General features: G+C 33.1%; 1 protein-coding gene across 2 annotated transcripts; it reads left to right on the top strand.

Annotated features, from left to right (window-relative positions):
• Window positions 1-28,198: 28,198 nt before the first annotated feature.
• LOC145296005 (uncharacterized) lies at window positions 28,199-69,302 on the top strand. Of its 2 annotated transcripts, none has more exons than XM_080142019.1 (2): window positions 28,199-28,551; window positions 65,744-69,302. In XM_080142019.1, the coding sequence occupies exon 2, from the start codon at window positions 65,805-65,807 to the stop codon at window positions 69,168-69,170; it is 3,366 nt and encodes a 1,121-aa protein (XP_079998145.1). In that variant the 5' UTR covers window positions 28,199-28,551; window positions 65,744-65,804; the 3' UTR covers window positions 69,171-69,302. The 2 variants fall into 2 exon arrangements, with proteins under 2 accessions (XP_079998145.1, XP_079998146.1); XM_080142020.1 differs by lacking the exon at window positions 28,199-28,551 and adding an exon at window positions 44,170-44,355.
• The last annotated feature ends 2,787 nt before the right edge of the window (window positions 69,303-72,089 follow it).

Raw genomic sequence — 72,089 nt, 5'->3', positions numbered from 1 at the left:
GAAATTGAGTAGAAAATATTTATTTATTATAAAGAGGGCAGCTCATATGTATTTATTATAAAGAGGTCAGCTCATATGTATTTATTATAAAGAGGGCAGCTCAACAGGAACTTGTTTACGTTGGATTTAAAAACAACCATGTTATAGTCAGTCGGGAAGGAGCCCCGGAGTATTGTGTTCAACAAGTAGGTAATTCTAGGAAAGAATATTTGCTCATGGAATTTTCGTTTAGTTTTAGGTTCAGATAGAAAGGGGAATTGTTGGCAGGGGTTGTAGCTAGGCGAGCGTTTGCCGTGACAGTTTTATAGTAGACTATAGATTGAAGCTTAGTCGGGCACCATGAAATAAACATAACAATAAAGTAGGAATAGAATCGCAACGTCTCTTCTGTAGAAAAGAAAGAGGTAGCAAGTAGAAGGAGAGAACACCCACGCTAGAGTTCGAAGCAAGTTTTGTACGCTATCCGGACAGGAAAGGGTCTCTAAAAAAAACACTCCCTAAATATGGATACAGTACTCCATTTTAGGACGTATCTTGCTCTTATACAGGTAGAGGACTAAGATGGGAGTAAAATATACCTTCTGACATGGAAGAATAATCCAACTATTTCTCCTGTGATCTTGACGACAGATTTAATGTAAATCTTAATGTCTGACACAAGTTGTTAATGAATCAACCCGCGTCTCCGATGCTGACAGACATTTTGCAATTCTCTTAGAACATTTTCTGACTACTTACCTTTTACCCAAGCATCATCAATTGACTTGGAGTGGTTTTCTCAGCACGGAAAAATCGTGGTTAAACCTCCCTTCATTATCCGTTTTCTTTGAGTAGACGTGTCATTCAAAATTGTGAATATTGTAAATCCTCACAGACTAGAATGTTGGCAAAAGGATAAACAAACACGGTATGGTCAGCTTTTTCAGAGATGCTCTAAAATATAGTAACTCCATCGTTGTGGCGATGAAAGAGGACGAATATGAATGCGATGTGGTAAGTGCTACTCTGAAGTACATATAAGGCAATTTAGGGTCTTCTTTGGGAATATTCCCGTCACATGGGAAGCACATATTCCATGTCTATGAAGATCTTGGGATACAGATTTTGGTATCAAGTTTGAATAACCTTTAATTGTAAAAACAGTTGGATCAATATTAGTTGCGCACATGACCATCAGGTCAGGTTTAGTCTTCCGTAAGTGGATATCAGGTTCTGGAAGGTTGCAACGTAGATCCCTGATGTTGGTAAAGGAAATCTGATAGTGAGGGTCTACTTTGGAAGTACAGGCTTAATCTTGCATTGTTTGTTCAGACTTATAATAATGGGGGTTAAAGAATTTGTGGAAGAGGTCACCAGAGTTGCTATAGAGCAGGATATAGAAAAAGAGACGGAGAAAAAGAAAAAGAGGGGATAGAGAAAAAAGAGAGAGAAATTAAGAGAGAAAATGAGTAAAGGGGTAAAAGTTTCTGAATACCAATGGAAAGGAAAAGCCGTAGCAGTTGCCACTAATGTGGCATCGAGAGTCTCCACAAAATGCTGCCACATGGTTCAGATTCCATCCACCAAATGGCAATACAGCTATGTTACTCATGCAGTTAAATCACAAAATTATTAAAATTAATAAATCTTTAGATTCTTTTTTGATCATTGTTTGTATTATTTTTTAACATTCAAACACGGTACTGTTTGAATATATGGTTAAGTGGCAGTTTTAGTCATTTAGAACTGCTTTAAAGCTTCATCGCTCACTCATTTTTTAACCAAATTTCAAACAATTATTACGGTTTATAGATCACCTTCTCAGCTATAGTGTGAAAAAAAAAATTCAATTTTAGTTCAGTAAAACAAAAGTTATGATGGATTTTCGTAAAAATATGTAAGGAGGTGAACGACGTTTTTATGACTGGTTTCCATAGTAACCAAGTAGCTTCAGCGACTACTTTTGCTACTAATTCACTGTTCGCGAAAAGAGAAATCAATAACAAGTGAAACAGACAGAATAAAAGAATGAAAGGGAGATAATTGGGGGAATTTTATCGAAGCAGAAGAGTGTCGTACATTGTTATTGCATATGTGTATTTTATGTTTATGGGGGCAAAAAAAAACTTTAATTAAACAAAGAACAAATTAATTTATTGGAAGCCTGGAAAAATAATTATGGATTATAATAGAAAAAAGCGAGCATGAAAAGTAATATGGTTAAGCTTAAACATGGAAAAGTAAAGGACTAGTTGTTAAAACTCGAAAAGAAAAGGACAAGATATTCTAGTAAAAAATGTAATAAAATTTATGACTTAAAATATTGCAACATTAAGAATTTTTTTAAAAATTCAATTTATTATATAATCAATTCTTCTTCTTCTTCTTCTTCTTCTTCTCCTCCTTCTTCTTATATATATATATATATATATATATATATATATATATATATATATATATATAAAGATCCTGTTCAGTCGTGAGTGATAATGGGACTTCTAGTATCTACTTGTGGGTTTGCGCGATCTCCAACAACAACTGTTGTGCTGTGGCATTGCTTGTATTCCCAAATAGTTATCTGGCTCAACATTGCTTAACTTCTGTGATCTAACGAGAACTTGTGATTACTATTATGTCTTATGTGTATCTCTACTTATATATAAAAGGCACTTTGTCTGTGTGTGGGAGTTTGTTTCTTATGGACTCCGAAACGGCTGGACCGATTTATTTGAACTTTCAGAAAACTGTGCTTCTTGTGTTTGGGAATGTTCTTAGATTTTTTTTATCGGGATGTCTCTGATAAGCATCGAATATCGGCAGTGGAAAAGTCCGATCGAAGCAAGAACAGTTCGGGTTGACCCAAACTTTACACCCTTATATAGTCTAGCATTACAAATGCATTTGAGAAGTTTCACCAGAGCACAATCAGAAGGATTTGGCGTATAACATCAAAAGTAGCTTCTTTGATATGCGTTCAAAATTTATGTTTCTATTTAGACCACACTGGAACCACGATACTTAATTTTTGCATTTGTAACTTTAATTAAAACAACACAGTGATTTTATAAAATCAACAGTTGTTTCTCTACAGTGCAATGTACACTACAAAGTATTGTAAATTAAGCCACTGTGAGGTGAAGAGGTGAAGCTTCTTGGTCTACCGCAGCTGGTCTCTGACTAGAGCAGGCAATCAATCGATTTAATTGAAATATGAGTAAAAATGTGTGAGTGTATGCGTGTGTGTAAGAGAGAGAGAGAGGGGGGGAGAGGGGGAAGGTAGAGGGTAAGAGCGAGAGAGCGATCACCGATTAGAGTTTGACATTTATGCCGATTATTTTTTATATGATTGTGTCAGCATGTACACGGAAAAGCCATTAGAAGGGGAGGCTAAAATCGTCGGAAATGTGACAAAAATATGTGAACTTCATTCTTTTTAATCAACGTTAAATGCCACTCTTGAGTGCAAAGCACAGTGGCTTTACTACCCCACACACACACCCGTACTCACGCTTCTTATTTGTTTGTTTCTAACTTTTTTCTTTCCCTTCTTCTACCCTCTTTGTTATCTTATTGTGCACTTGATTACGAAGCAACATTTATCACCAATTCACACCTGTGGCCGCACCTGTGCCCCCGTCGAGCACTGAGCTGACAACTTTGACGCGACTCGACTTAAAACTTTTGTATGATGTCTGAGAATAAATGAGATTAAATTTTATGCCGCCTCAGCAAGGATACTTGAGGCTAGTTCTTAAATATCTGTCAGTCTCTCTAAAAGTTTGCTCAGCGTTTTTGTTTTTTTTTACTTACACTCACTATTAACAAGGCATATCGCCACTTGGATGTAAGGGCCTACTAATTGGGAACGTGTCTAGGAAAGATTAACAAGTTGTAGATTTATGTTACATTTTAACTTCTGCATATCTTTATAGTCATGGGAGCAGGTAGCAGGAAGGGAATTCCAACGTCTAGCTGTTCGAGAGAAGAAACTTTAAGAGTAGAAATCTTTCTGACATTTAGGGGCCTCAACAGTGAAGATGTGTGATTTTGCTACTAAGCGGGTTTGGCGGGGATATGGACATTGAGGTGGCACAAGTGCAACAAGTTCATCAGAGCACATTCCATTAAAATACTTGTAAAACAGGCACAGAGACGCAACATTGCGACAGTGGGACAAGGCTTGCAGTTTAGTTGGCAAAGTGGAACCTCTTAGATTGAAGACTATTTTGGGACCCCATCAAAGTGGGAGAGACTAGTGGTCGATGCACTAGTTCAGATGTGGCAACAATACTCTATGCTTAGAATCACTCACTCAATAAAGACAACATAACAAAAATAGCAAATAAAAACGATGCTCGCGTATTCAAAACATGGAAATATTTTATATATTTGGGCTTATTTTTATTATCCACATAATTTCTCTTCATTAGTCCCCACGCGAAAAAGCAGGACACAAAATGTTTTAAATAATAATAATAATAATAATAATAATAATAATAATAATAATAATAATAGAATACCAATAACAAAGACTTTCGCTGGCGAGGACTACTATTGACCGTAACCAGTTATACAGTCCTTTTGAAATTTTCATCTCTATTTTTCTCTTTATGTACTGAATATTTGTTAATGAAAGCTATATGAAATATGTTCCTTATTAATTTTTAAAGATTTTCTATTCTGAAAGAAGTTTAAAAACTTTAATCTAAAAAAGTTATTTTAAAGTTTTTGTTAAAAGAAATTACGATTTTCTCATGATTCGGGCCTGTATTACAAAGAGGGAGTTGCAAAAAATGAGTTGTGGTGTGAGGAGAAATAAAAGCTGAAACAGAGAGAATATTCAGACCTGTAATAATACAGAGAGGGGGTTGCAAAAATGAGTTGTGGTGTAAGGAGAAATACAAACTGAAACAGAGAGAATATTCAAACCTGTAATAATACAAAGAGAGGGTTGCAAAAATGAGTTGTGGTGTGAGGGAAAATACAAACTGAAATAGAGAGAAGGAGACTTTTAAAATATAATCTTAAAAAGATAATATACAATTTGAAATGTATGTATCTTCAAAGTGCGCTTTTAAAATTTTACAAAGTAAGGTATAAAAATTTAATTTAAATTGAATCAAAAAATTACCTTGGATTTATTCTATGTAATTTACATTTTGTTGCAATTTAAAAACATTATCTTTCATCAAGCAATTAATGATATAGATATAAAATTTTCAATGATTTTTTTTAAATGCAATAAAATGTACATTACATAAAATAAATCCAAGGTAATTTTTTTTTATTCAATTTAAATTAAATTTTTATACCTTACTTTGTAAAATTTATAAAAGTGCACTTTGAAGATAAATAAATTTCAAATTGAATCTTGTACCTTTATTTTTAAAGCCTGTAGTAAAAACATTTTGTTTAACAATTTTCATGCCTTGAATGAAATGCTTTTCTAACTTGTATTATTGTTAAATCATGTGGAAGAAACAGAATTACGCGGAATCAAGAATGCCATGGTGTTTTGTACTATCCAGCGTTGTCTAGAACCAATAAATATTAGATTAGAGCGTTACATTGCAGTATCTAAATAATATTTTTAGGATTAAAACAAAGGAGAGCAATAAGTTGGGCGAAGTATAAAGAAAGAAATCGAAGAAAATGGAAAGAGAGAAAGATACTGAGATGACTGAAGAAAAAGGAAGAGATATAAATTTTAATATAAACGTGTTACACAGAATATTTAACTCCTGTTTAATTTTAGATCGCCACAAGCAATGCTAGTTAACCTTGATAATCTATAAAAGGTAGTTGTCTCTGTGTATGTGCATTTGAGAAAGGTACAGATATGTCCGGGGAGAGAGGAAGGGGTATAAATTTTAATATAGAGATGATACACACATTATTTAATATCTTTTTAATTTTATATTGTCTCGAGCAAAGTTGGGCAGCCCTGGTACTCTATTGTATAAAAGGCAGTTGTCTATTTGTATGTGTATATCCATCTAAAACTAAAAACTACAAAACAAAGACTTACAAAGTTAATATTTTCTTGTTTAACTTTGCGTTGGATGAATAATATTTAAAGTTTAGAAAACATTAATCATTCTCTGGCGGTGGGGGGAGTCAACTGGGCCTGGTTTCGTTGGGGAGGGGTCAGATTTTCTGTGTTATTCTGTACTAATTTTGTAAGAAAATGCCAACAAATTATTCAAAGAATTTATTATATAAAGTAGTCCTGTATGTGTGTATGCCCAGCTAGAGAACAATCGGCTGGGCGGAGAAGAAAGAGGGAGTTGGAGAAAGAAAGATAGAGTCGAATATAGGTAGACCGTTAGAAATTTTAAAAGAAATAGGTTATACTCTTGCTTCGTGCAACATCAAGTAGCCCGGCTAGTTTTATTATAATCCCAATACCAAAGCTTAGTTTGTCTGAGGAAGATATTCACACAACCATGTTCTCCTTTTTAAAGGTTTATTGCCAGTTGCCTGACGCGATTGCATTAGTGAGTGATCACTGAATGAACTCTTTGGAAAGGTGAATGCGCCACACGAAAAACCGATCAGGTGTCTAACGTTGCCTTCCCGGAGAGGCAGTAAATTAAAATATATAAAGCAAAACACGCTTGTTATTACAGATGGGTTAAATAGATAATTAAAGCAGATCTCTTGTGATGGGATTCATTTGTTAATGGATTTTGAAGCCCGTGATAAATGTGTTAATGTTTTTATTGAAGCGGGTGTTCGCGATTTGCTTAACGGACACCGTCGATATCTAGGCTGCGTTTAAATCCACTGAATCCATTATGGCCACTTACTGTTGAATAGGCCATGAGCGCAAAGTTTATCTAATCAGTTATGAGTAAATTATTGACTTGCATTCAACTAATCGTGTACAATTGATTGTATACAATGGATGCTGTGTTCTGACATTGATTGATTCGCGAATGCATGGAGTATTGCTGCCACTTCTGGGCTGGTGCATCTACCACTAGTTCTTCACTCTTAGACAGAGTCCAAAAAAGTTTCAAATGTAATATATTCCGCACTATCGGCCAAGCTCCAACCCCTGTTCATGTGTCTGTTTTACAAGTATCTTAATCGAATGTGCTTTGACCCATCACCCAAATGTCGCACCTCTGTGTCTGTTTTACACTACTTTAAGGAACGTGCTCTGATAAGATCATAGCACTTTCCCCCCTCCTCGACATACGTACTCCTGATTAATCCGATAAGCGACAAAATCACACCCGTTCACTCTTGACATCCCTAGACATCGGAAAGCCTTCTATCTTAATACTTTATTTCCTCAGAATGGTAGACTTTAGAATTCCCTCTAGTTTTCCTGCTTTCCTGACTGTACTAACCTGCAGAAATTTAAATGTAATGTTAGCATATATCTCATTGCTTAACTCCCTGCATCCTCCCGTAAGAGACGATCATAAATAGTAATCCCATACGTTATGTTAAAATATGTTTGTTGTGAAAATGAGTAAAAAATAATCGTGTGCAACTGATCATATAAAAGAGTTCGTGTGTTTTGACATTAAACTGAAACGAAAGGGGTTGATATTTTCGTACGAAAAAACAAGCCGAAACAAAGGGGTGCCTGCACGTGAGATTTTTGTGGCAGGAGGTGCGCAATCTCTAACCACATCTCTCCTGAGTCGACATTGTTAAATATCAGTGGCAAGTGAAGTGTATGTTCAGGACGACTGGAAACAAATGCGAAGATAAGCGGATATAATATATATATATATATATATATATATATATATATATATATATATATATATATATATATATATATATCCCGAGTAAAGCCGGTCTTAGCTGCTAGTATATAACTATAATCATCTTGATAACCATAATTACTGCTTTTAGTAGCACTCCTGTGAATTCTGAAGATTTTTTTTCAGACCTTACTTAAAAAATATTTTCTCTTCAAGGAGGGGGGGAGGTAGAAACTTGATTTTAGTACTGCTTTTAGTAGGCCTCCTTAATTTTAATTAGTGATTGCAGTAGTGCTCTGGATGCTTCTTGAGTTTTATTTTTTTCCACTCATCACTTAAAAAGAATACAATAAAAGACAATATAATCTCAAAATCACTTTTTTATTTTGAACATTTTTTTTATCTTATTCTATAAGAGCCAGCAGATAGAATAAATAAAAAATAATGACGAAGTGGGGGAGCAGATCGAACTTTTCTCAAAATGAAAAGTCGCAAAAAAAGAAAACTAAATGATTATTAGGGTGGCGGGGGTGCTGAAAGAACCAACGTCAATTCGGGACCGTAAATCGGTTCTGAAAATGGGGGATCGATTTACAAGAACGTTGTATGTGAAACTGAACTCCATTTCAAATCTTTAAATATTGATTTTTCTATTTATTTTTATAATCTGGTAGCTTAGTGTCCAATAATCCGCAGAAATAATTGAAAAAAGATGAAAAATAAAAATTTTTTAAAAGGGGTGGCGATTATTCATGTGCACGTACATATTTTTTGTTAATATTTTGTTCACCAAAGTTCTGCGTAATTAAAACTAGAATTTGATTTTTTTTTTTAATACGTTTTTCGTGTACAAAATTATTTATTTACAATTATTTTATTTGTATATTTCATTGTAAACTGGAATTGTTTTCAAACACAAAACAAAGCAAATATGTTTTTCTAATGTAAAAAAAATAAATAAAATAACTACTTGATAAATATGCATATTAAAAATAACTATTTGGATTTTTTCCATCCAGCCTAGCGTAGTTTACCTTCTAAAAAGAATTAAAAATAACGGTCTTTAAAGATAATATAAAAAAGGACTTTTTTGAATTATTAAAATTTAACATTTAGTAGGGGACCACCTTCCTATATAAATTTTACGTAAAATGAGACCCCACTTCGCGGTGACGTAGCGAGACATGTAATCGTTAGCATTTTCAAGTTTGGTGGCGAGGGTGGGGCTAGGGTCATGAGTTCAAAACGTGTGTAGGGGACGTTTTCATTTTTTTTTTAAAGATTTGTTTTGAAAAACTCTCACCGTTGAATATTACTTAAACAGTAAATTATTATTTCCTGGTATTTTAAGACTGTTAACACACACACACACACACACACACACACACACACACACACACAAACTAGGATGAACCTGTACAATGCAGCCTCTCTCCTTGTAATTTTCTTTTCGCTATTTTTTCAATTTTTTTCAATGGGTTATACCCCTCTTATATTATAGATTTTTCATTTAATCTAGGAGCAGTGGTGTTAAGACCTTTATTATCCAATGCATTCCGTGTTGTTTTGCTGGTCACCATGTTTATTTTCGTGGGTGCGTGCATTCAATTTTGTACGCGCGTGAATTTTCACTGGTCACCACGTTTGTTTTCGCGCGCGTGTGCATTCAGTTTTTGCCGGTTTGTACATTAATTCTGTATACTAAATTGCACTTTTATACATTAATTCTGTATACTCACGATTCCATAGCTAACTATAAATATATTGACCCAACGGGTCACCGGTAGTTTAGTATATACATATATATAGATAGATAGATGTTGTATATATATATATATATATATATATATATATATATATATATATATATATATATATATAGTAACTAAAGGTACTTCAATACTTTTTGTGTTTTTATTCATATACGTTTATATGCTAACTAAAATATCACAGAATAGTTCCTAAGAATAATCTTTTATTATGCTATTATTATTATTAGTATTATTATTATTATTATTATTAATATTATTAGTAGTAAAAGTAGTAGTAGTAGTAATGTTAGCTAATTTTTATTTACTATATATTTAGTTTTATATATTAGTTAAATAGTGATTATAATTATTATCATTTTGATATATTTATTTATTACATTTTTATATGCTAGGGAAATAGTAACTGGATTGTGTCTAAGTGTTGTTGGAAAATGCCATTAGAAGGCCATGAAGTTAATAGAAATACTGCTTTTAAATGTCCTAAACAGCTAGGTATTAAACAGCTAATGATCCCCATTTTCTATTTCACAATTTAAATTTATGTTCCTCTACTATTTACTTGAATTCCTTTCTGTAATTGTGAATTTTCCAACGGTAAGTTGGCTCACGACAGTGTTACGTCTGCGATATGCTTAACTTAGAACCATTCGGAATTTAAATTGTATTTTTTAACACTGAATTACTTCAAAGCTTTTTTTAGACTATATATATATATATATATATATATATATATATATATATATATATATACTAGCAAAAGTACCCGTCGTTGACTGGGTTCAAAAACAGCCTACAGAAAATGGACTCTGATTTATGAAAGTATGATAGGCTATGAAAAAGAAGGGTTGTAAAGTGATAGCTTCGAATTTGGGGATATCAAATCCAAAGCAAAATATGATAAAAGTAAAAATAAAATACTTATTACAATATTCTGTGGATCTATATTAAAAAACCTTGTTAAACGTTGTGACATATTTGCATTCTATGGAGGTCAGGCGCGAACGAACACCCCATAATTTTATTATACCATATTTCTTCAAACTGAAACATAATTATCAAAGTATACTTACGCAGATAGATATGAAAAGTCTTTATTAAAGTTTGTGCCTATTTCCATTCTATGGAGACCAGGCGCGAACGCAGACCCCACAATTTTATTATACCATCCCTATTTAAGTTAAGACATACTAATATTATGTACATCTATATCAAAAACACTTGTAAACGTTTTTTTTTTCATTTTTAAATTTTCTTTTTCCATACTTTGTGGATCAGGCGCGTACGAAGACCTCACAATTTTAATGAATCATCATTATGCCAGATCAAACATACCCTTTACTGTGTCTCGATACATCTTCTATCATTATATGTAATCAGTCTTCTATAATAGTCAACCATATAGGAACTTATTCGTGACCAGACACACACAGACGTTCAGCTTTATATTATAGATATATATATACGATCGCCGAGTGTCTTCCGCGAACACTCATCCCATGGGTCAGAGGGTAGAGCGTCCGACTATTAACGTGATGGTTGTAGATTCAATCCTGGCTAGGGAAAGGTACTGGTCTAACCACACTGATGAGTTCTGACACAACGAAACAGTATTGCATGTGGATGACTATATACAGTGATGATCATATTTATTGGCACGGTAAAATAAAAGTTAAATTTTGTCTAATAAATTCTAAAAAAGGGATTAAATTAAAGAAAATAACAAAGTATATTATGTATTTTTAACTGGCCTTTCCGATGCAGCAATCGGATATTAGAAAAAAATAAATAACAAAGGAACAACAAACATAATTGCAAAAAACCCTTGTTCAAAATTATTGGCACAGCTTTGTTTTTCTTTTAGTATCAGTATAATATCAATCAATTTCCGGTTTACGTGCTTTCTGAACTTTTTTATAGCCATATTATGCTTGTTTAACGCTAATTCAGTGAATAATTTTTTTCAGATAATTTTTAGATAGCGAGTTATTTAAACTATTATAAGTGACTAAATTATAATTTTCAATCGCCATGGTTAAAACTAAGGAACACAGCGAAGACGTCAGGAAGCTTGTTGTAGCATGCCATACCAATGGGGAGGGCTATGATAAGATTTCAAAGAAGCTAAACCTTCCCAAATCCACTGTTAGAGCCATAATAAACAAGTTCAAATCGCAAGGCCACGTTATGAGTTTAGAGGGTAGAGGGAGAAAAAGGATTCTTTCCCCAAGAGATGAACGGAAAATTGTTCGACAAGTAAAACAAAACCCAAGGATCCCTGTTGGGGAGATTGTTGATGAACAGAGCACCTCTGGAGTGAATGTATCTCGACATACAGTTGGTAGAGTTTTGAAGAGAGCTGGTTTAAAAGCATGTCGTCCGAGAAAGACTCCCTTATTGAAGCCTATGCACCTGAAAGCAAGGCTAGCCTTTGCAAAACGTCATATTGATAAAGATGTTGCATTCTGGAAACGTGTTCTATGGACTGACGAAACGAAAATAGAGTTATTTGGCCATAATAACGTGTCTTATATTTACAGAAAATCTGGCGAAGCTTTCCTGCCTAAGAACACCATACCCACAGTGAAGCACGGTGGAGGCAGTTTGATGTTTTGGGGATCCTTTGCTGCCTCTGGACCAGGGCGACTTGTTAAGGTCACAGGTAGCATAAAAAAGGAAGATTATGTTAAAATATTGGATGAAAACCTGAAAGACTCTGCTAAAGAGCTCTCACTTGGTCGTCGTTGGTGGTTCATGCAAGATAATGACCCAAAGCATTCGGCTAAACTGACTAAGAAATGGCTTGAGGACAATCATATTAATGTTTTGGAGTGGCCATCACAAAGCCCAGACCTTAATCCAATTGAAAATTTATGGAGAACATTAAAATTGAGGGTAATGCAAAGGAAGCCTAAGAATCTTATTCAATTGGAGGATTATTGTCAGGAAGAGTGGGCTAAAATTACTACTGAAGAGTGCAACAACTTGGTTGTAAACTATGAAAAGCGACTGAGGAAGGTAATCAAGGCCAAAGGCTATACAATTGATTATTAAATAAATCGTGTCAATAATTTTGAACAAGGGTTTTTTGCAATTATGTTTGTTGTTCCTTTGTTATTTATTTTTTCTAAAATCCGATTGCTGCATCGGAAAGGCCAGTTAAAAATACATAATATACTTTGTTATTTTCTTTAATTTAATCCCTTTTTTAGAATTTATTAGACAAAATTTAACTTTTATTTTACCGTGCCAATAAATATGATCATCACTGTATATAAAATTATCTTATATTAATATTTTATATATATATATATATATATATATATATATATATATATATATATATATATATATATATATATATATATATGGAAATTAATCATAGATCGGTGCAAAATTTTCTTAACTGAATGGGAAGTTAATATAAATTATGCACGGAATAATTATTATGAAATAAAAATGTATAAACCATTTTGTAATTTCATAAGAATCGGATGTAGCGATTTAAAATATTAAATTATGTAGTTAATTTGTTTTACGTAAATAATGATTATCGTTAATATAATTATTTGATAGCGTAATAGCATAGATGTACAGTTAAAAATGACAAGTACTCAAAGCTTACGATTTAATCAAATTACCCCGGAAATTATGTAAAATTACACCAGAAGTAACACATACCAAGGAATGATATCGTATGGATTGTTACTCCCTAAGAGATGAAAAAATGACAACAAACATTGAAAATTGAATAAAAGAAAAAAAGAAAAGCAAAAAATGGTAGAGTAAGAATAGTATCAATTCGTATGAATTTATTTAATTGTTCTGTTATGTGTGAACATTGCCACATGGTTTTTATGAACATTCTAACAAAAGTAACGAAAACAAATATTGTGTACATAATGTGTTCTGCACGTTTCATTGATGAAGATACAAAAAAATAATCAGAAACAATTGTTTGCGAATTAAATTTTCCAATAAACTACGCGAATATCATGTTATGTGTGTATATATATATTTAATATATGTGTGTGTGTGTGTGTGTGTGTGAAAAGGAAGGAAAATTTGGATTTTTACAATTAGAGTAGAGCGAAATTTGTAATACCTTTCGAAGCTCCTGTCCCCATTTATTATTAAACTTTAAAATTCTTATTACTAGACATTCGAATATACGTTATATGAGTACATTAAAATTGTTTTGCTTAAATGAATATGTAATCAGAATGTATGAGACGGAGTTCTTTAATAAAATATGTAGTAATATTATTATGATTTTTAATATAATAGCATTATTTTATCATTATTATTATTATATTATTGGTAGTAGTAGTAGTAGTAGTAGTAGTAGTAGTAGTAGTAGTAGTAGTAGTACCAATAGTTATAGTAGTATCTATATAATAAAACGATATAGCATTTCATGTTCGTGCGTATCTTACCACATTTTGCACACATTTATTTTAAAACGTGAGATCGTCTATCAGTAAGGATGTTGATTGACGTCGTTAATATTATTAAAAAATTCGACTTTATCCATTTGAAAATGAATTGTTCCAAAATCAAATGATATCATCTCATCGACGAAAACAATACAATATTTTAAATGTATTAATTTCAAATAGTCACATTTCTCATATTGAAGGATAATTAACTGCCAATTATTTCACCGTAATAAAAGATTATTAATTTTGTTGTAATAAGAAGCGAGTTTATGCAATTTTAAATATATAAATAAATATAGAAAGCACATATTATCTTAAATAGTAAATTATACAGATTGATGAGGATATCACTGTTAAATTTACATAGGGTCCAACTTGTAATTATTATCATCACTATTAATATCACTATTATCATCACTATTAATATCACTATTATCATCACTATTAATATCACTATTATTGTCACTATTATTATCACACATTACATATCTGTCTAAAGATTCTGACAGCAATGTCATCCCAAATAGTCTAATTATGAATGAATCATGTGTTTACTATTTACGAGAGCCGCACAGTTCGATGTTCGCATCCATTTTTAACAAAGGCTTGAGCACATTTACATGAATTACAGCTTTGCCTAAAACATTTCTGCAAATGTGTAGCCAAAGATGGTTGTATGGATAAAGTGTTTTATACCTCATAAACGGCTATATTCATTATTGAGCGATTTTATATATACACAGTAAGGATTCACTGGATTTTAGTCTTTCAACTTAAACTTACCTGGATTATACATATATTTATATAAAGAGAAAAAGGTTAGGGGAAGGAAAGAGAGATAGAAAGAGATAGAAATGAAATGGATTTAGCTAGGGGCGACCGTGTGTATGAATTTTCTATGCGTGTAAATCCAGGTTCAGGATTACATTACTATGTCTATATTTAAGTAAACGTTTCTTACATAGTTTTAACCTTCGCAGTACGTTTTCGTCGACCTTCTTTTATTTAGTTAAGATCCCAGCTGTTTCTTAGTATTATACAGCAATCCTATATATATATATATATATATATATATGTATGTATGTATGTATGTGTGTGTGTATGTGTGTGTGTGTGTGTGTGTGTGTGTGTGTGTGTGTGTTCTTTCAATAAGCAAAGACTTAAAGAACGGACTGGAAATTTGATACCATTCCGAAAATTGACGTTTCTATTAGCCGCGTCTCAGGGTGTGGGCAAGTTGATTTCTCATGTTTATAAAAATACTGACGTGTTTTAAATTCGTTTTGACAAGCGGGGAGTTTACATTATCGATAATGATATCTAACTAAATAATTTACAAACAAGAGTGCTCAAACCACTCTCTGGGGAATGGCGCGCATATATATATATATATATATATATATATATATATATATATATATATATATATATATATATATATATAGTCTGTTTATTATAAAAAACATCATTGGTTTCATATGTGCATACATGTTTCAGTGGCATCTCAATTTAAAGAGACCACCTCATCAGACCAAAAAAAAGGGGGACGATATTGAAACGAGAATAAAGGTTACATTCGTTTTTTATAAAATATATTCAGGTGTTTTACGCTCTGAAAGAAAGGGGTGTATAGTTTGTGAGTGTGGAAAGTGGAGGTTTTGGGGGATGTGGGATGGGAGGGGATAAGGAAGAGGGGAAAGTATGATCCCGTGTGATCAAGCTGGAGCAGCGGTGAGATATTAGTTTTATTTTAATTTGGCGATTGTTTATTTGCCTAAGTTTTTGCTTTGATCTCAAGTAATATTATACCCTCATCGTTGTTGTTTTCCTATCTTGGCTTTTTGTGGCTGCTTTTTTCTGATGTCAATTTCCTTATCAATCCATTTTATTGATAAGCTCTATTTATTTATTTTATTCCTCACTTTTTTATTCGTTCATTTGTTTCTCGTTTTTAATTTTTTTTTTTTTCAAAATAAAATATACATCCACACAGTCAATGAACAAATATATAGCCTTTTTATATAATTTAAATAAAGATGGTATACTGGGGGTTATATTTTCCACTCTATATATAATGTGTGTTTAAAAGAAGAAAATCAACAATATTTGTTAGTCATTAGAGAGAGAGAGAGAGAGAGAGAGAGAGAGATGACGATAAAATATATCATAAATCATAGATTTCCCGAATCGACGAATGAAATCGGAAAATCTCGCATTTTTTATGATTTATTCCTGTGTTTAATTATTTTTCTGTTTTGCTTTTTTACACACAAATACATACACACACATATATTCAAAATAATTTTTTTATTGGAATATAATCGACTCTCCTGTCGATTTCGACGTATGAGCTTCCGCGCGGGAATCCACACAGATGATTTGTTTATAGTGGTGGAAGCTTTGTGTAGAATCGACCAAACTTTGTGGTTATACTGCTAACCTTTGTCGGTGCAGATGATTGCCACGGAACGCATTATACAGTAGACCGCAGATTTTGACATCAGAGTTTCGGGAAATTCGAACCCGGCCACGAAGCCATCTCTGATTTTATTAGCCAGGAACAAACCTCACGGCCAACCTCAACCGCAAGAAAGATCGTTGAAATTTAAACATTTATTTTTAAATATTGTAACATCTACCCATAGTGATCTAATGATTATAACATCATGATCTGCGTATGCGAGCTTAAGTGCCCGACTTTTAATTCGACTTTATAGTGCTTACTTGGCCTTCGGGACAAGATCAAAGTGTAGTAAAGAAACTGTATCGGGATTTAGTGGAGGGGACCGCGAAGGATCCACTTTGTAGGCGGATGGGATGGTCGATGGAGGTTGTCCGTTCTCAATGGCGTTGGGCGCCGGGACGGGAGGTTCTGAATAACTCGGAATTCTCCCTGACTTGGCGACTGGTCCGAAATGCGCTGCCCCTCTTCGACGTACTTTTCCGGTATAAAGAACATACCAGTCGCTTCTGTCTGTGCTGTGACGAACGCGAGCCCGAAACAATCGAGCACGCGTTTTTTAGTTGAAGCCGGATACAGCCACTATTAAAGTACGTCGAGGGGGTAACAGCTCGCATCGATGCCGAGTGTCTGCTCGATCTCGACGTAGGAACTTTTGTGTACAACATGGAGCCGCCGTTCCCCAGGGAGGAAAGTTTGGTTTTCCTGGCGATCCTAGCAGTAGCGCGCATGACCATTTGGATCGCGCGCCTCAAGTTGGTCCACGAAGGGACATCTGTTCCTGATCGGGATCTGATCGTTTACTTTAAACATTTGCTTAAAGTAAAGATCAGATGCGATTGGAAGAGGTTGCCTAGAGTGGAATTTGACAAGAGGTGGGTGCACAGCACTAGTTTGTGCATCCGTCGAGGAGCCAAGTTTCAATACGTGTTCCCTCCTTAGGCATGGCATGGGCGGTGCTGGGTCCTACGGAACCCATCCCGCCTAGGTTAGCATTATTAGTTCAGTAAAGTAACTCTTGACTGGTGGTACAAATGAGATCCTGTTCCTGATTTTATTTTTTGGTATTAGAGAACCTCTGAGTCTGCCCAACCCCCCTGCTCCTCATCTTTATTTTCTGATGCCCCCGGTCATCCCCCTACTCAGAGGTCACCTTCCTACCCCCTCCATCCGTTGCTTTATTTTCTCCCACCTCCATTAAGGCCACTTCCCCAAACCCCATTAGGGATGCTCTGCTTGTTTTCGGTTCCCCGGAAAACAGTGGGGGATCTAGCCACATAGAATAGTACAGGGGGGTCTTACTAACAACACATTAGTAGTTTTTTCTTTATTTTTGAAATGAACACTTTCATTAGTTTTTCCCACTCCACGAACATTTTATGCCAATTAATTCAAGAACTCTTTCTAATGAAATCGAACTTTATTTTCTCACACATACACACACACACACACACAAAAAAAAAAAAAAAATGCACACACAACATACAGAAATGAATATACAAATTGTACATAGTAAAATTTTACATTGAACGCTGGGGTTATTAGTTAGATTAGGATCCACAGAGTGATTGAGGTATTTTGGTAAATGTTGCCAGTCAAGAGTAAGACTTCAAAGTCTCATCTGTTACATAGTCAAAAAGACCCTGTACCCTCCCCCTCCCAATTTCTTGTAGGGCCTTGTGCCTAATTTTGTTGAATTGAATTTTTTGTACGTTTTTTTTATGTTCAATTTTTTCTTTCTCAATAAAATATATAAACAAGATCAAAGTGTAGTATCTGTTCCGGCAGATACTGCACTTAAGATAATTTGTACCAGTCAATGGAGGGGAAGCCCTCTATACTGGGACAATTATTATTTTTGGTAACCAGAGTGACCCCTTTTAGGGGAGCTGGTTTTTACCTCACATTAAAAACGGCCTTGTGCCTAATTTGCTCAGTGGGGGAGCAAATAAATACCATCTGTCCGGCAGATGCTGCAAGCTATGACTAGCAAAGACCAGATGTGGGGGCAACCCCACATGCCTGACCTTTAACCAGCTCCCATTTCCCACCTCTCGGGAGCTGGTCCCCTTTTTCCCTTCCCCCTCCCTTCACTCCTCACATTAAAAATCGGCCTTGTGCCTAATTTGCTCGGTGGGGGAGCAAATAAATACCATCTGTTCCGGCAGATACTGCAAGCTATGACTAGCTATGACTAGCAAAGACCAGATGTGGGGGGAACCCCACATGCCTGACCATTAACCAGCTCCCATTTCCCACCTCTCGGGAGCTGGTCCCCTTTTTTCCCTTCCCCCTCCCTTCACTCCTCACATTAAAAATCGGCCTTGTGCCTAATTTGCTCGGTGGGGGAGCAAATAAATACCATCTGTTCTTCAGATGCTGCACTTCCATTTCTTGTTCTCTGTCAGTGGAGGAGAAATCCTTCACGACTGAGACAATTTTTATTTTTGTTCCTTTTCTCCACGTTAAAAAAAAGACCCTGGTGTCTAACTCTGTCCCGTGAGGAGGCATTGTAAATAGGGGCATTATTATTACTATAATGATTATAAATTCCTACAGACACTAGTGTTTATAAATACCTAGAGACACTAGTGTTTCATCGATTGAAAAATCATCAGTGCACACACACACACACACACACACACACATATATATATATATATATATATATATATATATATATATATATATATAATTATTATTTACTATAATAATTAAATACCTACAGACACTAGTGTTTCATCCTTTTGGGAATCTTCAGTGCAGGGTGTCACGATTAACACCAATCGATAGATTCTAAGCCGGCGACACAAGTTATCTATGACTTGATTAGCAAGGACCGTATCCATTCGCCTATCATTAACCGTGTGCAATAATATTGAAATTAAACATTTTTATTTTGAAATGATTTTTACGTCAGTCAGAGTGATCTAATCATTATATGATGATCTATGTATAAGAGCTAAATTGACCGACTTAATTCAACTGAAAGTGTTCAACGATAAGAAACGAGTTTCTTAAAGGGGCTGACATAATATATATATATATATATATATATATATATATATATATATATATATATAACCAACATAGAGTTTCTTCAATACATCAATAATCCAATAGTAAAACTATAAATCCTCTTAATTGTTACCACTTTATTTTTTATTGGGATCAGAAACTCATTATGTTCTTCCAAAAAGTTCTGTTATTGATTACTAGCAGAGGCACGTTTTACCTTGCGGGTCGTAAAATACGCTTGAATATATTTTAATTCATGGAAATTTCGTATTTATTATTACGGAGCGTATTTTCTAATTATTATTCTATTGTACTGATTTAAAAAATAAAACGATGACTTAATGCCATCAGCTAAAAGCAAAAACAAAACATTTAGCGCACCAGCCGCGTTCCCTGTTGTTTGAGCTAACCAAACTTAGAGATAAAAAAGGTTTAAAGTTAAACCATTTTAGCTATGATTGGTTTTGCGCATGCTCAAACGAATATAAATATATCGATTAGTTGAAAGTAACACCTTGTATTTAAACTTATCGACTTCTTTACGCGTTATTCATCATTCCAGTTGTACTTGTTATACAGCATCCTTGCTTTATGATTTCTATTTCCGAATAATTTCATCGTTATGTGACCAGTAATTTTTTAGTTTATTCGTGGAATATTATCACACGGACACACATACATACATACATACCTCTAACGTTTTGTTTATATAATTAAAGCCAACAATTTTAGGTCCGTACGGATGTGTACATATATATATATATATATATATATATATATATATATATATATATATATATATATATATATATATATATATACAGAGAGTGTAATAATTGGAGTTGATAAATATGCAAATAAACTTTAAACAACGTGTGTGAAGAAACTATATATTTTATTTTTTTTATTTTATTTTTTTTTTATTCAATCTTCACTCCAAACAAGGCAAGTGCCACTATGAAGTAGGGGGCTACTATCGAGGGACATAATTCATGGGGGCATTTTGAAGGGAGATGAGTAGAAAGATGTTTGTTCACATTACACTTGAACTTCTGCATATCAGTATAGTTGGGAAAGCAGTATCCCGGAATGGAGTTCCAAAGTGTTGCAGTTCTTCTTATTATTATTTATTCTTATATCTTTTATTTCTGATATATATATATATATATATATATATATATATATATATATATATATATATATATATATACATATATTAATATTTGTAGTCATCGACATACAGGCGTGTTTCATTGTATCACAACTCATCAGTGCCGCTAGACTAGCACCTCTCCCAAGCCGAGGATTGAACCTAGAACCGTTTTGTTGACAGTCGGCAGTTCTCCCACTCGACCACGGAAGCGATGCCCGCAAATAACCTGTCTGGTTATACAAACATCCGTTCACCACTTATACAGTGCTCAAACCGCCTGTTTGTAAACAAACAAACCGCGAGCTTCGCATTTTTAAGCCAATTAAGTAGATCATTTACGACAATGCTCTATCCAAAGAGGGGGGGGGGCTTAAAATATATTTGTAGTCATCGACATACAGTCCTGTTTCGTTGTAACACAACTCATCAGTGCCGCTATGCCTATGCTATATATGGCTTCTAACTTTATCTATGAAAAAGGGGAAAAAAATTTGGTGAATTTTCCAATGTTTAATAATGTTAGTTAAAGAAAAAAAAAATTATTTTTGATTTTAATACATATTAGTTTTTTTTACATATAAATAAATTTAATTAAATTACAGGCGTCCAAAAGTTAAGGAACGAGGGAAATTCATTATGAAAAAATAAAGAATCCTTTCAGTGTTTAGCGAAAAGCCCCTTGTTTTCAATCACACTATGGCATCTTTTGCTGCAAGACAGAACCAATCCTTCACATGTTATAGGTAAAATATTATTCCAGGATGTTTTTGTACATTCCTATAAATCAACAAGATTTTGGGGTTTTTTTTCTGTGATCTTATCACCAATAATTTCCCAAACATTTTCAATTGGATTCAGGTCTGGGCTCTGGGCTGGCCAATCCATAGCGCAAATATTGGATCTATTTAGCTCTTCTAAAACTATTTTTGCTTTATGGCACGGTGTGTTGTCTTGCATAAAGATATCAGAATTAGAAAGATTAGGTACCACATGTTCTCTAATCAATTCTCTGTACATTCGGGCATTAACTTTTCTATGAATTCTCACAAGGGGGCCAGTTCCTTTTGAAGATATCATGCCCCATACCATTATACTGCCGCCTCCAAATTTTACTGCACTTTTAACGCACTTAGGGGACAGTCTTTCTCCATTTTTTCTTCTGACATGTAGTCTTTTGTCTGATCCGAAAAGATTAAATTTAGATTCATCAGTAAAATGAACCTTTTCCCATTTTTGTTCTTCCCAAAACTAATATTTTTCGGCGAATAACAATCTGGCCTTTTTATTCCTATAGAAATTAAAAGCTTTGTGCAAGGACTTCTTGAAAATAATCCAACTTCGTTTTATCTTCGTGAGATCGTTTGTCGGGAAATCTTGTGTCCAGTTTCGGATGTAAAATCCCGCAGTTTTAAAGCGATCAGAACGAGATGATCGAGTGATTTTCTATCCTCCCTTTTAGTTGTTATTCGGGATCGGCCCAATTTTTTCTTGATGAATCTAAATTTAATATATATATATATATATATATATATATATATATATATATATATATATATATATATATATATATATATATATAAACACAGGGTGCGTTCCAAAAGTAGTGCCTCTTATTTTTAATTCTGCCAAATACATCAAAAGGGATTACAAATTGCATGATAATTTAAATTATGCATTCATGCTCGAAAGTTTCTTTTCTATGTCTCAGACACTGACGATGTGACACGCTAAGGAAGCAACCTCCATTATAGACGTGCGTCAGAAACAGAGATGCGTGATGTAATTCTTGGCAAAAGTGCAGTGAAAATGGTGGTGACTGTATAGAAAACTCTGTCCAGGAGCACAAAAAGTTGCTCGTTTAGTGGTACACCTGCCGTCTTTGTAGCTTTTGAACACTTTTGTGAAAAAAAATATGAAGCTTTATTTTTGGAATGATCTCCGTATGACAAAGCGCGCTCCGGACAAACATGCCCAGCAACCGTTCATCGCTTGCAAAAGTGCATTCAGCATAGTGGTGACTATGTAGAAAAATAAATCTTGGAGCACAAAATATTGATTGTTTTAATGGTATGGTCCCCGTCTTCGTAGCTCTTTAACTTTTTTAGTTAAAAAAAATAAGAAGCTTATATTTTGAAACAACATCCGTAGTTATATATATATATATATATATATATATATATATATATATATATATATATATACAGTCCTCCATATGCAGTACTGTTTCGCTGTTTCACAGCTCATCAGTTCTTCTAGATAGAATGTACACGTCTAGTCGACTTACCCCTACCAAGTTCCAATTTTTCAAGTTTTATTCCTTAGCAGCTATCTGCCTGCTTAAAAACAAATCGACTTTGTTTCGATAGTGCGAATTCGCTACATATCAAATTTCAAGGCTTTAGACCAATGACAAATTAGTTTGCTAGAGGCCGTTTCTCATACAAGCAGATAAGGTCACTTTTAGAAAAGAGAGAGAGAGAAGAGAGAGGGGGAGGGAGAGATAACGAACAAGAAATTCTGAAAAATTAGGACAGGCGGGGATGTTTATGTTTTGCGTCGTATAATTCATATTAATATATTATTTTGATCATGCACATATTATTTACTGAAATATCAAATTACCTCTATCTCTGCTATTATATAAAAGTCGCTTTGTGTGAGTGTGAGTTTCTCATAATTTTCGAAACGGTTGAGCTTAGTTTTGGCAAATTTCACACAAAGCTAATTTATATGTTTTGTACATCCGATAAGTAACGAAAATTGAAAAAAAATCCACTCTTAAAAATTGCTTTTCCCTCTTATAGATAAAAACGAATAATTTTTACAGTGTAATAGTTTTCGTTGCACAGGTCAAGGGAGATAATAAAATAAAAAAAAAGATTTATGATAATCAGCTTAGTGGTAAAATTATAATAAGCTTAGTGGTAGAGCATTCGCTTACAGATCGAATGGTTCCCTGTTCCACCCCAAGTGTTCGTTACCATTTCATTTTAATTTGTTTTCTTATTAATGAATTCAATGTACGATAAAAAAAAAAGAGATGTCATTTAAAATCATTTCTTCGTGTCTATATTTTAAAACTAAAGTAAGAAGTGACGTTTCGATGGCATTCATCGTCAAGCCCAAATGTAAGCTGAGGTAATATTGTAAACAAACACAGACGGAATTAGTTGAACGACATTATCATTATTATTATTTGCTTGTTTATTTATTTTAGTTTAGTCTAGTTTATTTATTTATTTTTATTTTTTTATTTATTCATTAATTATTTTTTTGCGATTAGTCTTCCGGGTAATATATAATAATCAATAGAGGATTGATTCTATAATAATTTATACGCAATCTGCATGAATCAAAATATGATTTTTAAACGTATCGTACGATCGGACAGTGCCGGTTTCCAGCTAGTCGTACGTAAAATCGCCGGAAATTATAACGTTAATAAGTAAATTAATCATCTACTATTTGCCGCCGGTGGCAAAAAGAAACTTGTTCCTTTGTTTACAGAAAATAAATTACTATTTCTTGGTCTATTTATAAATCTGCCTTTTTTTTTTTGTTACGATAAAAAATAATATAGTAGAAAATATCTGTAATTTTACAAAACCATTTATAAACCATTGTTTATAATCAAATTTTTAGTTATATAACACTTTCTTCAGGAGTAGAATTCGCCAGTGTTTTTTTGTTTTTTTCTTCTTTCTTTTTTTTTCTCGTTAATCAGTTGATTTGTAATCTCGCGTTTACTGGTTTTCTAAAATTACATATGTTATTCAAATTCAAGCAACGCTTATGTAAAGGGAAATAATCTACTTATTCCGTCCTGATTCAACGTTTTAAAATCTCGCCGTTAAAACAACATACGGATTTTATTTTTCTGGAAACCACATATCACAAGGAATGATGAAGAAAATAAACACCAATTGATTCTATTCCCGAAGAAGGTGTTATATCAACGAAAATTAATTATAAACAAATAAATGTTTAATTTTGTTTTAATCCTGCTTTGTAATGGCTGCGATGTTGCCCTCGACTTCAAATGCGAAAGCTTAGCTGAATAGCATGCATTTAATTATTATTTTCAATACATTAAAACAAGATAGAAAAATGCACTGGGCGAAGGTGAAAAAATAGCGCGCTGTACAGGGATGTGGGAAAACGAAAAGAAAGAGGAAAACAATAAAAGATGGCTTGATAGAGATGGAGTTTTATATATAAAATTTTACAAACCTTTTTTAAACTCTGCTATTATGAATGAGCCACGGCAACGCGGGTTAACTCTGCTAGTAATTGAATAAAGGTATATATATATATATATATATATATATATATATATATATATATATATATATATATATATATATATATATACTAGCAAAAGTACCCGTCGTTGACTGGGTTCAAAAACAGCCTACAGGAAATGGATTCTAATTTATGAAAGTATGATAGGTTATAAAAAAGAAGGGTTGTAAAGAGATAGCTTCGAATTTGGGGGTATCAAAACCAAAGCAAAATATGATGAAAGTAAAAATAAAATAGATAAAGCCCAAAATTTATTATACCATACCTGTTCACACCGAAACACTTATCACAATATTCTGTGAATCTATATTAAAAAAAAACTTGTTAAACTCTGTGACATATTTCCATTCTATGGAGGTCAGGCGCGAACGAACACCCCATAATTTTATTATACCATATTTCTTCAAACTGAAACATAATTATCAAAGTATACTTACGCAGATAGATACGAAAAGTCTTTATTAAAGTTTGTGCCTATTTCCATTTTATGGAGGCCAGGCGCGAATGCAGACCCCACAATTTTATTATACCATCCCTAGTTAAGTTAAAACATACTTATCAAAGTATTCTTATGTACATCTATATCAAAAACACTTGTAAACGTTTTTTTTTTTTTCATTTTTAAATTTTTTATTTCCATACTTTGTAGGGCAGGCGCGAACGCAGACCCCACAATTTTAATGAACCACCGTTCTGCCAGATCAAACATACCCATTCCTGTTTCTCGATACATCTTCTATCATTATATGTGATCAGTTTTCTATAATAGTCAACCATATAGGAGCCTATTCGTGAACAGACACACACACACACAGACGTTCAGCTTTATATTATATGTATATATATATATAATACCTAAAAAGCAGTTGTCTGTCTGTCTGTATGTATGTATGTATGTTAGCTAAAAGTAAAAAGTAACAAAAAGAAAAGAAAAAAAAGCATCCAAAAAGTTGAAATATTCTTAGTCGGTGTTGCTCCGGATGGATAGTGTCTCAAATAAAATAAATATCTATTCATTCTTTGTAAATTAACTGGTCCGTTGCGCCAGAGGACAGTTTATTTTTTGTTTTTATGTTTGTTTGTTTGTTTGTTTGTTTGTTTTTTTGTTTGTTTGTTTGTTTTTTGTTTGTTTATTTTGCTATTTGCAATATTATTAAGTACGAAATTGGGAAAAATAAACAATAAAAAATAAATAAATCTATGTAAAGGAGATCTTCTCTCGTGGTTTAATTTTACTTTAATCGACGTTCTCTGATATCGAGAGGTTCTCTTTCCTGTAGTTAACATTTGATCTCTATATAAAATACATAGGTATTCGAATATTCGATTAAAGTTCTCCTTTAACTCTTAAACACTGAGTTAGTAAAGATTTTAGGAGCATAATTTTCCTCTCCCCACTTGACCATTTAAATATGTTATAGTATATTTTCCTTGTGGTCTCTTGGTCTTACTGAATTATAAGACAAAAATTCATCTGGTCTGGTGGAGTATCCATTTTTTCATATTACTTAAGGTAAAATCACTTGGAGAAAGGTGTACCATTCCTCGTAAAAACCAGGTAGGTTAGCTATAGCAAGGAGATCTTATTTGTGCTGCGAATACTATATGATTTCGAACACTTAGTAAGTTTGACTTTCAGAGGAAGTATCTTTATGCTAGGTTTTCCTGACAATCTCTTGTACAGAGAGACATTGGATACTCTAACAAAGTGTCTAGCAGGCAAACAAGTCTTCCTTGCGTATGTATGTTTGTATGTCAGCTAAAAATTAAAAGAAACGAAACAAAACTGCCACAAATTCGTATATTCTTAACCTGCGTTGCGCCATATGGATAATGTTTCAAATAAAAAGAAATTTATATATTCATTCTTTGTAGATCAACTGGTTCAAGTTGCGTTAGGGGTCAGTTTTTCTGCTATTTTCAGTGTTATTGTGTACTAAATTACAAAGAAATATAGAAAATCGAGAAAGCTATATAAAGAAAAGTTGTATGTGAGCATGTGCATGTCAAGAGAGGGAAATGGGTCGATAAGAGAATAAAGAAAGGGGAAATGAGGGCGAGGAAAGATATGGAAACAAGTAGAGATCAGTAAAGAAATAGAAGTTTTAAAAGAAATATTATATTTTATCTCGGGTATTGCCGAGTAGCTACGCTAGTAGATATATATTTATATATATATTGAAAAAAATCCGATCTCAGTGAATGCCTTTTTATCGGTTTCCAGAGAAAATATAATGTAATATAATAACTCTTCAAGTTCCAAATATAAACTAATTTTCCAGTTTCCAAATATCACATTTTCTAAGTTAATCATTTATTAATTTTCAAAATGAAGCCATTACACTATTGTTTCGTATTGCGACTAAAAGGTCTGCAAAATTATGTCTTTGCTGCATACTTAATCACGAGCCCATCAAATGTCTACCTTAAAAAATTTAGAAAACACTATTTTGTACAGTTTATATAGTTCATGCAACCGACATGCTCTGCCGTTTTTCTCGTTTAAATATGTAGCAAAGACATAATTTTGCAGACTTGTTAGTCGCAATACGAAACAGTATTGTAATGGCTACCTTTTGATAAGTAATAAATGACCAACTAGGAAAACTTGATATTTGGAACTTGGAGAATTATTATATTACATTATATTTGCTCTGAAAGACAATAACAAGGCATTCATTGAGCTTAGACTTTTTCAAAATTTATATAAAAATATTTTTCTTTATAAATAATTTTACTCATGAAAACGATTATTCAATCCGTATGATTGGTATGTACAAACTGGGTAACGTTTCAAGTAAATGGTTAACGTATATATATATATATATATATATATATATATATATATATATATATATATATATATATATATATATATTGTTCTCAGAAAGTTTAAGGTGAGATAAGCCATTGTTACCGTTGGTTTCAAACCCAATAATTAGGGACCGTTTTAGATACCCATATTAAGCTCTCTTCAGTCAATACTCATCTCTTTTATAAAGATTCTAATTTTGGTGTTAATATTAAAGGTGCTTATAAAAATATTTAATTGAAATTAAATTTTAATTTAATTATAAAATATATTTTTAAATTGAATAAAATCACTACATCGGGCAAATAAAGTTTTTTTTTCACAAAATGAGAGTTAAATGTGAACTCGTAATGTATATATATGTTTCCACTTCCGGTTATAACAGAGATGAGTATTGGCTGAAGAGAGCTTCATATGGGTATCTAAAACCGTCCTTAATTTGAAACCGACGGTACCAATGACATCTCATATAATATATATATATATATATATATATATATATATAGAGAGAGAGAGAGAGAGAGAGAGAGAGAGAGAGAGAGAAAGAAGTATACGTATTGGTAAATGAGCGTTTATGTGATACAGAATCTTTAATTTGGCATCCAAATATATTTGTGTAAGTATGCTTTTGTATACGTGTATAGAGTTTTTTACGAATGCTTAATTAAGTTTCTCTGCATGCTGTGTGTGCGGTCAGTTTTATATATGCCTATATGTATAATTGTGTGCGTCTAATGGTGTTTGTCTCTTGTCTGACCACTTGTCACATCAGATTATCATGTCCCGTCGACCAATCCTCCTGCGTAAACGATAACGTCCCAATCCACAATACGTTATTCATTAATCGACTATGGCACAAGGGAAAACTCTGCCTGCTCGAGACTAGCATTTCTTGTAAGTATTACTTTGTAAAATTTTATTGATCCAACTGAATTAGAATTTTTTTTAAGTTAGTTATCGCACAGCCATTTTGAAAAACAAACTAATTTAAACTTTTATACTGTAATTAGTTTGAAACACTTCTTGAAAATCGGTGTCCGTAATCAATTTTTTCAATTGTTTTTATTCATCGTCTCAAGAACCTTTACTTATTGTTAGCGGAGATCAATCAGTGATAATGATAAATTCCAGCGTGATTCGGATATATATATATATATATATATATATATATATATATATATGTGTGTGTGTGTGTGTGTGTGTGTGTGTATGTATATATATATATATATATATATATATATATATATATATATATATATATATATATAAAACTCTGTGAACCTTGGTTGCTTGCATCTTGTCGTCAATGATTGGACGATTCCATCTATACAGGGATGATAGGTTAATTTAATTATATATATACATATATATATATATATATATATATATATATATATATATATATATATGTACGTATACATGTGTATATATATAGTAAGTTATAAAATATATATATATATATATATATATATATATATATATATATATATAGTAAGTTATAAAATATATATATGGCGATTAAGCTACACTGAATATTTCGCGTTTCTTCCACTCTAGGACTCTTTGGGCTTATGCGCATACGCCTGAAGAGTCCTAGAGTGGGTGAAACGCGGAATATTCAGTGTAGCTTAATCGCCATATATATATTTTATAACTTACTAACTAGCTCTACCTACGTATTGAGCACTTTTGAAGTAAATACTTAAAGTTTACGCATAAATGTATACTTTCGTATATTAATTTTATGTGAGTAAATGAAGTATATATATATATGTGTGTGTGTGTGTGTGTGTGTGTGTGTGTGTATGGGCGTGGCTCAGATGCTAAGCAATTAGCGTAGAGAGTTGTATAAATTATTATTTTAATTTTAATATCACGATTATATATTAGGTTTAATATACTTATCGCTAGAGAATTGTTTCTATAACAATAAATGCATAATCTGCATGAATTAAATATCATATTTAAGCGTATCTTAAGACCGGGCAACGTTATATATATATATATATATATATATATATATATATATATATATATATATATATATATATATATATATATATATATATATATATCAAAACAAATTTTTACTAACTTTTAAGAGGTTATTATAATGGGAGCTTTTCGAGAACGTTACATTTTAATTCGTGTTTGTATTTCTCCAGAAGTAATGTATAAGCTTGTCTTGATATTTAGCGTAGTAGGAAGGCACAACGTATTATGTGTGCAAAAAATGGAGGACATCCTTTTGATTTATAATGTCTTTTTATAACTCGTTTCAAATTGAGTATGGCTCTTCTTCCACTATGATTTTGATGTGGGTTAGAACATTTTCTAACATGCTAAATTTTGTACGTTAACATTTTTCCATGTATAAACTGACATGTGAATGATATTGGAGCTGAACATAAAGGTTTAAGCTAATACGAGTGCATTCTTTTATAGAATAGAATATAATCTCCATGTTTTTTTTTGTTTGTCTTGTTTTTTTGTGTTTTTTTTTTTGTTTTTGTTTTTGTTTTTAATTCAAAACTAGAGGGATAACATTTTGCTGCCAATTGGTAAAATCTGTTATAGAGTCAGTTGAAAGAAAATCTTGTAATTCATCTTTTTCAATCCGTCGTTGCTATTTTTTTTTTAATCTGAGTCAGCAAAAGAAATGTATTATTTGTGCTGAATTCTGGTATTGGTTTTAAATTACAATTCAATTGGTTTCTTTTTCCTTTCAACATATGTTTATCCTAAAAAAAATGCTCAGTGAAACAATTAATTCCATTATCAAATTTATTTTATTTTTTATCTTTTGATAAGATCGGATTTTCCAAATGTTAAAGAAGATGTGAAGTCTTTTTCACTGTTCTACAAAAACAACTAAATGTCGCACATTTGTTAATCATTTCTTGTTATACAAAAAACATTTTAATAACTTTAAAATTTAATAAATGCAATTAATGCGCAAGCAAAATATAAAATATGCCGTTTCAAAAACTAAACCATAACGTATACATTTGATAAAACATTCAAGTGATCTCACTTTAATGTTTTTTCAATTATGTACTTATTCTACATATGTTCGGTATATTATTTCCATCTTCTCCTGGGAATTTTTTCATGGTTATTGTCTTCTGGTATAAAAAATATCAGTTGATTCGAAGAATCTATTTGGGTTCTACCTAGTAGTCCACTCTTAATTGCTAATTATTTATTGTTCCAATTTTTAAAGCAGAGGTGTAAACATGCATTTTAGTGTTGAGAACATCTTTAAAAATTAAAATAAATTCTAATAAATTATCTTGAAATTTATACATTATTTATTTACGTTACAAAAACGTAATTCTTCAAGTTACATCCTTTTTAATTTTTTTAATTATATAAGCAGTCTATTAGTTGATTGTTTTTAGTTTCAATTTCAATCAGTCTATTAGGAATCATCCTATAAATGTGACATATGCGGCCATATTTATGAGTGGACCGCGATTCTACCAACCTTGTGTGAATATCCTTTTTCTCGCTCTTACCATTTACACACACGTTTTCTTCTGCCCAGGTTTCAATATCACTGTTCGTTGTGACCAATGAGTGAATAGGTTTATAGTTTCCAACGTTGTATACTCACTTTTCATTGTAATGGTATCTATCTACTATTCTACTATATAAATAAAGCAATTTTCTCCTTTCTAATCGAACATCATTCTGCTGTAAACACAGGCGTCGCACATAATTCCAATTTGGTCAGGCTTCCTGCCGGTACCTGATGATTTGTTACGGAAAATATCAGTCGTTTCTACAGAATTTTATAATTCATTTCATTAATTCCGACCAAACTGACTTTCCTAAGCAAATCATCTTTATAAGATATATGTATATCTTACTCAGTCATGAAAATCTACTACCAACAAATTTATTTCACTGTATCCCTTTTCAAAAAAGACCGCCACTGTTTTATTTAAGCGTTTTGTTACATTACCTTTCTTCTATTATGACTTCTTAGTTTCCAAGCAATTTGATTGGCTGTTCAGAATCATTTTCTCAGACCAACGGTTTATTTTTACCGAAAGTTTGCAAAATCCATTCCATCAGAAAAATCAATATGTCCGTACTCCAATAAGGAAGCATTTAAATCTCGTACTTCACCAACATCTGAAGACGTGTTAAGCATTATCATCATCATGACACGAAAACAAAAAAGGGAAACGACTCTGGATTTTCCTTAGGAAGCTTTTTTCTTACACAGGGATCACCACTTATCAAGGCCCGGAGGCCACTCGAGGATAAGATTTAATGGGTATACATAAGTATTTGTGATTATAGCGTAGTAAAAATAAGTAGTGGGAATTTTATAAACTTGTTCACGTTGGACTTGAAGACAATCAGATTGTAGTCAGCTGGAAAGCAGGCAAACGGAATAGAGTTCCACAGTCGTGCAGTTCTAAGAAAGAAACTTTGTTCATGGAATCTACATTTAGGTTTAGGCACAGATAAAGAGTGTGTGAAATTATTGATAGTGGTTTCAACTAGACGAGTGTTTTTCGTGAAAGTTTGGCGAGGAGGGCATAGATTGAAGCTCAAATGAGCACTTACCATGAAAATAACGACAAAGCAGAGACAGGCTCGCAACGTTTTTTTTTTGTGGGGAAAAGTTTGCAGGGAAGAGAAAAGGACATCTCCCACTAAGCTAAAAAGTCTATTTTGTACTCTATCAAAGCAGGATCAGCGGCTTCTAGCAGCTCCCTCCCAGATGTGGCAACAGTACTCCATCGTTGGCCGTACCTGGCTTTTATATAGGTAGAGAATTGCATCAGGAGTGAGATATCTGTTAGAGCGGTAGAAGGGTCCCACCATTTTTCCAGCGTCCTTGGCAATGAATTAGATATGTGTGTTCCGTTCTAGATCGGGAGTAAACGTCAAGCCCAGAAGCTTGTCAAAGCATGAAGCCTCCCCAAGACGAGAGCCATTCATTTCAATTGATGCCAGATGAGCATAGGAGCGTTAATGATTTATTAAAAGTAGATGGATTAAAAGTAACCAGCCACCTTTTCCCCATTGTACCACGTGCCCAAGATCAGAGGAGAGAGAATCAGAGAGATCTTGGTCGTTTAAGGTATTTGCTGTGCTAGTATAGATGGTAGTGTCGTCAGAAATCGGAATATCAAATTTAATTTTAATGGTTAAATGTGTTTATTTATTGAAAGAGATTCTGCACTGGTTTGGTCCTGAAACCGTTAAATTTTGTATTCCAAAAAACATAAAAATTTATTACTATCCAACTTTTAGATAGTTGGCTTTGCTCAGAAATCATTTTACTTTCACTTATTAGTATTTATCCAGAACCTTGCCTATTTCCCGGCGTGCTTACGTAAGCAACAGAAAAACGCAAAGATTACCAGGGGCTATAAAGTCAAGATATTGGAAACAAAACAGTAAAACAAGAATATAGTTGCTGTAAGTATATTTATATATGAGTATGTTTATATATTTTCGTCGTAAACACATCTATTTGAAAATGATTTCTTGAATTTTTTTTTCTCAAGAAATCTTTTGCAAATAAATGTGTTTACAACGAAAATATAGAAACTACTGTAAAAAAAATATTGTTTCTGTTTGAAGAAAGGTATTTTTGTTCAGGAAAAGTATATAATATTTTTTCAAGAACAATTACTTACAGCCATAAATTTTCTAAAAACATATTTTCTTACAACAAAAGCATAGAAACAACTATGAAAAAATGATTCTTTTTCTCTTTAAAAGAAGTTGAAGTGTTTTAACAACTTTTTTTTTGTTTTCGTTAAATATTTTTTTTGGGGGGGGGATACTTTATTACTTTAAAAAGTTTTTGTTGGTATTTGTTTTCGTTAAATCTTTACAGTATCCTTTTCATTTCACACAGCGTGTTGTAATTAATTTTTTTATTTAAAAAAAAACAATTTATTGTAATGAGTTTCACTATTCCATTAAAACTTATCGTCTGCTACAGTTGAGTTGGCATCTTACCGTAACTTGCCTGATATGAAGTTGGATTAGGATTTAGATAAATATATACAAAGAAGAAATAAACTAAAATTGAAATAGATGAGTAATCCCCGGAAAAAAGATATTTAGTTTAACTTCAAACAACTATAGAGCTTATGGTTTCTTTTTATTTTTTCTATAATTCGGAATTTTCTGAAATTTAAATTAATTTTATTAACTTTTGATCATAAAATAAATTGTTTAAAAGTATATTTAATTTTAGATAGTTGCTTTTACTCTTAAAACCATACTTTAAAAAAATGGCCGTCAAGAAAAGCGTAGAATGAAAATGTTCTAGGCAAAAGTCGAGTATTATGTTTTACCTTTCCACTAAACTGATAATACAAAGAGAAGAGTATTTAATGAAGACTAAACAAAAATGAAAATTGAAATAAAAGTGGATTTCCGGAACAATATGTTGTTTGCCTTAAAATAATGACAATATTTCGGTTGCTTTTATCAGATGAAATGGTGTGTTCATTTATTATTGTATGATTGACTTGCTTTTGCCGGAAGGTAAATCAAACAGAGACAAAGTAAAATTTGAATAAATATACAAATAAAAACTTTTTCACAACATAGCCATGTTTTTTTGTTTCTTTTTACACAGAGATCACCACTTATCAAGGCCCGGAAGCCACTCAGGGATAAGGGTTATTGCAAGTACATTAAGTTAGTGTAGAGATGTGATGAAGTGTTTACTTAAGGGGGCGGTTCATTAGGAATTTGTTAACATTGGACTTGAAGACATCCAAGTTGTAGTCCGGTGGGAAGCATGCAGACGGAACAGAGTTCCACACGCGTGCAGTTCTAAGAAAGAAGCTTTGTTCATGGAATCCACGTTTTGATTTAGGCACATATAAAGAGTGGGGGAAATTTTTCACAGTGGATTCGGCTAGACGGGTGTTTTTCGTGAAAGATTGGCGGGGGGGGGACCAGAGATTGGATTTCAGACGAGCACCTGCCATGGAAATAACGATAAAACAAGGATAGGCTCGCAACGTCTCTTCTGTGGGAGAGAGGTTGCAGGGTAGAGAAAAGGGCATCCCCCACTAAGCCACGAAGTCTATTTTGTACTCTGTCAAGGCAGGATAGGCTTTTTTTAAGCAGCTCCTGCCCAGATATGGCAACAGTATTCCATCCTTGAACGTACTTGGCGTTTATATAGATAGAGAATTGCATCAGTAGTGAGATATCTTCTGGAGCGGTAGAAGGATCCCACCATCTTTCCAGCGACCTTGACAACAGACTTGATGTACGTGTTCCATTTCAGATCAGGAGTAAAGGTCAAACCCAGAAGCTTGTCAAAACACAGGGCCTCTTCCAGACGAGAGCCATCCATCACAATTGATGCCAGATGGGGATCAGAGCATTGATGATGTAAGGATAGGAGTTTGGTTTTGGATGCATTAAAGGTAACCAGGCACATCTTTCCCACTGAACCACGCGCTCGAGATCAGAGGAGAGAGAATCAGAGAGAACTTTGTCATTTACAGCCTTTGATGTGTTGCCGTAGATGGTCGTGTCATCAGCATAGATGTCAACGAATGATTTAAGTATGTGTTTAGGGAGGTCATTAATGTAGATCAGGAAGAGAGTTGGGCCTAGGATTGACCCCTGAGGGACTCCAGCATTTATATTGCAGGCCTCCGATTTTTGTCCATCTACCACTACTCTTATGAACCTATCGGAGAGAAATGATTTAATGATTGAGAAAAAATTTCCAGTTATACCGTAGCTGGAAATCTTGTGAAGTAGACCCTTATGCCATACCTTGTCGAAGGCCTTTGATATGTCAAGACCAATTGCCCTAGAATAGAAGCCTTTGTCAAGAGATTCACTAATCCTTTGGGATATAACCGTCAGCACATCTGCGGTAGATCTTGCAAAGCGGAAATAATATTGTGTGTCACTAAGAAGGTTATTCCTGCTGAGGTGGTTGACTATTTCTCTATTTAATATGGATTCCAGCAACTTACTCATAACACACAGGAGACTTATTGGTCTGTACTGAGAGGGAGATGACTTATCACCTGAATTCTTAAATACAGGGCAAACTGATGAGGCTTCCAGGGAGTCGGAAAGCACTTCTCCTTAAGGCAGCGCTTAAACAGCTTCGTAAGTATGGGAGCAAGTTCTGGTTGAAGCTTTTTTAACACTATAATTGGGATGCCATCAGGACCAGTTGCTTTACTGGAATCTAGGTTCTTGATTAGCTTGGCGACCTCATGCACGGATATTTGTATGTTACCTAGCTTGTTCTGTGTTATAGGAGGAAATATGGGGTGTTGATGGCCTTCGTCGCATAGGGTAGAATTAGCTGCAAAGTTCTTTGCAAATAGTTTGGCCTTGTCTGACGCTGACGAGATGACCTTTGGTCCATTGATAATGGTTGGGATAGAACGCACACTTCTGTTCAGGATCCTATTTGTTATTTGCCAAAACTGGTGGGAACCAAGCCGCTGATCAGCTACCTTGGATTTAACAGACTGGGCATATAGCTCTCTTGCATTTTTTATTACTCTTTTACAGTGGTTGCTGGCAGTCCTGAAAGCAGCTTCAGTCTCAGTGCATCTATTACGTTGGTAGCTATGGAAAAAGTGATTTCTGTGCGCGATAGCAGCAGCACATTCTGGGGAGAACCATGGCTGGCTGTTAGGTTTTTGTTGGAATTTTTTAGATGGTATGAATTGATCTATGCCTACAATTAACCATTCGGTCAGATCTGATACTATAGAGGACACTTCCTTTTTAAACATGGAGTGTAGAGGTAAATCAGATATGAATGTACGGAAGCTATCCCAGTCAGCCATAGAGTATCGGTATACAGTACGGTGGAGGGGTACGTCTAGGGGCTTCTTACATTTCGTTTTTATCTTAACTGATACGACGGAGTGGTCGGAGGATCCTAGAAGAGAATGAACGGAACATGAACATAGCTCAGGGGAAGTTGAGAGAAAAAGGTCTAGAAGGCTTGCATATTGACCGGGTGTATCGGGCACACGGGTGGGTTCACGAACAATCTGAGTGAGGTCATAAGCAATGGCAAAATCATGACAAAACCTCCCCTTGTCATCTGTCTTATTTGAATGGGTCAGCCATTCCACGTTATGGACGTTGAAGTCACCACAGATGTGGATGTTAGCCGAGGGATGTGCAGACAGGATGTGGTCTATTTTCTCAGATATGCTCTTAAAGATAGTAACTCCGCTGTTCTAGGGCCTATAGAGGGCAAATATAAATGCAGTGGTGTTAGCAAGTGCAACCCTGAAGCACATATAGGGTAAATTAGGATCTTTTCTAGAGATATCCCTGCCACACGGGAAGCCATCCTTAATGTAGGCACATATTCCATGCCCATGGCGATCTTGGGTGTCAGATTTAGCTGTTAAATTAGAGTATCCGTTAATTATGAACTCATCTAGGGAAGTGGTCGGCCCTATTCCAGTTTCACTTAGAAATAATATGTCCGGTTTCGTCTCCTGTAATTGGGTTTCAACCTCTGGAAGGTTGGAACGTAGACCCCTGGTGTTGGAGAAGGAGACCTGGTAGTAGGGGTCTACGTTGGAAGATGGGGTTCTAGGTTTAACCGAGTTTTTATTCTGGAGATATTTCGTGTTGAGGTTTTGGGATTTATGGAATAGGTCGGCATACTTGGTTAGAGCAGTACAGAGAGGGAAAGTAAGAGAGAAAAAGACAGGAATTCTTTTTTTTTGTAGCACACGAAAAGGTAAAGCCGTAACAATTACCCACTAGTATGGCATCGAGAGGCCCCACCAGAGACTACTGCATGGTCCAGACCAACTCACCAAATGGCAATACAGCAGTCCCAGTACTTTGCGCCTGCTGATAGGACAGCCTCCTTAGTGGTTAATCCAAGGTTCGGGTCCCTGACTATCAGGCGGATAACGTCAGCCCAGACAAAACGTTTACCTCCAGCACCCTTACTAGTGACATGGCCACAAGGACAGACAGAGACAGAAAAATTTCCGACATCCCAGACTACTGGTCACCAAGTACTACCGACCTTTAAGCAGCTTTTTCTTCACCCTTTGTCAGAAAAATCACTCATTGAATGAGGACTGAATGACAAAATAGCGAGAGTTATTGGAGCTGCCGATAACACATCCACTGTATTATCTACTCTCCATTTAAAGAAGAAAAAAGGGGGGAGGAGGGGAATGGGTACAAGTGACTTATTTGTATCTAAGTAGTAAGTTCGGTGCTAAGTTAACAATTCAGGACACTTGATGATAATCTCCCCTCCCATATTAATGGGTGGAAGTTTGTCGTTATCTATCGAGTTTGAAACATTAGAGTTTCACCTTATAATTAATTAAAATCCAATAATTAACTATTATCAATTTGTAAAGTCGGCTTAATATTAATTTACATTCGAGTTTAGATAATTATTCAAGGTTTTACTTTAGGAGGTTCGTTTTCATGAGTAACTTTTTCTTTGCACTGTATTATATTTCGAATGTACTTGAACATAAGGCTAACTATATTAGATGGTTTGATTGGCCGGCAAGGAAGCAAGCATTTTCAATAAAGGCAAGCTTTCAGTAATAGTATATATTAAGTATACTACTTAAATAAAGTCCTAAGTTTATCTACTCTAGAGAATAATTTCCGGCATTTTTCTTTTATCGTTAGTTGCCGGCATTTTGTTTGGTACGAAATAAAGAAATATATAATTATTAGGGCTTGGAAAACAGTATATTCTTTTCATTGTTTTGACTCTCGAGTGTGTATCCGTTGATATCTTATATGCTTTTATATAGAGTGAGGTTATTCTCGGTTGATTAACTGTGTCTAACTGTATCGGATATATACTTGAGAGTCAAAATAATGAAAAGAATATTCTGTTATCATATCCCTAATAATTATATATAAAAGCTGTTATATGATGACTTTTCTATTATTTTATTTTATTTAAAAACAATAATTTAATTATAAAATTAAATCCGCCGTAATGAATTTCGATTTCTTCGTAACCACGTTATCTATTTGAATCTCACGTAACAAATGTATCAATGACGTCATGATTTTTTCCCCGAAATTTGAATGAAATTTAGAAGCATTTATACTGTCGTATAGAAAGTTATTTTTGCTTGTAAAGTGTTTAGTAAAATTCATGTTCAAGGTGGAACGATAAAAATGTCCTCCCTAAAGAAAATAACACTACAGTTTTATTTTAAAACTTTTATTGTAAAAATTAATTAAAGTAATTATGTAGTAGAGATGACATTCAGCCTCAATCACCGTCTCGATACGGGGGCATGCCTTTTCCACAAGCGCCGACGAGAGCTTAGCGAATACTTAGCGGATGGTGGCGATCAGACTGGCTTTGGTGTTGTGGGTGGTCATTTTGGTGATGTTCTCAACGTATAACCAAACGAAGTAGTCCAGCGGATTAAGGTCGGGGGAGGATGGGGGTCAGTGACAGAACGGTACAAAGTCGTAGCACTCCTGAAGTCAACCCTGGATCTCTGGACTTGTAGGCCAGCGCTGAGTCCTGCTGCCACACCCATAGTTTGTCAGCGGCTACCTGATTGCATCGGGGGATCACCACACCCTTTAGCACATCCAGGTACACTTTGATGTTGACTTTCAAGCCGACTTTGAATACCACACCAAAGACCATAACCTATCGGTCGTTCGATGCGTTGAGCTGTGCCCTTAAGCATTGAGCCGTCCGGATTTTCATTTGAGGGTGCTGGCAGTGATCATGTTGTCATAACTTGGATCGGTAGAGAGTATGAGTTGTACAGCGGCGCATTCATACATGTATGAAATTTAAATGTAATTTGAGTAGGCTTTGCACACAACTGGCCAACTAGTAAATGATCTGCAGCAAAAAAAAAAAAATGGTTTTCATCAAACGGAAATGGAATGGTCGTGCTTTTCTAGGGCGACAATTTTATCCTTCCACCTCGTATTAAAAAAATAAGTTTTTGAAGATAAACGTTCGAACGAACGCCAAAAAGCGACTGGCTTGAATACCAACCCTATTTCTTTCTCCGTTCGTTAAGATGCGCTTTTCTCTTCATCTCCAAAAGCACGCAAGAGTTTTCACAAATAGTGTTTCTGAATCTTGAGTGTGATTTTCATAACGTTTCTGTCGATATAACCTCCGATTTTCTTCAGGTGTAACTTGTCGAACTCGGAAATTTATACAGAATTTCGAGCAGAACCCTTTATTAACTTCACGGGGGTAGCGTGCTCTTTTTCCGTCAGCCATGACTGTAAGTAATTCACAAATGTATTTTTCGATTGCCCACACTGAGGATTTCAACCTTCAGGAGAATATCACTTTTACAATTGATCTTTCCCAGTACTCTAACCACTACGCCATGGGGCCTTACGGACAATTCTAGTACGAATTTTAGGAGCCTTAAACCTATTTTTACTTCTAGTTGCAAATATCGCCATTTATTACTAATTATTACTATATATTAATGTATATCTATCTCCATACTTATTACTTGTATATATTAATGTTTTTTACTTATTACTTATATATATTATCTATTGTTTATAATTACTGGTTCCCATATCGTATTGAGTTCTATACTAGGTCTACTTAGCAGTTGGTTATTCCCCAACATATGTGGTGCTTCTTTCAGTCGTCTTACTCTGCGCCGTTCTTCTCTGTCTATAATTTTTACTTCGGCCAAATTCACGAGTTCGACAGAAACATTCCCGAGTTCGACAAGATACACCTGAAGAATGTCGGAGATTATATCGACCGAAACGTTGTGAAAATCACACTCAAAATGAGAACAGTAGTCCAGTGAATAATAATACAAATCTTCACAAATAGGTTTAACTCAATATTTTTCTACGAATGAAAATCGTTTAAACCCAAAACGTAACAAGCCTGTGTCAAATTAAGAAACCTTATAAAAATGATGACCTGGTCAACGCGATCAGAGTTATGAAGTGATCAAACCTGTTGCACTTTGGAAAAATTTAAAACATATGCTCACAACAATCCTGTGTCTTTGACTGAGGAATGCAAAGTAAAAGAACACTCCAAAACTCACGTACAGTTCCATCATCTTGCGCACATCTATACACACACTAACAAGAACAAAGTAAACGAACGCCTATATGCACAGTGCCACATTGTCTATTGCTCACACATGTGTATTCACACTAGCAAATACATACGCAGTTCAATTGTTTATGGCGCATATTCACTAAACATTTTTCTTAACAAAACACGAGTCAGCGCCAATTTTTCCAAATGAACATTTCTGACTAAAATGACTTTTATAGTTTTTTTTGTAAACTTATATAAATTCATTGTTTTTTATTCATTTCTGGTCATTTTATTTACAAAACTATGTTCATGTTATGTAAGCACTTGTAAGCTAGTGATCATTCTACTCGCCGAATATTTCAGTTTTTCCCCTTTTAGTATGAATACACGTCCGTTTGATATACTTTGTTTTCTTCGCTTGCAACAAAGATAACTTTCTAGAAACAATTTATATTAATTGTCGGCATAGTTCTTAGAAACGCCCAAAGACGCTATGCTCGTCCAAGACCAGAGATGACGCCATATATACTTACTTTTATTTATCTCAAACAAAACATAATTAAACTCGAACGTATAGGGCTGCTATTTTGGACTATGTAGAGAGTTAAGCAGCAAGATGTTTACTCACATTACATTTAAATTTCTACGTGTTAGTCAGGGAAGCAGGATATAAGGAAGAAATTACAAAGTCTAACAGTTCATGTGAAGACAATCTTAAAGTAGAAGGCTTCCGGTATATAGGTACATCTATAGAGAAGGGGTTAAATTTTGCTGCTTATCGGATCAGTCGATGGTTTTTACATCGAGGTGACACGAGTGCTACTAGTTCGTCAGAGCACAGCCCATTAAAATACTTGTAGAACAGACACAGTAGTGACACATTATTGTAGCGATGGAACAGGGGTTGAAGTTTTGTTGATATTGCGGAACTATGAGGTTGGAGACTTTATTTCGGACCCTGTCTAAGAGGGAAAGACTAGTGATATATATGCACCAGCCTGGTAGTGGTATCGATACTCCATGCATAGACGAAGGGTGGCTTTGTAGAGATACAGGATACTTTCAGTATTGAATAGTTTTCTAGCATGATAGATAGAATACAACTCTTTGCACCGGCTTTGGCAATGTCTTCACTCTATTGGTTCTAATTCATGTCGGTCGTGAATGTTAAGTCGAAGAGTTTAAACAAAGAGCTCTCATGTAATGTATTGTTAGTCATATGAATCGTTAGTTCAAAAACTAAATAACATTAAATTTGATTTTCGTTAAGCTTTATTCAATTAATTAAGGTGGCGTTTAATGATAACATTCATTAAATACAAGTGTTTAAAATTGTGATATAGTTTTTGAAAAGTTAATTTATAAACGTAAGTTTGAAGATGAATTATAACAGACGATATCTGGAACTGAGACTTTCATTAAAATCTTATCCTGTAAGCACTTGCCATGTCCAGCTTCACTGAAAAATCTTGTTTTAATATTTAATAATTAAACAGCTCCAATATTTTTATATTTTAAAACGTCGTAGAATTCAAAACATAAAAAATCACTTTTAAAACCAAATTCCATACTAAGAGAATTTTTTTTTTCAAACGATAAAAACAATATAAATCAACTCATCTCCAGAGAATTACAGACATTTTTCTTCATTGTCAAGTTATAATGACGTATGACGAATGACGGTGATACCCGATCTCTCTTGGTATCAAATGGTGACGGATATTAATGTCTTTTTTGTCTCTGTGTGCGTATATGTGTGTGTAGAGACCAGGCTGGTACGTGCGTAATGGCAACAATTCCAATAGTTTTACATTTAAAAGCACCGTGGAATTGAAAACATAAGAAATGATTTTTTTAAACAACTATAATCCATATCCTTATTTTCCAAATTTTCCCTCAACTTTAATTGTCTTTAATTTGATTTTAATATTCCGTTTGTATTTCACCATTAATGAGTATCATTTATAAACCTTTGATACAATTCACACTTTTAACCATTTCTTGTTTCTTGTGTTACAATCTTGAGCTCTTACTCATTAATATTCTCCCAATAGTTCGATTAGAAATTCGGCATATTCTTACAGACTTTTGTAGTGTTTATTTAAATGTTTTATCATTTTACTTTTATAAAGAATTGTCCATTCACAAAAATGTAGAGTACATTCTAACCCAACTGGTTGAATTACCCACATCTCTGAAAACGTCGATACCAATCCATGTTTAATTCCGTCTTTACCGTACTGTGTAATCTACAATAAATATGTTATGCTCGATTAAACATAATTCATCCATATTTTTTATTCCTTATGAATTAAAATTATATATACGAGTGTGTGTGCGCGACCGCGAATACATATATATCTATACTTTATTCCTTATGTGTGTGTGTGTGTGTGCGCGCGCACGAATATATATGTGCCTGTGTTTATACATCTCTATCTCTACTGTTATATAAAAGTCACTTTGCATGTGTGTGCGTGAGAGAGAGAGAGAAAGAGAGAGAGAGAGAATTCCTCATAGGTTCCAAAACGTTAGAAAGTTAATGTGTAGTTGGCCTATGTGCCATTTAGGTGATCATACATCATCCAGAGCCTATTTGGGAACTTTTTACAGCCATAAAATGTTTCAGTCATAGCTATTTTATGCCTAGTTTTGCATATTAATTACAAAATATCCGATATTTACCCAAAACATCTGACCTTGATGGAGGGGAGACTAAATCTTGCTTCTATGATTTCAAATGATCTGAAATAACAATATATATATATATATATATATATATATATATATATATATATATTCCGCTAAGTATGATAATATATGTAACCAAAACCATTATCAATAATTTCACACACTCTTTATCTGTGCCTAAACCTAAATGTAGATTCCATAAACAAAGCTTCTTTCTTAGAACTGCATGCCTGTTGAACTCTCTTCTGATTGTCTGCTTTCCAGCTGACTACAATCTGATTTATTCAAATCCAACGTAAACAAGTTCTTGATGAACCGTCCCCCTAAGTAATCCAATTTACAAAATTCCCACTATTTTTGTTTACTACGTATTGACTAATGTATACCCATTAACCCTTGTCCTCAAGTGGCCTCCGGGCCTTGATAAGTGGTGATTCCTGCGTAAAAAATATATATATGTGAACAGGTTGGACACATATACAAAGCAACAATGATCATGTACGAGGTGAGTTAGCCCTGTGGTTTATTAGCTTTAGTAGTCACATTTGAATGTGAGCCGCCTTTCAAGTTTCGAACCTACGCACGTATGAATTTGTTACGTATAAACAATGAGAAAGAAATCGTACGTATGAGTGAATAGTCGTTTATTAGATGCAGAATCTTAAAGTCAACATGCTTATGTATGTGTGTAAACATGCATTTGTATACGTGTTTACTTTTATTACGAATGTTTATTTAAGTTCCTCTGCATGTTATTATTATTCGTGTGTATGCTTTGTTTTGTTTCGTTGGTGTTTGTCTCTTGTCCGACCACTTGTCACATCAGATAATCGTGTCCCATCGACCAATCCTCCTGCGTAAGCGATAACGTCTCCGTCCTCAATAGGTTTACCGCCAATCGGCAGTAACGCGAGAAAGAAAACTTTGCCCGTTCGAGACTGGCAATTCTTGTAAGTGAGACTTTTTAAAAATTTGCTTAACAAAACTGAAAACAAAAGGTCGTTTAAGCGAGGCTACTTTTAAAAAAAAAACTCAATTAAACTTATTTATTTTTTATCTAAATTTAATTATTACTAAACATTTAATTGTTCAAAGTCGATATTTGTAATCTCTGTCTCTCTCCGCTCTCCTTATTTCCCTATCTATACGTATGAAGTTAGGTATGTGTTTTAATATGTATATGGTACTCGCGCGTTTAGCGTAATTTCGTAAACTAATGAACAGATCATTATAAATTTTAGAATATATGTTCTAAAAATACATTGAGTAACATAACCTATTATTATTATTATTATTATTATTATTATTATTATTATTATTATTATTATTATTATTCCGTTTCTGAATTTTTTTGATGAGGATTGGTTATTCGTATTATTTGGATTCATCGGACTACTGTTCTCATCTTTAGTGTTATTTTCCCAACGTTTAACCTCCGACCTTCTTCAGGTGTATCTTGTCGAACTTGGGAATGTTTCTGTCGAACTCGGGAATTTGGACTGAATTTCGAGCGGAACCTTTTATTTACTTCACGAGGGTAGCGTTCTCTTGTTCCGTCAGCCATGACTGGATAGAGGTCCTAAGTAATTCGCAATTTTATTTTTTGGTCTCCCACACTGAGGATTGAATCTTCAATCTTTGTTTACAATTGATTTGTTTGGTTTTGACAATTCTAGTACGAATTTTAGGAGCCTGGCCCTATTTTTATTTTGAGTTGTAAATATCACCATTTATTGCTAATTATTACTATATATTAACGCATATATTTCTCTCTATATATAAATAATTAGGTATTCGTGAAGAAAGAGAGAGCACGTTTCCTCCGTTTGACTATAGGTGGCGTTACTGTCTGTCCACCCAGTTACGGAAGCACAAAAATGTATATAATGGCACCCTTGAAATAAAAATAAATGTTTTTGTTATATTTTAATTTTAAAAGTTTTTTTTTTGCAAACATATTTAAGTTTTATTTTTTTTTTCAAACATATTTACGTTTTTTTTTTTTTTTGAAAACATATTTAAGTTTTATTTTTCCAAACATTTACGTGTTGTTGCTTTATTTTCAAACATTTACGTTTTTTTTTGTTTTTACGTTTTTTTTTTGTTTGTTTTTGTTTTTTTGCAAGCATAAACTAAATGTTTTTGCTATATTTTTCTTTTAAACATATTTATGAGTAAAACCGTTTTTCCGCGAGTAGTTTTTACGCTCTTATAATAAAAAAAAATCAACATTTTTTTCTTTTATCTTTTTTTTTATGGACCCACCATTTTTTCTTAATTTTTCTGCACTTATTTTACCTTTTCCGCGAGTATTTATATATATATTTGAAAAAGGATATTGTAAAACCTGAATCTTACTTGAAACTAGTATAAAAAATAGCGCGGTACAATACGTGCATAAGCAAACTTTTCAAAAAGAAAAATATTTCAAAAATATTTAGTTTATGTTTGCAAAAAAACAAACAAACGTAAAAACAAAAAAAAACGTAAAAACAAAAAAACGTAAATGTTTGAAAATAAACAAGCAACAACATGTAAATGTTTGCAAAAATAAAACTTAAATATGTTTGCAAAAACAAAAACAAAAACGTAAATATGTTTGAAAAAAAATAAAACTTAACTATGTTTGCAACAAAAAAAAACACGTTTATAATTAAAATATAACAAAAACATTTATTTTTATTTCAAGGGTGGCATTATAAACATTTTGTGCTTCCGTAACTGGGTGGACAGACAGTAACGCCACCTATAGTCAAACGGAGGAAACAGGCTCTCTCTTTCTTCACGATTACCAATAATTATTTATTACTTGTATATGTTATCTATTGTTTATAATTACTGGTTCTCATATCGTATTAAATTCTATACTAGGTCCAATTAGTAGCTGGTTATTCCTTCTTTTAGTCGTCTTGCTCTCCACCATTCCTCTCTGTCTATGATTTTTACTTCGTTCCATAGTCGTAGATGGTTTCCCTTTTCCGTCCAGATATGGTCTGCTATACCTGACTTTTCAGTCTCTCCGCGTACTACGGCTTTTCGATGTTCTTCTGACCATACTTTCAATTGACGACACGTTTCGAACTGATGAAAAAACCCGCATCCAAGAATACCTGGACATATCCTATGAGAAAGAATTTAAGAAGGCTAAGTCTCGCCAAATAAAGAAATTTGAAAATCTAAAAGCTAAGGACATAAGACTCCAGATAATCCATTCAATAATAATAGCCATTGTCTACCAAAGTAAACGTCAGCTAACTCCCTCTGAGGAATCAGTGCTAAACAAAGGTCCCAAATTCGCCACAAACATAAAGCGGGTTCCATACTTAGATATGATAGCTCCAATAGAGGAGGCGGCCTTGAATAAACCCAAAGCACAAGAAGATGAACTAAGGGGGAAAGTGAGACAAGCACTCGAAAATTCAAAGCTTCCAAAACGATTTGATTTTTAGATTTGCATGGCTAAGTTTCCATCCACGTATCTATTTTCCTGTTTGGTACCAAAGGTGTTTAAGCTTATTTATTTATCTTTATTCTTATGTAATTTTATATGCTTATATGCTAACTAACACATTAGACAATAGTTCTTAAGGGCAATGGTTTTTATAGTATCATTTTATTCATTATTCATTCATATATATATATATATATATATATATATATATATATATATATATATTCATATCGGTATTATTTTTATTTATATATTACTGAAACAATAAGTGGATTTTGCCTATATTTTGTTGTTGGTGAAGTGATATTTCCCACTAGGGGGCCATGAATTTAACAGCTGTTTTGTTTTTAAATATCCAAAACTTCTGTATGATAAAAAGCTGGCGATCTCCATTTTCTATTTAACAATTTATATATATATATATATATATATATATATATATATATATATATATATATATATATATATATAAGTGTTACAGAAGATCAGAGCATATCCACATTATAGGACGAAAATTTTAGTTACCTAAACAGTTTAAATAAATATATCAAATGTTCCCCTGAATGGTTACGTGAGTTCAATTTTAAATATGGCTGACGAGATCTAACGTGGACAACGGCTATTTTACGCTATATAATGTTTTTATTTTTAACCGTTAGGACTTGAAATCAATGGTGTCATGCTAATATATGATAATGGGATTATTATCGAAAGTAGAGTCTGGCAAAATGGGCTTCCCATACAGTCTACGTAAAAAACTAAATACATCCGTATTTGTGCTGACTTCTCTAAGGGTTTGATATATACGCTAAAGGATTACAGCTGGATCCTGTCTGATCCGGAAGAGATTTTCACTAAACTAAAAGAATAAATATATATTTTTGAAAGGTTGATTTAAGTGACTATTATTTACAAATATCTGGATGAGAAATACCCAAAACTACTTTTCAAAAATGCCCAATAGAGGTTTGTACAAATTCGAACGATTACCATTTAGGGTTAAGGTTTCATCGACCATTTAATCTGCACATTGTTTAGCTGAATGTAATTTGCTTATATTTACAAAAAAAAAATAAAGAAAGAAAAATATGTATGATGTACGAACCTGTGCTGGAAAGAAAATGTCATACTCCAAAAACCATGTAAATTAATCAAGTAATTTCATATTTAAATAAGAAAATCACATTTAATGGCTAATCTAAGACCAACTGTTTCACGCCCGCACTTTAAAAACAATTTCAAGAAACAAGGTAAATAATTGACATAATGCAAGCTTATGTGATTTTTGTTGCAATGCTTACGAATTCCAATTAATCTCTTAAAAATTATTTTATTTTTAAAAACAAAATTACTTTATAAATTCCCGTGAGTTTTGGAACACGATATTTTCGTTTTGTCAGGGATGCATATATTATAAATATTTTTTTATTTATTTTGCTTTTTTTAATATAAGGGGAATGGACAGGCACTCAGAATTCGATTTTGAACAATTCATTCTTAAATAAGTAAAGTTGGCAATTTTGCCTTAGAGACACTAATTTAATCACAATCGTACAATCTCATTTTTTCTCTGTGTAGAAGATATATACGAAAATGAAATGGCATAGCGTATTACTATAGTCGTATTATTCTATCTATATAAGTTTATAATTGTTTAAAGAACTATGAGGAAAGGCATATAAATCTATGAAATGTCGCAGTTTCGCTACCGTGTGAAAAGAAAAGAAACGCATGTTACATACATAAAATGGGTGCTTTTGTTTTTAGGATATTCTTTTTTTTTTAGTTTTATGCTTCTAGCATAACAACCTCGGATGGTAGGTACGGGCTAAAATTGGCGGATAAAGATAGGGGGACCTAGTTTTGAAAGCTGATGTATCATATTTTTTTTGTAGGTTTCCGACTAATTTTTTATTGTATTTGAAAGATTAGAGACTAAAGTTAATTTCCTAAAGAAAAAAAATGTTCTGAAAAATGTTTTCATGGCGAGCTAATCAATTCAGCTAAATTTTGAAGTTAAATAAATTAATTGTAAAAATCCTTTAAAAGATAAATAATAGTTTTCTAGGTCTATTTCAAAGATAATTAGTAAAGTAAAGTCCTAAGATATTGAATTAAATTAAAAAAAAACACCTTGTTTGTGCAAAAAATAACTTAATTAGCCCTCAAAAAGCAAGTAATTCTACCGTTCGCCAAAACGCAAACCACGATTATACGGAAGCCCAAAATTTCAGCCAATCGAAACGCTGTTTCAAAATGAAATCATGATAGTAAAAGGAGGTAGAAGTGTTAGATTTCTTTTTCCCCAGACGTACATCCGTACATTACTATTCTGAACGTTTGTATCAATTTTTATCATTTTTTAATTTAATCATTTTTTATGTTCCCGTTTTTAAATTATTCTTTTAAATTATTGTTGGAGATTATATAACAATTATGTTACGCCGAAAGTTTCACATTCTTGCGAGCAAGAAAATTATTAAAATCTTGCATATAAAAATCATGTGACATCTTTAATTTAAAAAAAAAGTAGAAATATTTTTGCTATTATAATTTTTTTGTGAAAATATTAAATAAACAATGCTTAATTCAATGGTAATATCGGTAGTTCTAGACATTAATTTTTCGTCAAGTTATATCGAATTTATTAATACGGACTTTAGGGGCTTTTTTTTCGTAATGTCCCTGTAAACATTATTTTATTTTTTTATTGTTACAAATTACGATGCTTTATTTATATAAAAAGAAACAAAAATAAATTCTTGCGTTTTTTATTTACTACTGAAAACCATAACTTAAGATATTTTTTGTTTAAACAAAATAATACATTTTCACTAAGATTTAAATAAAAATAATTAGTTCATTATATTTCGTGATCATTATTTGATAAATACTGAAAATTTCAATAAAATTGGTTAATTCCCTGATTTTTGATGAATTTTTAAGTAAAGGGATTAAGGTCAAAATGATTATAGATTTTGAGAATCGGCATTCATTTTGCACGTACCTATCGGATGGGATATTCAAAAACGTTTCAGAATTTCCGGAAAACTTATTTGATTAGTAAATTTTGATTTTCTTCACACTCGGTCGGACTCGTCACTATGGCTCCACGTTTCGCGCGCTAATTGGAATGTTTCGTTTCCTTGGCAATAGTACAGGAGGCCATTGTGAAAACAGAGAGGCTCAACTAACACATCCATTCTCAAAACAAATGCAACAAAAGATGGATAAGAAAGAAATGCGGTCACGTGGGATGGACAGAAACCAGGAAGCCTGGCTTATTTGTTTCTTAACATATCAGCACTGTTTGGATTTGTATTGTTGTTGGACTTTACGACATATCAACCATCGTTGGATTATTTTATGCTGATATCGTCCCCACCCCAGGTACTATTTACAAAAACCTGCCAACCGCGGGGTTGCTTCCCAGTTGGCTATAACATGGTCGCTTTCAAATCTAATTCAATTTCTCCTCAATAACCAAACCCATCTCCAGTTCTACCATTACCGTTTAGTAACGCGTTGTCTCGTAATCTACGCGACATTCTTTAACCCTTATCCTCGAGTAGCCCTTTGGCCTTAATTATCAGTGACTCTCTAGTAAAATAATAGCGTCTATATTTTTGTATATGATTAGTTTGTAGATTAATTAAAAGTTCACGAGATACTTGTCGCTATATACAGCACCGTAATGGGAGTATTTAATGATAATATATTACGCATATGTTCCTGCTTACTTGTCTTCCCACGGTTTATACTTCCCAAGTTAGATACAAAGCTGGTGTTTAATTCAAGAAAAATCCAGTTTGAACAAAAATAAAAATTGCCTGACTCTAGAATAATTGGCCCGAGACAGAATAGACTAATTAGCATCGGAACAGATACGAAATTGTGTAATATTTATTTGCACAAAATCTATCTATCTATCTACTATCTAACTATCTACTATCTAGCAGGAATATCTACTAGACTGTTGAACTTTCAAACGAAGCTGAAACAGTCATACACCTCTCGTATAATTGATGATAAAATAATAAAAAAAATCAGTGTTCCATCGTGGAACCCGATTGCAGGAGTATCAAAAAGATGTAAATCATGATGAATATATATCAAAAAATAAATCCAGTCAACATATTTAGCTGAAATTAATAGATTAAAGATTGCTATATATATCCATCTATCTATCTAGATATATATATATATATATATATGTGTGTGTGTGTGTGTGTGTGTGTGTGTGTGTGTGTGTGTGTGTGTATATATACATAAATGGAACGTCTGGCTTATTCAAAATCCATAAACTAGAAATTTACAATCCCGTTTTCTGTGAAATTTTATAACAGTGAATCTTTATCATCTAACTGTGTTTTTAAATATTAAAAAGTAAATATTACCTTATTTTAAAAAAAAAACCTTTATTCGTCGGGGAAAAGATGACGAAAAATAACGATTCTGGCTATAACACACTTTTTTACAAAAAATCGTTAAAATAGTAACAGAGAAATTAATATTAAATGCGATTTTGACTTTAACACACTTTTTTTAATCGTTAATATAGTAACACAGAAATTAATATTAAATAAAATAAAAATTTTTCGTAATGCGGAACTATTTTCGCCATTTTATTTCCGGTGGAAATGAGCGGTCCACGAGTTGATGACTTCCGAATTACTATATTTCATTATCTGTTTAATCGATTAGTATAAAAAACATTCCCTATTTTTTAAATTTAAATTCATTGTGGCGGTCTTTACGATAAAATTATACCATTTTAAAATGACTAAAAATAACGATTCTGACTACACGTGCGTATAAAAAAAACTTTTTTCAACAATTATTAAAAGCGTAAAACACAAATTGATACATTTAAGAAATAAAGCATAAATAAAAAAAATGTTGTTTTATTTTTCGATACAACTTATTTTAACAAACTTCAAAGTACACTTTTTTCAGAGATGTTTTTATGAATGCTTTTCCTTTATTAAAACCGTGGTACACGATAGCATTGTGCTTTAAACTAACAATTGTTGTTACATTTAAGAAATAAAGCATAAGTAAAAAATTGTTTTTTTTTCTTTTTTTTTTCGATAAAACTTATTTTGGGTTTGTTTTACTGTACACATAGATTCAAAAACGTTGTCAAAAACAAATATATAACAAATAAACATTATCAAAGGCAAGATAAGTTACTTTTCTACCCAACTGGATAATTTTTTTGTGTTTTTATTTAATGTAACATGTTTATTCAGTTCGACAAACATACAGTGTTAACCGCTGTGTTGGAAAATTCAAAATGGCGCCGAAATCTCTGCTTAACAATGTACATTTAGGAAAATGAGTTAAAAATAAAAAAGTATACAAAATACTGTTAGAAACTAGCGCAATATATGTTACCGTAACATACGCTGACATATATTCGGTGGGTTTTTAACAGTATGTGGTATAGTTTTATTTTTAAATCATTTTCCCAAACTTACCGTGTTTAGCAGTGAGTTCGGCGCCATTTTGAATTTTCCAACGCTGGATATTTTTCGAGTTGAATAAACATTTTACATTATATAAAAACACAAAAAAGTATCCAGTTAGGTTGAAAATTAACTTATCTTTGATAAGTTTGATAGCTTGTTAACATTTATTAGTTATATATTTGTTTTTTGACAACTTTTTGGAATTTATTTTAACAAACTAGAAAGTACACTTTTTCCCCCGAGTTGTTTTTATATAAGAAAATATGAATGCTTTTCCTTTATTAAAACCGTGGTAGAGTTGTGCTTTAAACTAACAATTTATTTAAAAAATAAATAAATAAATAAATTTTTACTTTAGCTCCATTTCCACAAGTTTTAACATAGGTGGGTAGGCGTTGTTTATTCTGCAAGCCGTTCTTAACATGGGGAGAATAGGGGTATTTATTCCAAAAGCCGTTTTTTACATGAGGATGTTAGGGGTGTTTATTCTGAAAGCCATTCTTAACATGGGAATATTCCTAAAGCTGTTCTTAACATGGGGAGATTGTCGGTTTTCATTCCAAAAGCTGTTCTTAATATTGGGAGGTTGGGATGTTTATTAATGTCCGCCAGTGAATTATAGTGCATAGCACAGGTCTTTATATCTCGAAAACTACTTGCCTCTGCAAATTGTAAATATGCATTCCTTATTCAGCATCGTCGAAAACCTATACGAGTAGTAATTTCAAAACAAATCGTGGAGGGGGGACCTAATGTAACAAAATACAAAAAAAAAACAGACACTGTGAAATTTACGTTCATTAAAATCGTAAAACAGGAATTTTTATATTTAAGAAATAAAGCATGAGTAAAAAATGTTTTGTTTTTCTTTTTTTTTCGATAAAACTTATTCTAACAAACTTGAAAGTACGGTTTTTTTCGGGGTTTTTATATAAGGAAATATGAATGATTTTCCTTTATTAAAACGTTGTACATAATAGCGTTGTGTTTTAAACTAACAATTTTTTTTTAAGATAAACTTTTACTTTAGGTCCATCTCACAATTTTTAACATGGGTGGGTAGGCGTTGTTTATTCTGAAAGTCGTTCTAATTGGGAGATTGAGGGTGTTTCTTCATAGCTGCCAGTGAATTATAGTGCATAGCACAGGTCTTTATATCTCGAAAACTACTTTCCTCTGCAAACTGTAAATAAGATTTTCTTATTCAGCATCGTCGAAAACGTTTAAAAGTAGTAATTTTAAAATAAATTGTGTAGGTGGACCTCAAAGGAAGGATAAGTTAATTTTCTACCTAACTGGATATTTGTTCGTGTTTTTTGTTTGTTTGTATTACTGTACATATGTATGTATGTATGTATGTATGTATGTATGTATGTATGCATATTTATATATAATGAAATTATAGTTCAATGAGGAAAGACATCAATGAAAAGAGGAATTATAGACCTTCCTTATACCTAGGCATTACCAAGTCCACTGCTTTTAATCAGAAGAGAAGAGGGGATCTAGGTTACAGATGTAAAGAAATGCGACACATAGCTTAGGGTACATTAGGAAGAAAAATGTGTAATAAACAAAAGAATAAATATAAAAAATATGTAAAAATGTTAAAAAATATTAAAAATAAAAAATAAATGAAAAGAAAAAGAAAAACGTATTGAATATATATGAAATATACGGCATCATTTAGAAGAAAAACATGACTTAAAGATTATGGAGATGGTATATAAGTAGGAGTGATTTTAAGGCTAGTGATGGTGATTAAGTTAAGTTGTATTCTAAAAAAGGATTGTATGGAGAGGTTGGGGGGTAGAGATTATAAAAAAATGAAAAGTGTATCAAAGCAGAAATAAAGGGAGAGAAAATTACGAAGATGTGGGATGGTTGACCGAGGATTAAGGACGAGAGATTAAAAAAAATAAGTGTATATGCAATAAAATTACGAAAGTAAAAATTATGGAATAATAAATAATATATATATATATATATATATATATATATATATATATATTATTTATTATTCCATAATTTTTACTTTCGTAATTTTATATATATATATATATATATATATATATATATATATATATATATATATATATATATATACATATTAATTTTAAGGATATTAGAACAACAGTCTGAAGAGCAGAGCATATTTTAATGTATTAGTAAATTAATACAATTAAAATAAAATAAAACAGTGATCGTTGCAATTCAAACATATAATAAGCTCGATAGGCATATATATCCTATAGCTATTTTAATATTGAGCAAAATGATTGATAATTTATAATAAAAAATAATTAAAATTTAAAATTAAAAATCGGTTTCATAGGGATTAACAAACAAATCAATAAATTGTACGATCATTTCGGAAACGAGGTGTTTATTGGAATAGACAATACGTCTTGGACAATAGTTTTATCATATAGTTTTTTGAAACAAAGTCTCCTCATTAACAAAAATATTGGTTGTTTTTTTTAAAGACACCAAAAATAAAACTAGAATTTTTAGGTATGGCAGATATATCTTTTAATTGTTCGCTTTCTAAAAGTCGTAAGTATCATCGTCAAAGCATTCATTTGGATGTTAAATGTAGTTTATGAAACCGATTTTTCATTTTTTATTTTAATCTTTAATTATAAATTATCAATAATCTAACTCAATATATATTGGTTTAGCCATGAATGTAGAGGTAAAAAAATGAAGTATTTTTTTAGTCTTTTTAAACAAATATATATTCATTTTTAAGTTTTTAAATTTATACGCAGACGCATGACGCATGACGCATTACTCATAGAATGTTATTTTTCGTTTCTTTATACCAATTGTCTTCGGTGAAGTTATCTCCATATGTAAGGTTGCATGCTGGCTTTGCAATTGGAAATTAAAATATAGTCCATTGTTATTTGGAATATTTGAAAGTATTATAAATTTAGAAGACAAAAACCGATGTATTTTTGTTTCATGTTTTTATATATATATATATATATATATATATATATATATATATACTGTCTGTTTGTTTGTTTGTTCACAATTTGATTAATATATACAAAACTTCCTGCTGAAAACGGTTATCTATATAAATTTTATTTACTATAAGATTTTCTATATAAATAAATAGCATCACGATCAATATATATACACTATATTGAAGGCAATGTACATAATAGAACTAATCTAATTTGCATATTATATTAAAGAAAATCTTTTTAAATAATTCGCTCAATTAAAATTACTGATTATAGTAATGTAATTGATGTAATTGTTCTATTTAAGAGTATTATTTAAAGTTAATTTATTTAAATTATTTTAATTCAAGTTATTTTGTACTATTTGCTAAACTGGCACATTTTAAGTAATTTTCACTGATATTTCACCTCCGGTTATGAACGGATATAGTTTTTAACCAAATCTAGAAATATGATGATAAAATGATTTGTTTTAATTATTTATTTTCTATAAATGTAAACGTTACAAATATTGATAAAAAAACAAATAATTAGGCTAAGGATGATTTTATTTTTCGACGAAATATTTTAAATCGTAAGCCCTCTATTAAAGTCTCGGCTATAAATGTCGATTCATTGTAAGATGTGAGCACGTTTACCAAAAGGTTAAAATTTATTTCCTACGGACGATTTTAAAATCATTTTTCAACTATTCACTTGACTGTCTGAATTTTATTATCGTTTCCATAATACTTTGAAAAAGAAACAAGGTAAAGTAATGCTTTTTATATCAGATATATTCCTACGCGTTTTTTTTTTTTTCACTTTTTTTCTTCGATTTTCTTTTGAGAAAGATCTTATGTTTTCCTGTCTGGGTAATTGATTTAGTTGATAATATATATTTGTGTGGGGGAGTTTCGACGTAATTATGGGGTTTTTTCGGGGGAGGGGGGTGTCGCTTTATGTCTCAGCGTCACTCAAAGAAAAATAATTGCAGAAGTACAAAAATGCGGGTGTTTTTAACTGTTTAGTACTTCTGCAGTTTACGAACCGTGCTATTTTTTAGATATGATTTACAAGTGTAATTCAATTTTTGCCGTATCTTTTGTTTATTAAATTTTTATGTGAAAGTCCTTCCTTTACTAAAAATGGGGTACTTTTTATATACACAACCAAGCATAGTTTATCCGCAAAAATCCTAATTTACATTTTTGGGAGCAACACAAACTGAAGTAATTTTGTGGAACGAACTGGGCTCGAACTTTGAACACTAAGGTCGTCAGTCCGTGTCGCTAATTACTTTAACACTATCACTACCTCTAAAATGTGAAATAATCTAGAATTCTGTTAATGTAACTGTGTTATTAAACAATGGCAGACTACGATAGTGCTGCATTTCACAGTCCAGAATTGAAACTCTCACATCACACATAAAAGAAACAACGGCAATTTGACCGACAATTATGCAGTATAGTTAACAGTTGAGAAACCAAAATATATATACAACAAATTACTTTGTAGCAAACTAATTAAAATTTGCATTCCTCTCAACCTATATTATTCTAAAATGTGGAAAGTGAGTGTATGATTTATTATTTCTAAGTTTCTTATCGTTAATATCAATTAGCCTAACACCAGTCAGTCAAAGATAGCGCTCGATATCTTTTGAAGATGGTCGTTAACTTCATGCTTAAACGATAGTAAAAAAAGTACTTATGCTACCAGTAACACTATGTCCAGGGTGGGGGCTTTCCATTCGGGATATACTAAGTGGTTAGATAAGTCATGCTTTAACTATTTTGTAAGAAATGAAACACCACCGACAATGATGGGTCGACCATGCTGGATTCTTACTGTATCTGAAAGACATATATCGACGAAATCTTATATTGAAATAAGAAAAACTTGTAAATTGTTTAAAAACTTTAAAACTATCCAGATCGGTAGACAATTACATTTTCTTGTGTTTGATAAAACTTATTTGTTTAATTTTCAATTTTTTTACTGTTAACCAAGGGTCATAATTACTATTTAACTTAGATTATATATTTTATTTTGCTTACCACTTGTATCCATTTGCATGCCTGAAAGCTGATTTATTCATCTCTTAATATGCATAAACACCACTTTCTATTTACATGACGTTTAGTCCTTCAATGTTTTAAACTGCATCTCATTATTTGTATTATTTGGAATATTAATCTCACAACATTTCGGACGATGTAACCACCGACCTTCTTCCAGCGTGCCATGGGCACAATTGTCGAAAGTGATGAGTAAAATTCAATTCTAAGTCTTTTGGAGGTTGAAGGTTCAATTCTCACTTTAGGCGATACTAATTAACAATAAAATTTTAAAAATACTTGATTTCTACCAGGTAGTGGTTGACAGAACGAGAGCAATCTGCCTTAAATAAACGTTTCCGTTCGGAATTGCATATAGGTTCCCGAGTCTGGTGTAAAGATTTTCGAGTCTGACGTAAAGATTCCCGAGTTCGACAAGATGAATTTGAGGTGTTTATACGTCTCAAGAGATGATTTAATAATCAAATTTTACCCAACTGCCAACACTACGCTGTTAACTCACTGAACATCTTACACTCATTAACCCTTATCCTCGAGTGGCCTTCAGACTAAGTGGTGATTTCCTCGTAAATAAAGACGGTTGGTGATTTCTATCGGTTGAAACGATGTGAAACTAGTATACATGATGAGAATAGTAGTCCGAATAATCAACATAATAAAAAGTGTTAATCCTCATCTAAAACAATAAAAATCCGAAACGCAGCAAATTATATTATTTCTTTCTAGTATATCTAGTTACTTGATCAGGTCAACGTATCGGCTGTCTGCTATTCTATACCCGGCTTCCTTGCCAATCTTACTCCATGGCCTTCAACGTATACCTTCCGAAAACAAGTATTTTTCATATCACCAATTGCGATAAGAATAATAGCAGGTTGAGCATTAACGTGCTCGTATGTGAGATGGAGAGAGGATTAAAATATCGGTGTTGTCAGATCCGCCATTTTGTTGTCTGATTCAAGCATAACTCGTGAGTGAACAGGATGCTTCAGGTCATATTTTCTCGGTGACCCTAGTATTAAATCAGTGTCTTATGCATTTGTCGCTTTCATCAAAGAGAATTGGAAATATGGTGTATAAAGAAATCAATCTATTCTTGCAAGCTTCCATGATTTGAAACTAAGCTAAAAAGAAGAGAAGAAAGAGATCGAAATTATAATTGTAATCAGAGAAATGCCAGGGATCGCCGCAAGCAAGTTAGACTTGAGGAATCTGCATTCGATTATCGTTTCTATACATGACGAAGAAAGCAGTCTCGCAGATAAATGGTCGAAATCTCGTGCGCTGTGACGAATTGTAAGACGAGACAAAATCTAACTGGATGAATAATTATCTTCAACCCTATTTCTCTCCGTGGATGTCAAATTGAGAAACAGTTACTAAACAAAAAACAGAAATTAAAATTGAATCAAGTTAGAAGATAACTTTCTTACACAACGCGCGCAAAAAAATATTTAAATTTAAAATTAGCTTAAAAAATAGCTGGCTGCCCGACGTTGTCCGGTCGTAAAATACGCATAAATATTATATTTTAATTCATGCAGAAATTGAGGTGCACGCGATTATTATATTTTTTTTAAAACTGTTCACTTCTTGTAAGCAAAAAAATACTCAAGCTGAGATTGAAACCCAAACCTAAACACAGTCAGCCAAGTACAATAACCATTAGGCCAGCTTGATACGATCTTTAGAAGCTTTTTTTTTCAAACCTACTTGTTCTTAACAAGGAATTTGTCATGGGAACGATTCACGCATGCATATTCGTGAAACAGTTGATAAACAGATAAAAATCCGATGACTCCCAAGTACCAAATTTTTCAATTTTGACCCCTTAGCAGTCTTTTTATCCGAATGAAAACCGATTTAAAAATTTTCCACGTGTCTGAATACCTATATATCAAATTTAAAGTCTGTAGATCAAAAATTCGTTGAGTATATAAGTTGACAATTATCCTTACATACACATATTTTACTTTTATAGATATATAGATATAGATTCAATATCGTTATTCTATCAATAATCTGTTAGTTGTTATTCTGGCGCAGACCAATGGTAACCTTCGTGGTCGCAGTACGATAATAAACGAAAAAAGACGAGTTGTAGGTATAACTCAGTTGAATGCTGGGTGCGTATTTGTGTGTGATATCGTCATGTAACGTAGGAAAAGGAACCCTCAAAGTTGGCAGTTAATAGCTGTCTGGTTTGCGACTTCTGCAGATGTCGCTTCTATCATTATTTAAAAAAATATCGAAATAAAAAATCAATTTGTTCCTTCAAGCTTTCTATGATTTGAAACTAAGCTAAAAAGAATAGAAAGAGATCGAAATTATAATTGTAATCAGAGAACTGCCAGTGATCGCCGCAAGCAGGTTAGACACTGGAAATTTGAATTCGATTATCGTTTCTTCGGAGATTAATGGACGAAATCTCGTGCGCTGGATGAGAGTTCAGAGAATACGCACAAAAAGTATCATTAGATGAAAAAAAAAAAAATCATGTAAACACGCGCTGCTCTCCGTGGATGTCAAATTGGGAAACAATTAGTTAGAAGACAAAAATCAGAAATTAAAAATGAATTCAGTCACACGACAACTATTAAAGGAGTGATGGTTAAATCACGAAATAATCACAAAATTGAGTTTATATATACATATACATATATATATATATATATATATATATATATATATATATATATATATATATATATATATATATATTGTATGATTAATCATATCTTGTTATGGATTTTATTTGTGATTGGCAATGTCATCTATTCTACGAGTAAGAGAGTAAGAAAATAGATACATTAAGTTATATGTATTACAGAAACAACTGTAATTTCAAATAACACACACACACACACATATATATATGTTTTTGATATAGATGTACATAAGAATACTTTGATATAGATCTACATAAGAATACTTTGATGGTATAATAAAAATTTTGGGGTCTGCGTTCGCGCCTGGCCTCCATAGAATGGAAATAGGCACAAACTTTAATAAAGACTTTTCATATATATCTGCGTAAGTATACTTTAATAATTATGTTTCAGTTTGAAGAAATATCGCATAATAAAATTATGGGGTGTTCGTTCGCACCTGACTTCCATAGAATGGAAATATGTCACAAAGTTTAACCAGGTTTTTTAATATAGATCCACAGAATATTTCTGTTGCACTTTTTAAAAAAAAATCATTGAAAATTTTATATCTATATCATCAAGTGCTAGATGAAAGATAATGTTTTTAAATTGCAACAAAAGGTACATTGCATAAAATAAATCCAAGGTAATTTTTTGATTCAATTTAAATTAAATTTTTATACCATATTTTGTAAAATTTGTAAAAGTGCACTTTGAAGATAAATAAATTTCAAATTCAATCTTGTACCTTTATTTTTAAAGCCTATAGTAAAAACATTTTCATACCTTGGATGAAATGCCTTGAATGAAATGCTTTTCTAACTTGTATCTTATCTTTTTAAGATTATATTTTAAAACTCCTTCTCTCTATTTCAGTTTGTATTTTTCCTCACACCACAACTTATTTTTGCAACCCTCTCTTTGTATTATTACGGGTTTGAATATTCTCTCTGTTTCAGTTTGTATTTCTCCTCACACCACAACTCATTTTTACAACCCCCTCTTTGTAATATAGGTCTGAATAATACGAAAATCTGATTTTTTTTTAAACAAAAACTTTAAAATAACTTTTTTAGATTAAATTTTTTTAAACTTCTTTCAGAATAGAAAATTTTTAAAATTTAATAAGGAACATGTTTCATTAACAAATATTCAGTACATAACGAGATAAATAGAGATGAAAATTTCAAAAAGACTTATAATTGGTTACGGTCAATAGTAGTCCTCCCATTGTTATTTATATTCTTATTCTATTATTATTTAAAACATTTTGTGTCCTGCTCTTTGGCGTGAAGACTAATATATATATATATATATATATATATATATATATATATATATATATATATTAGTTGGTGGTATGAAAATATATCGATGGTAAACAAGCTATGCACAAATGTTTTTGTTTCATTGCCGCAAAAATCATCAATCATTTATTCTGAAGATTACTCGCGAGAATGAAAGATGAACGTTTCCCCGTAGCTTACTTGCCGTAGACATATTTCAATACTGCTATAAAATTCTACTACCGTACTAATCACTACTGAAGTAAATTCTGAAAATATATACCTGCAATATGTAATATTACTTTAAAATATCTTATATGTGTATAAATGTAATAGTAATATATATATATATATATATATATATATATATATATATATATATATATACAGTCCTGGTCAAAATCATAAGAAAGTAAGCGTTTACGCATATAATGGAATGTTTAATCAAACAAATGGTTGAAACCATGACCAAAAGGGAAAATATGATGGAAAAAAAATGAAATCTGCTTCATTCGAAACCTTAACCCTGATCTAATAATTATTTTTTTAAAAAACAAACGTTTTCACCTGGTCAAAATGATAAGACCACTGATAATTTATCTAATAAAAAGCAATTATAAATTACTAAAAAGTGTCTCAATATTTAGCATAGCCTCCATTATTACGAATTACTTCAAAAATTCTCTTTGGCATGCTTGCGACTAAGTTTTTTTATCAGTTGCGAAAGAATTTTATCCCATGTACTGAAAACTGAATCAGAAAGTTCCTTTATCGAATCATACTGGGTTCCATCTTTGAACAAGTCTTTTGCCATTCATCCTCAAAGATTTTCAATCGGATTGAGGTTCGGAGAACATGCTGGATGATCTTACAATTCTATATTATTAGAAGAAAAGTATTCTCGTGCTTGTCGAGAAGTGTGTATCGCAGTGTTGTCTTGCTGGAAAATCCAATTTCTTCCACACAGACGTGGACCTTCAATCCTGATAAAAGCATTTTCAAGCATTGAAATGTACTTATATGATGTTGGCCGGCCTTTCACTACTTGCAACTTTAGGTTCTCAGCTGACGAGAAAGCACCCCATATCATTAAAGACTCTCCTCCACTATGCCGAGTTGAAAAAGTCTCTTTGAGCAAATTTTTATCATGCCAATAGTGTTGAAATCCATCTGGACCATCTAGATTAAACTTTTTCTCATCGGAGAAAATTACATTTTCCCACTTCTCGTCTGGTATTTGGCGGCATATTTTAGTCGGTTAGTTTTGTGCTGTTCAAGAAGACGTGGTTTCTGCAGTCACTTTAAATGATTGAAACCCTTCATTTTCAGATGCCTTCTGATGGTTTTAGGACTACATTCTGCTGCTATTTGGCTTTTCAATCGACTTGAGCTCATACTGGAATTTTTTTTAACTTCTTCTGATACGGCGATCTAGTGATGGGGTTATTTTTTTTTTGGTCTACCTGGACTCTTTTTGTGCCCATATTGACCTGGATTTCTTAAAAAAAAAATTGTGATGACCGTTTTGCTACGATTCACTTCGTTTGTAATGGATCTATGGGAGAGTCCACCCCTATTAAGATCAAAGATCCTTCCTCTCTCAAACTCTGATAATGGTTTCCCTTTTGCCATTTATAATTTAGTAAGATATTTTATATCCACTAACAAGTTGCTTTTAGTAACATAGAAAGCTTTTCGTATTCTTTTTTTTCAAAACTAGCCGATTTTATTAAAGTGGTCTTATCATTTTAACCAGGTGAAAATTTTTTTTTTTTTAATAATTATTAGATCAGGGTTAAGGTTTCGAATGAAGCAGATTTCATTTTTTCCACTATATTTTCCCTTTTGGCAATGGTTTCAATCATTTGTTTGATTAAAAATTCGATAATATGCGTAAACGCTTACTTTCTTAAGTGGTCTTATGATTCTGACCAGGACTGTATGTGCATATATTAATTTTTTTTTTAAAAAACATAACAACAATCGTCTATATGTTTATTAATGTTTTGTCTTAATTGCCAACTTCTTCGTAATGGTTTTTAATCATATTGGGAAACGCTTGGAATAAAGACATCGATAAATATATCAACAATTTTTATTTTTTTAATTATGTTTACTTAATTGCATAATATATATATACACATATATATATATATATATGATTGCAACGTCTTGTCAGACGAGTGCAACTCCCTCAGACACTTAAAGTCCATGAACCTAGAGGGAGTATCTATACAAAGATGATGTTACAGAGTCTTAGCTTTGTACGACAGCTAAGTCTCTCTCTCGGTTCAAAATGTTGAGATCCAGCAACACGCAAGAGCAAGATAGCCAGCAACAAATTAAACTGCAGACCAGCTTAATGCGGATACTGGTCTCCCGCTTTGTTTTTTTTTATATTAGAGATTTGCTTCTCCTAGAAAAGTTGCCTTCACCACGGCTTACGGGAGCCCTCTCCACCTCAACACACACACACACACACACACACACACATACACACATATATATATATATATATATATATATATATATATATATACACGGTGCTAGTTGGCCGTTGACCCAGAAAAAGGGTTCATTCGCCCTTTTTTTATTTGTTTTTAATCCTTCAGGGATTTTATTTTGTTTTTAATCCTTCAGGGAGACTAGTCGCCCTCCTCACCAAACAAGTCTGGTGGGGGAACCAGTTTAGTCGCCGGTGATCCGACCATGAGGCAGGTAATATTGGGTTACATGGTACCAGTAGCATATGACATGATCTGACACAATATATTCATATATATATATATATATATATATATATATATATATATATATATATAAACAATGTTATACATTAGGTCACCTATTAAGCTGTGATTAATATCAGAAAAGTTGAGATTGCAAAGTCAGTTTGATGTAAAAATAACAAAAAAAAATCCAAAATCATTTTTTTACATAGGCGTCACCACATCATCAAGGCCAAGAGGCCACTGGAGGATAAGGGTTAAAGAGTGTACAGTAGAAATTGGACATTATAGTAATCATTAGTAATGGAAATTCGGTAAATTTGTTAACTTATATGGAAGGGCTCATCAAAAACTTGTTTACGTTAGACTTGAAGACAACCATATTGTAGTCAGCCGGAAAGCAGGAAAACAGAAGACAATTCCACAGGCGTGCAGTTCTAAGAAAGAAGCTTTGTTCATGGAATCTACATTTAGGTTTAGGCACAGCTAAAGAGTGGGGGGAATTATTGATAGTGTTTTCAGCTAGACGAGTGTTTCTTATGAAGTTTGGTGAGGGGGTTCATAGACTGAAGCTCAGTCGAACACTTTCCATGAAAATAACGATACATCAGAGACAAACTCGCAACATCTCTTCTGTGAGATAGAGGTTGCAGGGAAGAGAAAAGGACATCTCCTACGAGGCTACGAAGTATATTTTGAACTCTATCAAGGCAGGACAAGTCCTTTCTAGCAGCTCCTGCCCAGATGTGGCAACAGTACTCCATCCTTGGACTTACCTGGCTCTTATATAGATAGAGAATTGCATCAGCAATGAGATATTTACGAGATCGATAGAAAGATCCCACCATTTTTCCAGCGGCCTTGGCAACAGATTTAATGTACGTGTTCCATTTAAGATCAGGAGTAACGGTCAAGCCCAGAAGCTTGTTAAAATTTGAGGCCTCCTGAAGACGAGAGCCATTCATTTCAATTGATGCCAGATGTGGATCAGAATGTTGATGATGTAAAGAGAGAGGCTTGGTTTTAGATGTATTAAAAGTAACCAGCCATTCCTTTCCACATTGTACCACGTGCTCAAGATTGGAGGATTTATTTCTGCTTCCTATATCCACCTTTTGCTATCTATCTTTTTCTCTGTTTTTCTATTCAATTATACGTTAATTAGTATTTCTGCATATAGTGATATTTCCTTATATTATATATTTGTTTATAATCAGATTAGAGCAGTAACCCGAAAATACAAATAATGCGAGTAATTTTAAAACATTTTTAACAAGAATTGTGGGGACGAAAGATATAGGGTTTGACTGTGACTCTTAAAATTTCAAAAGACTCTGACTCCTAAAGTTTCAAAACATCCAACTCCTACTTCCTTTAGAGATTAAAAACCCGACTCTGATTCCTAGAATTTTTATTACTCCGATTCGGACAGGGAATCCTTTCAAGATTTCTGACTCACTGCTATTCTGATTCCGCATTTTAATTTAAGATGTCGATTAGAAGGTAATTGTTGATTTAAACTAACATTTAAAGGTAAAAGTCAAGTATTGTAGTTCATATATGCTTCTAAACCAAAGAAAAACGGCAAATTCTCCAAACACTACTCTTACACTAAATATTCATTGTTATTGTTATCACTTTGCTCCATTCGTTTTTATTTAAAATATTGTTTAATAATGCAAAATAAGTTCTTTTATTCTTTTTTTTTTCAGGAACATTTTAATCAAAAGAAAATCTGAATCTACAATCGATAAGTGATTCGAATAAACCAATATGTCACCGTATGTGGTGTGGTTTCTTTTATCTTTGCTGGTTTGCGTCTCAGCCCAAGATATCAACAGCGACCGCACATTGGAGGAAACTGAGACTGTAACCGACAGCGCAAAGCATACCGATCTAGTGGAAACAACGACGGCGACGACAGATTCTTTGGAAAGTGAACACAGTTCAACACCCAAAATCCCGAACGGACATCGAGATAAATGGCCGGGCTTGAAAGCCAACCCCCCAGATTTCGTTCCTTTCCCAAGAAAAAGTCGCGTGACAGAATTCTGGGCAGATCATCCCGATTTCAGAGGAATCCCGGACCTGCCAGCCGAAGACACTGAATATCCTAAATGGTTGCTTGCGGTCATGGGTCCAATCAACCCCACAACCCATGATCTGCCAGTTCTCGCTCCCTCAAAAAGCCCATTGATCGAACCAGTTAAAGTGGAGTATTCAGACAACAGGCGACCAGAATTTGCATCTGAGGATGAAATGCGTCCATCAGCAAATGAAATGCGTCCATCACCAAAGGAAATGCGTCCATCAGCAAATGAAATGCGTCCATCAGCAAATGAAATGCGTCCATCACCAAATGAAATGCGTCCATCACCAAATGAAATGCGTCCATCACCATATGAAATGCGTCCATCAGCAAATGAAATGCGTCCATCACCAAAGGAAATGCCAGATGAAAATGATATTGATACTAGGTCTGAAAGTAATAACGTTCGAAACCAGACAAAGAACCAAATTACGTTTGAAAGTCCGATTGAACAACCATTTCTTAACTCTGGTATACATAATGCTCAACCAGTTCCTACTGTTAGTCCCACACAAAGTGAACGCGATATGAATTCAGATTTACCACAACGCCACTATCATCCGGTTCTATTTAGAATTCCATTTATTCTTAGTTTGGGGGGAATTCGCCAGATAAAACTTAAAAACAATCAAAGAAATCCCAATTACTCGGACCGCGTAAATGATAACAGATATGAAAGACGGCAACCTGCTACTTTAATAGAACGCGATCAAACGCTTCCTATTCGGCGGCAGAATTTCCGTAGATTCCCAATGAGCATGAGTCGATCTTATGTGCTGAATCAACCAGAAATGACGATAATACCAATCGGAAATCGAAATATGCAATCGCGCTTTAGGCAACCGCCTTTTTCCCAACGGCGTCAATTAACTGGAAGATTCCCTATCATACAAAATCGACTGCAAAATCCTTCTATTAACAGAGACAACTTGATAGTTGTGGATCCACAATTTTCAAGAAACCATTTGCTTATGGCTCCAGATAACGATAATAATTCTCAACGAAGTCCCATGCCATTGACAAACGTCAAGAACAATCTTCAGGAACCAGGAAAGCAAAATATACCGATTAAATATATTCAACCTCCCTCCACTTTTCCCAAACGTTCAGGAATCGGTGCACGGAACAAACGTCAATCCGGCTTTGAAACTTTCGAACCATTTGGTATGGGGAATATATTTTCTTTTTTCCCACAAGAGAAAGAACCTCGAAATTCCTTTAATTGGTTTCCTCGGGAATCTATGATGAACATCCCTACCCGCCAATCTCCAATCAATTCTGGGGGCTTTATTCCAAGTGTAAACACTCGGCCGACAAAAAAACAAACAAGAGGTCCTCAAGATGCCTGGAGGAATCGACCAACGGCTTCCAACAATTTGACTCCGAATTACGGAAACCAGAATCCACAAACGAACATGCAACGAAATAATAATAACAATAGAGAAATACCTGAGGATTTCATGATTATCCGACCAAATAAAGCTGCATCGCAGAACGGTCGATCCAACCAAATGCCTTGGATGATAAATAATTTATTTGGCAGCGACCTTTTTCCCGACAATGGCGACAATAAAATGTGGACTATCCAAAATCTCCCCAACGATCAACCAGGGACACACAACAATCAACAACCACTTTACGTTGTTAATCAAGAACCGTATCACAATAACGCCCGCACAAAACCTTATCAGGAAGAGACAATGTCACCACCATATAACCAGCAGAATCAGTTTCAATCACCTGCATACCAGCCAGTCGAGAACTTCAATCCAAATCGTGAACAGAATCATCGTTCACATATTCATAATAATATACAGCGACCTGGGCTTCCCTCACAGATTAATACAAATGATATTAACCAGGAACCGATTCAAAACCCCAAATATATAGAACATTCTCATGGTCAGCCACAAGAGAAATTGAGGCCAGTTCCTAAAAGACCTGTCCAATCTCAGGTGCCTGTATCACCTCATGGCGTATGGATTCCTCATAAAGCCACTCATAAAAATCCACCAGTTATAAAATCGAATCATTTTCATGAGGTTCCTCGACCAAGCCATCGACAACGCCAGCACCAACATTCCCAACCCCAACAACCCCAACATCAACAACCCCATCCAAATAAACATTTAAAAGAGCAACATTCAAGTGCAACTGAAGTTCCTGTGCACACTGAACGCAGTCGGCAGGTGCATCAGACAAAGCTCTTGCCTGAAATCCAGAAGGGGAAAAAAAAATTAAGCCCATCACAAGTGCGACATTTACTCTCGTTACTACCTGAATTTCCGAAAGAGGTCTACAAAAACCCCGGGCATAAAGGTCACACCGCTATCAATAGACAAAAGAGAAACCTTCACGGTCAAACGGCTGACAATAAAGACGGTGCTTTAACTCAAAATTACCCATGTTCAAATGAGATCGAAACCGATCTATGTCAGGGAAACAGTTCAAATGTTCCGCATCTTCAAACTCGACCGACCAAGAGAAAAAGGCGGGAGATTAAAGAGAGTCTTATTCAAGATGTCGTATTTGGGTCATACGGCTATCATTCTGCGAACGGCTATCAAGATGGATCCTTTTCAGATTTTTCCAGTCCGTTCTTTGGATATATGACTGGTGATAAACTTGGTAGCGACATGAGTGGCGAATGGAAAAATATGTTCAACAAGGGAAGTCATAGTTTGTTTAATGATTGGTATTGGCCAAGCTATGGCTACTATGGCCGACCTCATCATGGTTTTGAACATTTTCTCCACGGCCATGAAGCCGGTCATTCCCACCCTAGTGTATATCTGGGTAATTATTGGCAGGGAACTACGTATCCTACTAATGACGGAGTCACGCAACGTGTGGCGGTGATACCACCGGCCGTACCCAGGGCTAATCCAAACCAGCTGTCCTATACGGCCAGGTTTCGATATCGGTTCGGTATCTACCCTGGATATTCTGATTTCATACCCGGTACTGATGACCACAAGATCTTCTTTTTCTACAACGATGACCAAAAAGACCGACGTCCGGACGCTGTGGTTCCATTTCGGATCTACTAAGGAATAACCGGAGAGTTTTGAACGACCTGGAACTTTCAAAGCTTTTAGTATACTAGGCACATTATATAACTAAACATACATTCCAAGAAAAAACGCACACACACACTCACATCCACACACATAAAAAGAAAACACATTCCCATCTACACAGTGACACAAACTTTTTAAAACAAATACGCTAAGAGCAGCATACATGCAAAATTTAAAATGATATGTACATATGTATGAAAACGCATATCTAATAAGTACATGTATATAAAGAGACACGCACATTAGCCCCTTCGTAGTTAAGTATATGTGCATAAACACATGCATATACAAATACAGATTCTCTTGTATATGATTGCAGCTGTGCATATGCAATATATAAACACACCACGTGCATATATAAACTTATACTTTATACAGGTATAGTAGTTATGCTAACATTAATACTAATATACACACACAGATTCTAGAATTGCCGCGATATGCAAATGCATCGTAGAAGTTAATATAGAGAAATATGCAGATACACGGGGATTAGCAATTTCATAAAACAGATTTACAGTAAAATTAGCTCGGGGAGAGTGAGGGTTACAATGTACACTAGAAACTTAACATATTAGGGCGGTAGTACAAATTCTCTCCTGAAAACCTACAGTATTAGATAGTATAGTTCACTTATTTTTAACAAATATTGTTTTTACACATATAATTGTTACTCTATGTTTATTCCTCCGCCCTTTATATATATATATAATGAGTTCAAAATTAAAATTGAAATCATCCAAAAGAAATTGAACAAAATAAAATCTGCCAGCTACAAAATTAACCTTATTAAACATGTCATTTATTCTTCCTACAATTAGACAGCATCTCTTATCCACCCCAGCACATTTGCCGAAGTCATGTACATTTAACATACGTGCAATGCGTACTCGTATTGAATTAATAAATTTTATGGACTCCCTGCATTATTCTTAGTGTAAAATTGATATGAAGTTATCTATTAAGCTCCCGTCATATTTTCATTTCTTGGAAAAATTTTCCTTAGAGTTAATTATAATCTCATCGCTTTTTTAAAAAAAATTATTCTATTCTTGTTAACTTACATAATTAGGCTATAAGAGTGCGATTCTGTACATATACTGATTTAATTTAATTATCATATTTGTTTTACTAAGGTTTTATTCATAAACTTATGAGTTTATAACTTTATAGATTAAAACTTTCTATTTTCCTTATATAAATTAATAAATTTTATAAGCACCGATTTAATCTTCAATTTAGCTTGTGTTAATATCAATATAGTAATAAATTAAATTCAGAGTAGTTTCTTTTCATTCAGGAATATAGATGCGAGGAAATGAGTGAATAAATGTGTGTTTACTATAGCTAACTGTCCCTATAATATGTGTATGTAAATATTTAATGTACGGTGAATAATGTGTGAACGAGGTATTATTACTTGTGGTTAGAGGATGAGCGTGCATAAATTTTAAGTCGCTTTGAATTGCTTGCGGCAAATCTAATATGCGTATTTAAAATGCGTTATTAATTTTGGAGTAGTGAAGAAAGGGGATAGGATGAGATCTTCTGCATTGTGCATAGGCTAAATGTACGCGAGCTCGCTAAGCAGAATATGTGGAAGGGCCGTCTGATCGTAGAAAGAATAAATGACATGTTTAATGTTAATTTTCGGCTGGTAGATTATTTTCTATCTTTTAGATACTTACAATTGTAATTTTAAACTTGCTTTATAGATCTAACGAGACTTGTTAAAGTCGAAACGTTGTTTTATCCGCGTAGACTGTTTCTAATGCTTATATATTTTTTTTTATAAAGCTCTGCTATGTATTAAGCACTTCTGAAAAATATTTTCGTGTTTTCCATATGTTTGAACTTATGCATATCACATATATTATTTTATGCATACACATAAAATCTAATAAGGATATATAATAATATATTATGTATAGATTATTAGTATTTACTTCAAAATTGCTCATTCCCCGAGTAAAGCTATGTAGTAAGTTATGAAAATATAAACAAGTAATAATCGAATTCAATAACTTAAGTTAAGAATTCCTTAAGTGAATAAAATGCAGACGTCGTTGTAGAGCTTGTCATGACTATATTTTCATAACTTACTATATATATAATTATTCCCGCAATCAAACAAAGTCACAGCTTACACAAGTCAAGCAAGCCAGATCTTGCCCTTGTTTGGGCTCATTTGTTGAACACATCCAAACTCGGGATTAAAAACCTGAGTCGCTTGCATGCGATAGCAGTATCCTGCCAGTTAAGCCACCGTGCCACACAGAATAAAGTCTATTAGCTAACATAGATCATGTAAACCGCCGCAAAGTCCACCTGTGAAATATATCTACTTATTCTCAATAAGGGGTGTAGTCATCGAACTGCTTAGAACCAAGGCCGATATCCTGTACGAAAGAATTTACACTGGTTAAGACGATGTCATCCGCTAGCTAGCAAAGCGAGCAAATCAATATGACAATTTTGGAATGGGAGATGATATATAATTATTTCCACAATCAAACAACGTCGCAGCTCGCACAAGTCATGAAAACCACTGCCTTGTGTGAGCTGCGCCGTTGTTTGATTTTGAAAATAATTACATACCATCTCACATTCAAAAAGTACATGCATAAATATACATAGGTATCCGAGGTTAATATTTTACTGAGGTAAAGCAACCAACGCAGTTTAATGAGGTTAATACAAGTGTGCTCAATATCGGAGTAGGGCCAGGTATACTTTTTATTTGTTTTACATAAGTAGAATAAACTTTTGTATAAGCAAAGGCGATTGAAGATGTTTCTAGTTACTTGTAACTGGTTGACCGAAACATGCTCATGAATGTATAGCGACATATTAATGTTTTTTGCAAAACAGATAATATATATATATATA

This window comes from Euprymna scolopes, chromosome 16 (genome assembly GCF_053919585.1).
Source record: "Euprymna scolopes isolate OS-2025 chromosome 16, ASM5391958v1, whole genome shotgun sequence".
Taxonomy (NCBI): Eukaryota; Metazoa; Mollusca; class Cephalopoda; order Sepiida; family Sepiolidae; genus Euprymna; species Euprymna scolopes.
Note: the sequence above shows the minus strand (reverse complement) of the source record. Positions and strands in the feature narration are given on the sequence as shown.

Bases quoted from the DNA above. Each gene is read 5' to 3' on its own strand.
- LOC145296005 (XM_080142019.1), top strand. From the start codon at position 65,805: ATGTCACCGTATGTGGTGTGGTTTCTTTTATCTTTGCTGGTTTGCGTC.